This window comes from Cetorhinus maximus, chromosome 2 (assembly GCF_964194155.1).
Source record: "Cetorhinus maximus chromosome 2, sCetMax3.hap1.1, whole genome shotgun sequence".
Lineage (NCBI taxonomy): Eukaryota > Metazoa > Chordata > Chondrichthyes > Lamniformes > Cetorhinidae > Cetorhinus > Cetorhinus maximus.
The window spans coordinates 220,199,462-220,271,550 of record NC_135880.1 but is presented as its reverse complement, the minus strand read 5'-3'; the positions used below and the strand labels follow the sequence as shown (position 1 = coordinate 220,271,550).

The 72,089-nt window shown below is 41.5% G+C and overlaps 2 protein-coding genes across 2 annotated transcripts; both read right to left on the bottom strand.

Annotated features, from left to right (window-relative positions):
• Positions 1 to 16,928: 16,928 nt before the first annotated feature.
• On the bottom strand, positions 16,929 to 48,725 carry zw10 (zw10 kinetochore protein). Its single transcript, XM_078532974.1, has 16 exons — positions 48,595 to 48,725; positions 44,911 to 45,045; positions 43,424 to 43,525; positions 42,475 to 42,552; positions 41,411 to 41,582; positions 40,014 to 40,163; positions 38,302 to 38,493; positions 37,933 to 38,096; positions 36,563 to 36,745; positions 34,246 to 34,484; positions 30,420 to 30,491; positions 24,367 to 24,536; positions 22,542 to 22,672; positions 20,443 to 20,574; positions 18,604 to 18,806; positions 16,929 to 17,240 (listed from the first exon to the last, which is right to left on the bottom strand). The coding sequence occupies exons 1-16, from the start codon at positions 48,697 to 48,699 to the stop codon at positions 17,120 to 17,122; spliced, it is 2,349 nt and encodes a 782-aa protein (XP_078389100.1). The 5' UTR covers positions 48,700 to 48,725; the 3' UTR covers positions 16,929 to 17,119.
• A 13,799-nt stretch (positions 48,726 to 62,524) lies between these two features.
• On the bottom strand, positions 62,525 to 70,858 carry LOC144690998 (G protein-activated inward rectifier potassium channel 4-like). The gene is made up of 4 exons (XM_078558964.1): positions 70,601 to 70,858; positions 66,630 to 66,893; positions 63,633 to 64,896; positions 62,525 to 63,074 (listed from the first exon to the last, which is right to left on the bottom strand). The coding sequence occupies exons 2-4, from the start codon at positions 66,843 to 66,845 to the stop codon at positions 62,755 to 62,757; spliced, it is 1,800 nt and encodes a 599-aa protein (XP_078415090.1). The 5' UTR covers positions 66,846 to 66,893; positions 70,601 to 70,858; the 3' UTR covers positions 62,525 to 62,754.
• Between the last annotated feature and the right edge of the window lie 1,231 nt (positions 70,859 to 72,089).

Genomic DNA, 72,089 nt, shown 5'->3' with positions numbered 1-72,089 from the left:
TTCACTTTGGCTTTGAATAGCTCCTTTCCCTCAGTATTGAAGGAGACCAATACTTTCTCAAACCTATTGCTATTTATATGTAAATTCGCAAAGGCCCTGTACCCACTCACAACAATTAAAAGTGTATATTTTTTAGTTCAATAACCTATCATTTGAACTCTTGAATTTCTCCTATTTTGAGCAGGGTGATCAACGCTGGGTGAAAAAATAAGGGACAGTTTGATAATTTACCATGGGGGGAGTTGTTGTTGACGAGACCATGGGAGCGGGTGGGGGTGGGGTCTGGAGGAAGAAGCTGTTGGGACTGTGGGGGCTCCTGGGCTCTGGGATGGGAGAGGGAGGACCCAAGGGAGTGGAGGCGGGGGTTGGGGGGGTGGTGGGGGACACCCAGTGGACAGCCCTACACACAAACCACCAACCTGCTGTAGCCAACACCTGCGCAGACGCAAGAACTGCAAGGACAGAAGAAACCCAGGACAAAATGCGTCCCGGGAAGGCCAGACCCAAAACATGGGATGAGAGGCCGAGTTACAGGACAGTCCCGAAAAACCCAGGATAGTTTGCGTGAGGGCAGTGACTTTTCATGTGATCGCTGGACACCAGTGGCTCTTCAATGCCTCAGTCAAGTGGCCATTCTTACCATGACCCTGGACACTGAGCATCAGTGAGGCATCCCATTGGATCCCAGCCCATAAAAGTACAAGTCAAAGATGAGCCGCTTTTGTCAATCTATTTAAATGTACACAAAATGGGCAATTGGGGATGAGAAGAGAATAGCCTTGTGCTTAATAGCAGTTTTTTTTTGTTCATTCACAGGGTGTGGGCCAGCATTTAGTGCCCATCCCTAGTTGCCCTTGAGAGGATGGTGGTGAGCTGCCTTCTTGAACTGCTGCAGTCCATGTGGTGTAGGTACACTCACAGTGCTGTTAGGGAGTTCCAGGATTTTGACCCAGCAAAAGTGAAGGAATAGTGATATATTTCCAAGTCAGGATGGTGATTTATTTGGAGGGGAGCTTCCAGGTCGTGGTGTTCCCATCTAGCTGCTGCCCTTGTCCCTCTAGAAGGTAGTGGTCATGGGTTTGGAAGATGCTGTCAAAGGAGCCTTAGTGAATTCCTGCAGTGCATCTTGTAGATGCTGCTACTGTGAGTCACAGAGTGACAGTGGTGGAAAAAGTGAATGTTTGTGGATGTGGTGCCAATCAGGTGGGCTGCTTTGTCCAGGACGGTGTCAGGCTTCTTGAGTGTTGTGGGAGCTACACTCATACAGGAAACTGGGGAGTATTCCATCACACTCCTGACCTGTGCTTTGTAGATGGTGGATAGGCTTTGGGGAGTCAGAAGGTGAGTTACTCATCACACAATTCCTAGCCTTTGACCTGCTTTTGTAGCCATAGTATTTATATGGCTAGTCCAGTTCAGTTTCTGGTCAATGGTAACCCCCAGGATGTTGATAGTGGGAGATTCAGTGATGGTAATGCCATTGAACATCAAGGGGCAATGGTTGCATTCTCTCTTGTTGGATGTGGTCATTGCCTGGCACTTGTGTGGCGCGAATGTTACTTGCCATTTGACAGCCCAAGCCTGGATATTGTCCAGGCCTTGTTGCATTGGACATGGACTGCTTCAGTACCTGAGGAGTCGCGAATGGTGCTGAACATTGTGCAAACATCAGTGAACATCCCCACTTCTGACCTTATGATGGAAGGAAGGTCATTGCTGAAGATGATTGGGCTGAGGACACTACCCTGAGGAACTCCTGCAGTGATGTCCTGGAGCTGAGATGGTTGACCTCCAACAACCACAACAATCTTCCTTTATGCTAAGTATGACTCCAACCAGTGGAGAGTTTTCCCCTAATTCCCGTTGACTCCAGTTTTGCTAGGGCTCCTCAATGCCACAGTCAAATGCAACCTTGATGTCAAGGGCAGTCACTCTCACCTCATCTCGGGAGTTCAGTTCTTCTGTCCATGTTTGAACCAAGGCTGTAATGAGGTCAGGAGCTGAGTGGCCCTGGCAGAACCCAAACTGGGCGTCAGTGAGCAGGTTATTGCCAAGCAAGTGCCGCTTGGTAGCACTGTTGATGACCCCTTCCACTGCTTTATTGATGATGGCGAGTAGACTGATGGGGCGGTAATTGGCCAGGTTGCATTTGTCCTGCTTTTTGTGTACAGGACATACGTAGGCAATTTTCCACATAGTCGGGTAGATGCCAGTGTTGGAGCTGGACTGAAACAGCTTGGCTAGGGGTGCGGCAAGTTCTGGAGTACAAGTCTTCAATACTTTTGCCGGAATATTGTCAGGCACCATAGCCTTTGCAGTATCCAGTGCCTTCAGTCATCACTTGATGTCAAGTGGAGTGAATTGAATTGGCTATAGACTGGCATCTGTGATGCTGGGGACCTCCGAGGAGGCCGAGATGGATCATCCACTCGGCACTTCAGGCTGAAGATTGTAGCAAATGCTTCAGCCTTATCTTTTGCACTGATGTGCTGGGCTCCCCCATCATCGAGGATGGGGATATTTGTGGAGCCTCCTCCTCCAGTGAGTTGTTTGATTGTCCACCACCATTCACGACTGGATGCAGCAGGACTGCAGAGCTTAGACATGATCCTTTGGTTGTGGGATCGCTTAGCTCTGTCTATCACTTGCTGTTTATGCTGTTTAGCACACAAGTAGTCCTGTGTAATAGCTTCACCAGTCTGACACCTCATTTTTAGGTATGCCTGGTGCTGCTCCTGGCATGCCCTCCTGCACTCTTCATTGAACCAGGGTTGATCCCCTGGCTTGATGGTAATGGTAGAGTGGGGGATATGCCGGGCCATGAGGTTACAGATTGTGTTCGAGTACAATTCTACTGCTGCTGATGGCCCACAGCGCCTCATGGGTGCCCAGTCTTGAGTTGCTAGATCTGTTCGAAATCTACCCCATTTAGCATGGTGGTAGTGCCACACAACACGATGGAGGGTATCCTCAATGTGAAGGTGGGACTTCATCTCCACAATGACAGTGTGGCGGCGCATTAGGGCGACAGATTTCCCTCCCTAAAGTGCATTTGTGAACCAGATGGGTTTTTACAACAATCGACAATGGTTTCATGGTCATCATTGGACTTTTAATTCCAGATTTTTGAAAAATTGAATTCAAATTACCCCATCTGCCAAAGATTTGAACCTGGGTTCCCAGAGCATTACCCTGGGTCTCTGGATTACTAGTCCACTGAAAATACCACTAAGCCATCGCTTCCCCCCAAATGGGAGTGAAAGGAAGTGTCCATCACTTCCTCTTATTCTAGACCAAACATGAGTCAGAAGATTGTGGTTTCAAATTGCATTACAGAGACTTGAGCCTATAATCTAGGCTGACACTCCAGTGCAGTGCTGCGTGAGTGCTGCACTGTCACAGGTGCTGTCGAACCGAGGCCCTCTCTGCCCTCTCAGGCGGATATGAAAGATCCCAGGACACTATTTCAAAGCTGAGACTGATCAATATTTACCCCTCAAGCACCATCACTAAAACATCATCTCAAATCTTGTTTCTGGGAGCTTAAATTGACTTCCATGTTTCTTACACTTGCCTGTAAAACACTTTGTGATGTCCTGAAGATGTGAAAGACACTATATAAATGCAAGTTCTGCCTTTCTAAGTGGCACATTCAAATTCTGGCACCTTTGATCATGCTGCAGTGTTTAATAGGATATTAGTTCAGTCATCCATTTTAGTATGAGTAAATAGCAGTTTCTAAAAGCACTAAAAATGGTCTTAGAAAGCCTCTTTCACAGTTTCTTTTGGAATCTAACAGCAATCCTTATCATTAAGCTTTTGATAACAGAGTTGGATCAGACTGTCGAACCATTGCACCATTAATATTTAATTATAGAGTATCATCCATCACACCTAAACAGTATTCATTATCCACCATGACCTGTTTCCCCCCTCTATCACTATTGAAAAGTTTGCTGCAACAAATCCTGTAATGCACTCCATTAATCATTTGTGGCAGTGTAAATTCCTGGCAAGTTTAAAGATCGAACTGAACCAGTATGTGAAGAACCTAGAAGTACCTCAATAAAACTGAGTTAAGTTCTGCTCCCACAATCATGCACAAGGTCACACCTGCACCAAACAGTCTCTTAAAGCTCTTTAAATTTTGCTGATAACTTAAAAGACTGGCTGAGTAGAAGTTTAGTACTCGTTCCAACTTTTTCCAAATTGATAGGAGTGATTTCAACCATGTAATCATGAGAATAAAGAAATATTCATGTTAGCATACTGCTTTAATATAGTATGCAAAGCTTGTCTCTTTCCATTTGTTCGCTGCTTAGAGCAACAGGTATGGCTCAGGACACTGACCTTTGCCCTCTGGCACCTGAGTTCAAATCAAATCCTGTAGAACAAACCTGTCACTAATTTAACATTAACATTTTCAATATCACTACAAAGTAACAGCTCTTTTGCTATTGGCACATGGTTGGGGCAGAATAATCAGGTCCACAATTGGCAATCACCTGGTTCCATTGTAATCTATTCAGCTGTAGCCAAAGAATCACCTGCAATGGCTTTTCTTCTTGCTCCCACACTGTTACCTTTGGTGTCCCCCAAGGATCTACCCTTGGCCCCCTCCTACGTCTCATCAACATGCTGCCTTCATCCAATGTCTAGCTTCACATGTACACCAATGACATCCAGCTCTAACTCACCATTACCTCTCCCGATTCCTCCAGAGTCTCGAAATTATCAGTCTGCTTGTCTGACATCTAGCACTAGGTGAGCAGAAAGCTCCTCCAATTAAATATTGGGAATACCAAAACCATTATCTTGGGGCCCCACCACAAAAGTCATTCCCTAATAGCCACCAACACCTTCCTTAATGTCCCTTTATGTGGCTTGAGGTCAAATTGTGTTTGCTAGCATTCCTGTGAAGTTCCTTGGGATGTTTTTCTATATTAAAGCCACTAATATAAGTGCAAGTTGTTGTTATTGTTCAAATTCTTAAATTGTCACAGGTGGGGTTTGAGTTCACAATCTCTGGATTAACTAGTCCAGGAATTCTAACTGCTACCTTATCATATCTGCATGCCACTTTACCTGGGAGAGTGCAAGACTGACACAGGATACCTGAAATGGAAATGGAAATTCCCCAACAGCATTATCCCTTCACACAAGGAAATTATCCACAAAGGGTACAAGTTCCATACAAAGAGTAATGAATAGTTGAGAAATGGTTTGTCTTCTATTTTACATGCAGTCTTTTAAACACTCCCAAACATGAAGATGATTTTCTCTTGTCTGAACACATGCATCAAAAGGTCCCTTAAAGCTTTATAAGCAGAAAACCTAATGAATTAATTCTGCCCACAGGCATCTCCTTAGATGCTTGAAACTCTAATTAGTACAAGAGCTTAAAATTCACCCACAACACAACCACAGAAACCAGACCGGAATAGTTGACCTCCCAATAGTCTAGCTGGACTGTGCTCTATATATAAAATGTAATAATTCAAAACAATGACACAGGGGGCTGAGAAGCAATACTGAATGTCAATCCAGGCGTTACGACTTCTATTTATACAGCAACTTTAATGCAGTAAAATGGCTCAAGGTATTTTACAAAATTGTGATCAAAATTTGACACCAAGCCACATCAAGATACGAAGTGGCCAAAAAAATTTCTCAAAAAGGTAGATTTTAAGGAGCATGTTAAAGAAGGAGAGGTAGAGAGGAAGAAAGGTTTAGGGAGAGACATCCAAAGCTTAGCGCCTCAGCAGCTGAAGGCATGGCCACCAATAGCGGAGCAATAAAGAGTGGGATGTTCAAGAGGACACCTTTGACTTACACTCAGGCTTGCATATTGCACCTTCTGGAGTTATATGGCTGCTTTCCTGTTAAAAAAAAAGTGATCCAAGGTGTGTATATTGGGAATATCAGACATTGCATAGGAAGTAGAAGAAAATTTATGGGAGGGAGTTGAAAGCAAGAGATGCAAGTCTTAAGCTTTTTGAAAGAGGGCAGAGAAGTAACAAGGCAGAAGAATTCCAGACAGCAGGGATTTGGCAGCTTAGAGCGGAGTTAAGGAGGTGGAGGTTTGGGAATGCAGTACATGCAATAGACTGGAGTTGGAAAAGGATTGCTTCCATGCTGATACAAAAGGCCTAGTGATAAGATCATAAGAAATAGGAGTAGGCCATTCAGCCCCTCGAGCCTGCTCCACCGTTCATGACTGATGATTGTGGCCTCAACTCCACTTTCCAATAACCCTTGTCAATCAAAAATCTGTCTAACTCAGCCTGAATATATGACCCAGCTTCTACTGCTCTCTAGAGAATTCCAAAGTCTAGCAACCCTCTGAAAGAAAATGTTCCTCTTCATCTCAGTCGTATATGGGAGATCCCTTATTTCTAAAACTGTGCCCCTGCCCCATAAGGAGAAACATCCTCCCAGCATCCATCTTGTCAAGCCCCCGCAGGATCTTATATATTTCAATAAGATCACCTCTCGTTCTTTTAAACTCTAAGGCCTAACCTGCTCAACCTTTCCTCATAAGATAACCCCTTCATCTCAGGAATCAGCCGAGTGGGTGACAGAAGTAGGATGGGCAGGACCATGGAGGGATTGACAAGAACTTGAAAGTCAATGGGCCAGAGAGAGGGTGTTGAGTTGGACAAGGACAGAAGTGATGGATAGGTGAAGCTCTGTGCAAGGTAGGTTATAGGTGCACAGGGTACAAGATGAATTTGAGTTTGTTGTGGAGAAACTGAACCATGAGGTGATGAAGCTGTAGCTAACCATTTCTGTAATGGAAAGGAGAATGGGGGCATAGCCAGATGATTCTCCAGAGCTCTGAGAATGGATGATGGACCAGATCTGAGGTATGAAATTCAGCTCAGGACTGAACGGCCATGAGGTTTAATTGTCTTAATACTTGCTTAAAAGCTTCTACATCTCTAACATGGCCCAGTTCTGATGATGGTCTCTCCACAGACCTGCTGAGTATTTATTTCGGATTTCAGGTAGCCGGAGTGTTTTGCTGATCTAGTGTTGTGTTTTGTTTCATAAGTTTTATTAGATGACTATTCCTCTCAAATGAATTAAATGGCACCAAATGCTCTTCTGCTGACTATTTACCACCCTGCTCATTTGTTTTATTTATTTTGCTGAATAGCACTACTATTTGATCATTACTTGTTGCCCATTTATCAGCAGAATTCATTCAATTTACTGAACTATGCTGATCTACAAACTGCAAATCAAATCACAATAAATTGTAAAATGCTTTCAATGACTTCAGCAAACCAGTTCAGTGTTTTGGAGAGGTCCTAAACAATCCTAACTATGGTACCACACTGCGTGAAATCCTGTGCGATCATAACCAGCACATGCGCTGGGACCCACTGATCACAGGCACATGATCTGCCCTGCCGAAGGAGCGACAGAATAGTCCAACTGGCCCAGGCAGTGCACAAACAGGAAAGATCTCGTTGACATAATATAGAGAGAGTTGCATCTTCAGGTTGTAACCCATGCTACAGCCTGAAATTTCGCCGAACAGAATCCATTATTTTAATTTTCCAGATATGTGGACGAGGGAACGGGAGTGCTGTGATGTACGTGGCCTTCAGAGCATCCTACACAAGGTGCCACACAGGAGATTAATGGAGGTAAGAGGTATAAAGGAGGCATAGATTTAAAATAATTTGTGGAAGGAGTAATCCTTTCACCCAGGGGGTGATTAGGGGTCCAGAAGTCACTGCCTGAAAGAGTGGCAGAGGCAGAAGCCCTCATCGTATTTAAGAAATTTTTGGTTTGTGCCTTGAGGTGTCATAACCTACAGGACTAAGAGCTGGAAGGTGGTATTAGACGGGATAGCTCTTTCGCAGCCGGCAAGGACATGATGGATCGAATAGCCTCCTTCTGTCTGTATATCTTTCTGTTTCTAAAATTATGGGAAAGGTATTAAACTGGATTAAAAATTGGTTAGAAGGAAGGAAACTGTCAGTGGGAGTTAAGGGCAATATCTTAGAGTGCCTGGTGCTGGTGGTTCTTTGGAGGGTTATATTTTAGGGCCACTTCTGTCCTCCTCCTTCTTCAGGTACCATGCCCTAAGAGGGTATTGACAACCACAGACTTCCAACAGATTGGTCCATGATTATGCTTGGCAAGGTACTGCAGCATGGCTGACCAGGAAACTCTCCAACTTTTACCACATACCTATCAGGGTTAGTGGAAGGATTTAGAAGCTGATAACAAACCTGCTTGGATGCTCTATGGACGTACCTTCCTCAGGTCCTGAAGTGGGACATGAAGCCGGAGCTTTTGGTCCAGAGGTAGGGGCACTACCCACTGTGACACAAGACTTCCCATCTTTCACTATGTAGCTCAAATAATTTGGATATTGGGACAGAGGAAGTGGCATACACACAAGAATTAGGAGTAGGCCATTCGGCATTTTGATAAGATAATGGCTGATCTGATCATGGCCTCAACTCCACTTTCCTGTCTGCCTCAACCCCTCATAACCCTTGTTGATCAAAAACTATCTAACTCCACCTTGGTTATAGACAATGACCCAGCCTCCACTGAGGGCAAGAATTCCAGAGACTTATGGCCCGCAGAGAAAAAATTTGAAGATACTAAAAAAGAATTACAGACTTTACAACACATAAAGAGACCATTCAGCCCAGATGCTCTGTCCCAGTGTTTATGCTGGTGGTTAAAATGACCCTCCATTTTCTTAAAGTTAAGAGATTTCAGAAGGAAGCAGCATTTTTTTTTAAAAAACTGCTCTCACTCCCTACCTTCACTAAGGATGTTAAGGCAAGGCTGTAGTCCTGCACTTGGTACCCATGCAGAAGCAAATTCAGAAAGATATCTTGATTAATGACTGGACAAGGAACAAAGCCAGGTGTCATAGAATGTCTGTCATTACCCTAGTGTCTCTATGCTGGAAAGTCAATAACAGATGATAGGACAGAGGGAGAAGAATGTAATAAGTATAACAGGGCCTTTAGTGTGAAAGATGATGGATCAAAGAGAGAATCAGTCAGTGTAACCTTGTATCTCATTACAAAGATGCCAGATATTGGCCTCTGCATCTTTTGCTGGTACTGCATATACAACACTTAATTAATTTATTGATTTGATTGTATTAGGTAATTCAAACATTTTTCCCCAAATGTCCCTTCATCTGAATATGATTTGTTTGTTTTCTTCTACTGCTGTTTATCAAATATTGAGGGAAGCTTAATAATGATGAGCTTCTACATTTCATTCTGGCCACCCACACACAAAGGATAATCGCTCAAAGAACTGGCAGGACTATCACTTGCCTGAGAGTGCAAACCAGTAACACCATGTACAAATACAAGCAATAATTTTCAGATTGGGGAGAACATTTGTTCATTCAGATAACCTGAAACTCAGCATGACTTAGAGAGGAAGGCAAAACAGCCCAGGGACAAACACAGGCTATTAAATCTTATAAAGGAAGCCATGTGTCCAGCTGAGATCACCAATATAATGCGCATGCATCCCCAGACTCAAGTTTCAAGATGAACAGGAACTAAGACTGTGCAATTTATATCTTTAAGTGGCTCTGGATCAACTTTAGATATTGCAGTGGAAACTAAACATTTTGCATTACAGAAAAGAACAGCCTTTCATCCCTCTGTAGATAGGGAGCAGGAGTAACTGGACACTGACACAATGAGCACATCAATTGTCCTCTGAAGATTGAGGTCATCCATCAAAGACTTGCTCAGCTTAGACAGCATTCACAATCTCAAGCATCATCATAGTGGCAGAAAACAGCAGTTACAGCAGAGTCTCCAAACTCCCAACCAAAACCACAGCAAAGTCACCTAAGTAAAGCAGGATTATTTCACCAGCAAAATGCAGTGAGTGGAGGATAGTTGCACGATATAAATTGTGCATAAAAACAATTCCAGTCACTTTCAGCAGTGCAATTTCCAGGGAAATTCCCAATCATCTCTTGACTTGTGGTCTCACTAGATTATATATTATTATTATATACAAAATGACTATTTAGGAGCAAAGTAAGCGTTTTATAGAAAACCTCTTAAAAGTGATGCCTGTAAACTATGTAAATGATTGTGTGTTGCCATTTCATTTGATTGTTCTCTTATAAGTTCCTTGCTTGTTTCCTTGAATTTTAGTGATGTTTGGAGTCTTTGAAGCAAATTTTCTCAAAAACTTACCGAGGTCTTATGATCCAATTTTTTTTACCTAAAAATCAAAACTGATTTTACAAGTTTTTAGCTACTTAGGAGCGTCTGGCATGAGAAGTGGTGCCTGAAACGAATGGAAAAAATTCAATCTTGTAACAATAAGACTGCTCACCTTCCTATGCCATTTAGAGGACAAATTTTATGAGTATTTTATTAAAAGTGTGTGGTTCACAATTTTAATGACTGATTACAAATGTTCAATGGAATTTCAACCTTTGTGCTTTTCTCCTGCGATAATTTGAACTCCTACTTAGGACTCGGTTCCAGTCATCAAATGCATGGTGACAAGACAAGATTAGATGGGGCCTTTAGTGGACATTTAATAATTTATTCATTGGGTGCTGAGATAAGAGCACTTTGCCAATTGACCCTTAATGGAATCTCTTCAAAGTTCAATTTTCTGAAGCCCTATTTTCCCTCCAAAAGATATCTTAAAACTACTCTGATTTACATCAAAAACTGCAGCAGAAAAACTTTCACTTTACTTCAGAAACTTAAGTTGCGGTTGTTAACTTACAGACTTTAGTCATGATTCACACTATAATTGTTCCACATTAAAAGCACCTAGTTGATCATTCAATTGTATGTCATTTTACTCTTGGTTCAAATACCTCAACATACTTTTATTTCCTGGGGAAAGACGTGAAAAGAAATTCTCTAGGTGGGAAGCGATTGCCCTTGTAACTTTTCTCATCTCCAGAAAGGAAAGTTCATAGGATCGTTATAGAAAGCTCCTGGGGGAAAGTAGATTCAATCATTTAATTTATTTTCTGCATCTGTGTCTTGGCAGGGAGAAGAAAGGAAGATACCGCAAGAGTACATTAAAGAAATTCAATAGAAAACTATGTATTGTTTTCATTATAACTACTAGAATGTTAGAAATTGTCTCTCTTTGGAGTTAGTTTGAAAAATGCCAAAGTGATGACCAAGGAAACATGTGGCCTTGGGAACTTTAAGGATTCAGTCTATGTCAGTTAAGAAATCTTCCGCGTGGCTTTATTTTGGATTGTTAACCATAAATCAATAAATTGTGTTGATATAAAAACCTGCCCAAAATAATTAGTTATTCATTAAAAATACAATCATCTATTTTTAATGTAATTCAAATGATCTGATAATTCTCTTAATGCAAAAAATTAATCAAACCATCAGTCACGAATGGTTCTTTGACTTTTATGAAGACTTATCAAGTTGTCAGAAAGTCTTGGAACATTCCATAGTGAATTAATTTGAGTGCTGCATGGTCGCAGGTTAACACAGGAGACATTCTGAAACTGCAGCATTCTACAAATGGAAATTAGATGAAGGAGCAGTTCATTTTTCCTTTAGGTTGTACATATGTTCTTTTAAGAAATAGGAGAACGATTAGGCCATTTGGCCCTTTGGGCCTGCTCTGGCATGCAATATCATCAGGTTGAGGAAGGGAAGTTGGTCAGGCCACCAAGAGTATTCGTCTACTGTGATTCAAGGAATGTCTGGGATCTTGTTCCTCCACCAGAACAGTTAGGCAGGATCTTGACATAAACCCTCAACTAATCAAACCACTATAGCTCTATTGTACTGAGTCTGAAGACCATCGATACAACATCAAAAGAATCAAAATTATGCCTGTAACCTTAAAAATTGAACTGTGCTTAATGAATCATTTGATCACACAAGCTCCTAAACACATTTTTGCCCCGTTAAATCTCTCATCTTGCTGAAATCCCCAGTTAGGAGAGTGGATAGGCAACTCTCTAGCCATCGCAAATATCACCTTGAAAACAGCCTGTGAAACTGGTAGAGTGCAAAGTGACTTTCACAATTTGTGCTTTTGAGTAAAGAAATGCCAACTCTCCAGCCAGGAATTACCAGCTGGCAAGGCCAACATGGACAGCACGGCTGGAAAATGTATATGTTTGTGTGGCTAAGCAGCAAGTTGCTTTTTAAGTGCAGCATCAGTTTGATGTCACATAAATAAGTTAGTCCCATTCTTTGATAGAAGACTTCACCCCCTTCATCACAGCTGAGTCTTGATAGACCTCCCAGAATTTTTCTGCTACCACTGCCAAAACTGAAAAACTATTCCAAACATATATCAACTTATTGTTATGCATGTGTTCTTTGCCTTGCAGCTGAGTTAGCTTGAACTAAAGTTCTACAATCACATTTTCCATTTCATTGGGCACCTTATGTACCTAAATAAAGGCCCTGACTCATGCACTTCCTTTCTAGGCTGGAGAGTTCAACCTGTACCATTTCCTCATCATTTAGTGCTCCAACACTAGGGATCAGCCTCACACTCTTCCCAGTATTACCTCCAGGCTACAAAGCAGTGTTGACCCTGGCTCAGTGGTAGTACTCTTGTCTTTGAGTCATAAGGTTGAGGGTTCAATTTCCACTCCAGACACTTAAACAGAAAAATTAAGGTTGACACTCCGATGCAGAACTGAAGGAATGCTGCACTGTCAAAGGTTCCCTCTTTCCAATGAGACATTAAACTAAATCCTGTCTTCCTTCTCAGTTGGACATAAAAGCATCTATCACTACCTCAAAGAGGAGCAGGGAGTTGTCCTGGTCAATATTTATTCCTTCAATCAATAGCCCAAAAACAGATTGTCTGGTCATAATCACATTGCTGTTTGAGGGCTTGCTGTGCACAAACTGATTGCCGCGTTTCCTACCTTAGAATAGTAACTATACTTCAACGGTTGTTGTGTTTTGGGATGTCCTGAGGTCATGAAAGGTACTGTAATTTTGGAAGGTGATATTCTCTTAAAAAGAACTGTGCCAGTTATATTTTAGGGTAGCTGTATATTAGCTAAAGCAAGCTTGCAATTTGCAGGCTGAACTACATGCTTGCAATCTATATGTAAACCCTACATTAGCGCTGAAGAAATCTGAGACAAGCAAAAGCAATAATTAAAACAAAAATTCCTACCTTTAACCAGTTCATAGGGCCCAGGAGATTTTTTCATTCAAGGTAGATACTCACTGTTGAACATCTTCCAACTGTAATGTCAGAGTATTCTCCAGTCACTGACTGCCAAAAACTGGGTTTGATGTAGTCACGTCTCATTAAATGCTTGCCTCTACTGATTGAGAGGCATCCCTCAAGGAAGGACTATTCCCCACACAGATAAAAATTGGGAGATCAGATACAAAGATTACTTAATTCCTCATCCCTATTCCTCTCTCTAAAGTCATTCCCACACAATCTTGCTCCACCTTTATTTCTACATTGACCTCCAGATTCTTGATAACAAAATACTTCAGAGTCAACAATTTAATCTGAGAGGCTGGACTGTGTCTCCTGCATCTTTGCACAAACGTAGCCCACAGTCCCTGCATTTCTACTGCCACGTTGGAACCTCTCACAGTTTGTGTCAACTCTAAAGCCAGGTGCACAACATACACCTCCACATCCTCCTCTTTGGCCTTCACTTGACAAATAGCAGCATGAGATTCCTACTGCTGGGTCAATGCTGGTCCTTGATCAGTTCATTCATCTACTTGTCCAAATCAGCCATAGGTAATCCCAATTGCTGATTTAGTTGTGTATAACCCAACAGCACTTGCTTTCCCGTATTGAGCTCCAGCTGAACGTCTACTTCAAAGCTGAATTGAACTTTGTCCTAAGGCAGGTTTTGATGCATAAAGTTCAGCATGTGGACACTGGGATTGGGACAACCCACTTGCCAGTGATAAGGCGGTAGAGTTTTCAGTCTTACTCCCTCCCACCTTCCTCCACTCGTGGGTCAATAGATTAAACTAGACCAAGATATCTTATTAAGAGGAATCCTTTGTTCTTAGATTATTGCCACTTCTTCACAAGCTTCAGGTCACAACTGGCATTAAAACCTCAGTCTGGGTTGATGAAACTCAAATATCCTTATTACATTTTTTCATTAGGGTTTCAACAGCTTCCATGCTCATTAACTGTGTTCTTGTCAAACACATGTCTGATTAAAACATTACTGCTATTTGAATAGTGTCTTTTGGTATTTACATTCTGCTATGCCACCTAAGGCAACAAAGAAGGACGGTGCTGGCATTTACCATGTTAACTCCTGGGAGAGAAAATTCCAAACCTAATGATTATCTAATGCAGAGATTCGCCACAGCTTAAGTGATGAAATTCAATTTAGCATTTGATCGACAGTATACAAAAAAGGTAATATGATAAAAGATAAGGTATATAATAATAAAGATAAAAAAGTGTGTGTCCCTCAGGAGCAAAATGAAACTAAGGGAACTGTGAGCTGACCATTGGTATTCCAGTAGTTTCTCACAACTTTCTGGTCTGAAGATTGAATTTAGTAACTTTAGACCTTAAGCCACCTTGCCCACATTTTTCAGCCAATTTATCCCATTCTATGCACTTTGCTTCCTTCTATCGTAATTCTGTTTTCACTCCACTCGACTGACAGCTTTCCACTCCCTGGCCTATTCTCTATTGGCCTATTCCGCAACACTTTACAACTTGATACTAGTTTTTTTTTAAAAATCAATGCTGGATCCAATGGCAGATGTGCCGTTCACAGTTGAGGCTCGAGCCTGGATAGGACAGCAGAAAGAATCTGATCTCAATTTGTGGAGTCAATCTGTATTTGTCAACGAAGAGGGAGAAGTTCTGTATATGGGATTGAACTTTTGCTACCTTGCACAATAGTTTAAAGAGTTCAATGATGGAAGAATGTGGTGTCACAAATCTACTTAAAAGGTTTGGCTCATTTTATAACATCTCTACCTCATTTGCAGAGATCCTAGAATTCACTCCTGTGTCAACTGAGTGACACGCTCAATTAGAACACTAACTCAGGGTTCAGTCCCAATCAGATGGAACAAAAGCCATCCTCTCTGGTGCATGTAACGAGTCGCTAGTTTTAAAGCTGTTGCTAGTGAGCACTAACTAATACAAAACACTCCAAATCTTGGCTGCATCCTAGACAACTAACGTAGAAATGAAAATGTCACACTTTACCAGGTTTTGTCAGAGCAATGCAAGAGAAGTTGAGTAACAGTCATGAACCAAGATCCACCAAAGTCCAAGTTTTGAATGCTGGTCATTCTAAAACAGTAATTTTAGCCAAGCAAAAAAGTCAAGCTCAGTTGTCTTTTTGATGGACATCGTCCAGCAATGCAATTCACAAGTCTTAAAAATAGAAACTAGTAGCCATGGTTCAGGGCTGTAAGCAGCAGCTATTATTGCCATAAATGTTGGCCAAAAATGCAACAGGATCAGCGATAAAAACAGAAAATGTTGGAAATGCTAAGTAGGTCAAGCAGCGGGGTTACTGGTCTGTGACTTTTTGTCTCAGTACATTGACCCGAAACATTAACTCGGTTTCTCTCTCCGAGTATTTCCAACACTGTTTTTATTGCAGGTTTCCAGCCTCTGAATATGTTGCCTTTGTAACAGGAATGTGACCTACTTCAGTAGAATGATTTTACCTTCTCTCTAACACAATATTTTCTCCAGAGGTCGCAGGTGCAGTTTCCAGGAAAGGCTTGATTTTTTAGTGATTTTAATCACAATTAAATCCCTTAAAACAAATTTGAGGTTAGTTCTAATCAAATGAATAGATGAAAGGCATTTCTTAATAAGCAAAATGATTCAATCTTCAGAGACCATTATTGTTCAATATCCCATCATTCACTGTTTAGCCACATTTTTCTGACAAGTCACTGTATTTTCACAGCAAACATTAGGTTTGCAGAGAGAAAAAGACACAAGTAAAACCAATTACATGGTTTTTACTTCAATAATCTATAGTCAAGGACATTGTCCATTTTGGTTCTAGATGATTGCCACAAGTTGTCCAACCTTCACAGTCACGTAGTGCATTGTTGTAGTACTTTTTCAAGCATGACTGATTCTGAACAGTTATAAAAGACAGCAAAAGAAATATGTAAATCAACATTTCATTAATGGTGACTCAGCTCACTGTACTATACAAGCCTTGTGCGTGAATCTTCATGTTTAGAGGCGAGAGATGGTGGTGTTGAGGAACGGAACATTTTCCATTTTGGACAAATCGGTGACAACAGCAAGTACTCTAGCCAGAAATACTCTACTCGAACAACACCCCTCAGCCCCCAACTTGCCTAAAGCAAACCCTACCCTAATGTTACCCACACCAGCTATCCCATGGTATCACCAAGTAAATGCCATTTTAGGTGCAGTGTTGTGCTGTTATGAGAATTAGACCAATACTGCCAAACTCATTCTACATATGACCTCAGCAACCAGCAAATAGAAAAGGTATTCAGTCTGGACTAGAATCAAACATGTGAAAAGCCAGTATCTAATGCATAGTGATATCAGTGATATGCCAGGAAACTTTTGTAAATCCTTTGAACAAGTGATGTCTATAATCACACCTGTGAAACTTACACCGCATTTTATTGAATTACAACATCTATAAAAAGAGTCAGAAGGGATTAGAAAGTGGGCAAAGAAATAGCTTCAGAAAGGTCAAGGCCCCAACCAAGGTGAGGGTTCCAGGTGGACGGTGTTTTTTTTTTGGCATATACCATAAGCTCCCACAATTACCTCAATTTTCTTAAGGTGTCCCAGCGGCAGTCAAAATGCTAAGCTTAGAGTAGAATGATACAGTACCAGATCCCTTACTGTAATAAAACTACTTGCCCCAATATCTATCACATCCACATGGGGTAGAATTTGAAAAGCAACTAAACAGATAGTATATACATTTTTTTTATTCCAGGCGACAACTGATAGAACAAGCTGGTTTCTTGAACATATTGCTACAATATTCTACAGATGTATGGCTTTCAAGAAACATTAAAAACAAAATAAAAAGATAGTGTTTACAAGGTAAATATACATTTATTAACATCTAATTCATTGAATACATAGAAAACCATAACTATTTTTATTTAATTTTAGCCAGTGCTGCTGCTCTTCGTTCTGTGTTCTGAAACAAAGCTCGGATTAGGCTCTTTGCCTCAACTGGGGAAAATTCTGCTGCGAGGGGGCCCTTCCCATCAGTCCATCTAAACACATTTAAAAAGAAAGCGAAGTCAAAAATAGGTCCCAAGTTCTAAACATTCTATTAATTTAATATTAAGAATGAGGAAATTAAAGATACTCTGATCAATTTGCTTTTTGGCAAAGATTCCAATTGATATTTTATACATTTGGCAGTGGAGGTCAGAACACCAGATTTTCAGTGGGGTGCAGTGAGTAGGGTGCAGGAATGGCTGGCTTGCAACACAGTTGTCTGCAAAAACAAGAACCCAGTATTTAAATCTTGAATGTATGTTAAACCAAGATCCCATCTAAATTTTCAGGTGTGGATGCAAGAGTCCAGTGACAATTCCTCTGGATTCAAGGGAACCATTCTGCATGCCCAAAGATTGACCAGTCGTTTATCTCATTGCTGCTGGTGGGACAGTGTTGGTTCAGAATGGGTGCTGCGTTTTGCACAACAATCATCTCAATTCCAACTGTTAGGGGATGCTTTGAGAAGTTTTGATGACTCCATAAAGACAGTAAATAAATGCTTCTTTACCCATTATTCTCTTATTCAGCGTGTATCAATATACTTTTGGGGTTGCAACAACTTTGGTTAGCATGGAACACAATAATTACCCCGTTTATCTACTGATCCTTGACACATGAGGCAACATTGGCATCCAAGACATAGTCGATCCAAAGACATGCTTGCCTATGATACCTCAGCGGCAGATGGTGAGATCAAATATTCAAAGTTGAGATTTCTGTAGGGAATAAAGACTTTCCCAACAGGTTTCTAATGAATGTTCAATTCATAGCCTTTCCTCAGCCTACAACTTCTTTTTTCTCCACAAAAACTCCTAAACAGAAAATGACAGTTGTTTCCATAAATAAGTTCCAGGCTTTTATGCTTGCCCAAGTGGACTGAATAATTAAATTTGTGCACCATGGCATGGCAGTGCACAAAGGAAGCATCAACACCCACTCAATGTCAGAGCAAGGGAAGGCCAGTGCCATTTCCATTTAACTCAGTTTATATTAGAGCTTCACCAAGCAGACAAGATGATGTGCAGAGGCCGCCATATTCGAGGAAAAGGAGAGCATGAAAGGTGGGTGGGGAAGGTGGGGTGTCAGATAGCCAGACAAAGGGCACACTGGTATAGGTCTGCAAGTTGGCTGGCCCAATCTCCACGCCAGAAAAGTGAAGCAAGTTCACTTTAAAAACTTAGCAAAACCAACAAATAAATGCTTATGCATGGCCTGCTGCTATAGTGAACAATTCAGCAGGCCATTAGTTTAAAGAAAGCCCTGGCCCAGCCTTCTAAGTACTGTATTACTCATTATTGTAGAAGACAGAAGTCATCTATTTGTTTATGAGCCATTTATAATCCAGGGACATACCTGTCCACCAGTTCCTGCAGACTAGCTTGAAGCACTGTCATTAGCTCCTTGAATTTCAACCACTTTGGCACATATACTGGAATTTCTTCTTGATACTTTTTGTTTCTGCTTTCTTCAGGTAGTGGTTGGAAGATCTGCGGCCCTTCCTCGAGTATAGTTTTACATAATGAATAGAGGCAGTCTGCACTTTCCGAGGAGATATCCTGCGACATGCAAAGAGTTGAACTATTCTTAAAACTAATACAGTTCCACACAAAACTAATAAAATTAGTACGGAATCTACAATCAAAGCCTACAATATGGCATAATCCACTCTACTGGTTGGTTAATAGTCTCACTAGTATAGTAGGAGGGGATCACTGCGCTCCTGAGTACGCAGTGAATAAAACTTTAACAAGTCACAATTATTTCTCCAACTTTCCCCTTTTCTCACTTCCTAGCCCCTGTTGAATATATTTTTTAACATATATAAAGATCGAAGAAGTTTATATCAAAGGTAGTCACCACGCATCATTAAAGCTTAAGTTTTCCTATTTTCGTATTTAAAGGAGTAATTTGGTTGGAGGTTTGTGGATTTTGGTTCCACTCTAGCACTTGAGTACATAAGGTGACATTTCAGTATAAGAGTTTATCAGGCTAAAGCCGCATCTTCTTGCTCTGGTTATGTTGAAGATTCCATTGTACTAATTAAAATCAACTAGGGAGATGCCCTGGTGTCTTGGCCAACTTTCAATCAGTGCCATCAAGAATATTTAAAATCTACATAGAATTTAAAGCACAGAAACAGGCCATTTAACCCAACTGGTCTATGCCAACGTTTATGCTCCACATGAGCCTTCTCCCGCACTTCATCTTACCCAATCAGCATATTCCTTTCTCCCTAATGTGACTATCCAGCTTTTCCTTCAATGCAGCTATATTATTTTTCTTAACTATTCCACATAGTAGCAAATTCCATATTCTAACCACTTTCTGGGTAAAGACGTTTCTCCTGAATTCTCTCTTAGATTTATTAATGACTATTTAAATTAACTGCACTCGATTTTGGAACCCACAAGCAGAATTTTTTTCTACCTCTCTATTCCGTCAAACCATATTGTAATTTTAAATATCTCTATTTAGTTACCCCCTCAGCTTTTTAAAGTAGAGAGCTCCAGCCTGTTCAGTCTTTCCCAACAGTTTGAACCTCTCAGTTCTGGTATCATTCTTGTAAATCTTTTTTTTAAACAACTCTCTAGTGCTTCTGTATTTGGAGACCAGAACAGTGCCTAATACTCCTAGTCTCATGTTGCACACGCAACTTAAAAATGTCAGGAGGGACAGGATCTTAATTTCAATACAGGAAGAAATAAGAAAGGAATACAGGATATCAGTTAATGAAAAAATCGACAAATGCAAGTGTTAGTTTTAAATAACAGCAAGATCTTGTATACAAGTCTCATTTAAAATTATTTTTGTAAATCCACAAAATACTGAACAGGTAAAAGAAAATCAAACACCTTTTTTGATCCCCCATTCATAAGCCCAGAAGGCCACACTACTTGTCAATGAATGGACATTTGACTTACTCAATTGGCACCCTTTGTATAAAACATACTTGGTCTCTTATACAAAACTTCAGTAAAGACAAACATAATGAAAATAACCCGGTGAACTATCCGGGTTCACCATCCATCCCCACTTCCAGCATATCTATGTCTAGTACGGGACTTCAAATACAACTGATCTGTGTGAATGAACAAAAAAACATTCATCACCGTATTATGAAAAAACTGAATTTCACTCCTGAGACTGCTATAGCCCTTGCTCAAAATCTTATTCCATTTTGTTCCAAATTACCTCTAGCACTGTGACTCTGTTCACAATTTCTGTAATTGCTGTGTTAAGCAAAGTACCCATAGCTTTGCAATATATATGAACTGGAAGCACATCTTGCCAAACTTTGCCCAACCTCTTTAACTGATGAATCACCTGCAAAAAGAGATAACAGAAAAAGCAACCTTTTAGATAAACCCTGTTGCTGATGGCTAGAATAGGACAATCTTAATACATCACTTAGTTAGATTGATACAACAATCTGCACAATGCTGTGATAGGGTCTCCCATCAAGTTTGCATAATGGATTAAAGAACTGAGCATAGAAAATCAGCCAACTGAGCACTTGAAATCCGCAACTTGTTACCTCAAATGTTGGATAATATCATGGCGGAGTTATAAATGGGATCCACTTTTCAATTAGATTTGTAAATACTGGAATGGGAGTGAGTGAGGCTACAACAGCAAAGGGTTTGTATGAAATTAAAATGAAGATAAAGTCACGATTAAGTTGTGATCTTGTTACTAATAAACTACTAAGTTGCCCAATATTAGAATACAAGTATACCACAGCTTAGGCATAGGATCCTGGTCTTGAAGTTTTGTTTGCTAATGGCTCTTATTAAATTAAAGACACAATTACCTCACTTGCACAGCAACAGATTAAAACAATCTCAATATTAAAACATTTGAACGATCATGCAGGCAAAGCTGTAATTATGCACAATAATTGCAACTTCAGGCCCACAATTAAAAATAGGACTCAGTCTCACTAACTTCTGTTCATGTCACAGGTACTGATGGCGATGATCAGGTTCTGGCTGCCTTATTTTGTGATAAATGAGGTGCTTAAAATAAACTTAAAATGTTACGCAATATTTCAAGTGACATCTGCTGGTGAAAACAAGTTAATTATATAAATTTTGTGGTAGGACAAGGACTGTGCATAAAACCAGCAAAATCTTCTTCCAAAGACAGAAGAAACATCAGTTGATAATTTAAGCTGCTTTAAACAAGATACTGAAATACTTGAAATCACTGAGTGAATGCTTGTTCAAGGGATAAATATGAATATCCAAATAAATCCCTGCCCAACACCATACAAAGTACTGAGGTGCGATCTGAATCTCTTGTATGGAAACACAGTTAAGATAGCAACAATACAAACAGGAAAAGCTGAAACCACACAGGTCAGTATGAAAAGGCAGGTCACATTTCAAGTTCCAGTTTCATTTTTTTTTTTAAAAGATCCTGATGAATCTGCTGTGTATTCTAGCATTTCAGTATTCATTTTTCTTTTTTTAAAATTACTTGAGAATGGCTGCAAGACTGTCAGGCGGCATAGACCATTAGTGCACTTCAGTCAAATCCTCAACATAATGCGATGCAACCGGTGTAAAATCTTCTATTATACAAGCACAACACAAATTACAGGAAAGAAAATTAACTTGGGGGAAAAAAAGCTAGCCTGTCTCTTCTTTCAGACATTGGCAGATCTCCAGAATTTACAGCATATAAACAGGCTATCCAGCCCAACTGGCCTATGCTGTTATTTATGTTTCATTCAAGCCACAAGCCCATCTTCATCTAAGCTAATTAGTACATCCTCCTATTCCTTTCTTCCTCACATTAATTCTCTTTAAATGCATTCACATCAACTACTCCTTGTAGCAGTAGGTTCCATATTAACTACTCTTTGGGTAAAGAATTTACTCCTGAATTCCTTATTGGATTTATTGGTGACTATCATATTTATGATCCCTAGTTTTGGTCAAGTGAAAACATCTCAAGCCCAGTCTACCAAAGCCCCTCACAATTTTGATCATCTCTATTAAGTCACCCCACAACACCCTCTCTTCTAGAAAAAAAACGTCCATCCTATTCAGTCTTTCCTGATAGTTATTAACCTCTCAAATCTTTTTCTGTTTCTTGTGAATCTTTATTTGTACTTTCTCCAGCACATCGATATCCTTATTGTGTTCTGGAAATCAGAACTGTGCATGATACTGTGCAAAATATTTCACTTTTATTTCAGATTTTATGCATTCACCATTATAATTTTTTTACCTTAGTAAATTCTCCAACGCCTGTGCAAATTTGAAAGAACAAGCAACTGCACCAACCTGCCGGACAGCTTTGTTTGCGGCCGAGTAATTATCCGCATCATCCAGGCTTGAAAGATTTCTTGCATTCGACAACCTTTCCAGCAACTCATCTCTTTGGGCACGCAATTGCGCTAAGAAACATTCCGTCCCTGGCAATGAGAAATAGCAATGAGAAATGTAATGTCATTTTAAAAAAGGGCTTTTAAAAAAATGCAACTTTTTTTTTTAAAAAGGCACTTTGTTGCAATGATCAATTTCAAACTCCTAAGACACCCAATCCATCAACACCCCCCAACAAAACATTGATTTTCATTTCAGCCACAAAATTTACTATTTAAGGTAACATTTACTTTTGAAGAACGAGTAAATTAAAATCTATTCATCCAGCACCCAATTTGCTTTGCAATTTTTAAAAGCAAGGTTCACTTTGGATCTTTAGACAAGAATAATGAAAGCACAATTACACGCCAAAAGTGATGGAATACAGTGACCTACACGGAACAGTATTTAAAGTACAATATTCTCTCTCTATTGATTCCTCTCCTCTTTCCCCAGTCATATACCTCCCATCCTACACAGAGTGGCTAATTTGATCAAGGCCTTAAAAGAAAAATAAAACTCATCCAGATTTCTGGGCTCAACGTTTCTGCTAGCTGATGTTCCAAATTCCCAAATGCAACACAGACCAAGATAAGGACACTTTCCAGAGACAGAACCAAAATGTTCAAAAGACAGGGTTGCTTTTATCCACCGGTTAGTAATCGGCATGGAGAGTGATGGCTTTAAAGAATGAACTTGCATTTTTATAACACTTTTGACACTCTCAGTTATGGGTTACACAAACAAACCCAACAGCTAACTTCTGCACACATAGGTCCCACAAACTAGAACGATCAGTTAATTTGATTTGGTGGTTTTCAAGGTAGAAATGTTGGCCAGAACTCAAAAGGTAAGAATACTGCTACTACTTTTAACACTACTACTAGGTAAAGCCGACTCTCAAATGCAAATGTAAAATTCTGCAGTTTCAGGTGGCGGGTAAGAGGGAAGGGGTGAATGAAGGAATAAGAACAGAGCATCCACAAGTTAAATCAGCAATGTCTGAGCTTCAGCGCCATATGATGTTGACGATCCAAGTCAGATTTAACCTTGTACAACAAGCAAAATTAATGTTTTCACAAGTTCTAAAAGTTAGAAAAGACACATAACTGGGAAACTGTCAAAATATTACTGGAAATGCCTTCACCTCATGTTTATAGACATATTTACAGAGCCACTAGCAATTTTCCATTCAGTTTAATGGATTTAGTGACACCCTGTGATCACATTAATTAAGCAGGTTAAAAAGGTTAGATTGGTGCCACACCTATTGTCAAGGTGCAGTCAGTTCTCAGGCTTCTTCAGTTTGAAATTCTTAACAATCTTTCAGGCAGCTTAGGGCCCCAAAAACACTGCTGCAGAGTGCTGGAATGCATGCTCGCAGCCTCAAAGGAACTCTCTCAGAATTAGTGTCAATTTTCACTTTAGAATATCCCCAGAAGCAAAACAAGAGAATTCACTCAACAATGTCACAAAAACAATCCACATTATTAAAGCTCAGTGAAGTTCTTATTCTTTAGAGGAGCAAGGCAGATCTGTTTTAATTTCATCTAAACATATCACAGCAACAAATTTGATTCACCAGTGTTGCAATTGAAGGCTAGATATCTGTAATCACCTCCAACTCCACTTTTGACATATGAATAACGGATCGTAACTGCTGCTGTGCTGCTAGAAAATGCTTTGGAAATCCCAGACCATTACAGGGGCTCAATGATTAGCGAAACAAGATTCAGTTACACACCTAAACGTCTAAAACTTGGCACAAAGTCTACAAAGGTGGCAGCTCCATTACACAAAGGACTTGGGAGACTGCACTGGAACTGGTGGCCCAGGGTGATCAGATGGTGGGCAATATACATGCAATTGTTGTGGTGAATGGCAGCCAGCTGGGGCAACTTCTGCAGGGTATCCCTGAATGAGAAAAAGAGAACAGACTTAGAATTACCTTAAGACTGCATCTTCCAAAAGTAACTAAATGGCAACTGGAACAGTCTTGACATTCAACAACCAAAGTGACTATAAAGCTAGGCCAAATGCAACTCAAGTTTTGTTAGTGTTTTCACCAACACTTCCAACAGCAGCTATAAGCAAGATCCAATTCACGATATAGCAATCTTTCCATAATAACATTAAGAAATGCTGTATTTAAACAGAATTTCTGGGGGCAATAACTTAGAAAATGGCTAATTCATTGTCCTGAGAAAGGATTGTCACTGCTACAGTAGTTAAATCAGATAGGATTCTTTAATGGCACATGGGCATTTATATTGCCCATCCCTAATTGCCCTTGAGAAAGTGAGCGCCTTTAATGTAATGAACAGTCTCAAGGTGCTTCACAGATGCATTATAAACAAAGTACGACACTGAGCCACATAAGGAGATGAGGCCAGATGGCCAAAAGCTTGGTCAAAGAAACAGGTAGGTTTTAAGAAGTGTCCTAAAGGAGGAAGGTGAGGCAGAGAGGTGTAGGGAGGGAATTCCAAATCTTGGGGCAAAGGCAACTGAAGGCATGGCCACCAACGTGGAGCAATTATAATTGGGAATGCACAAGAGGCCAGAATTAGAGGAGTGCAGATATCTGAGAGGGCTATGGTGTTGGAGGAGATCACAGAGATAGGGAGAGGCAACTGCATGGAGAGTTTTAAAAACAAGGATGAAAATTTTAAAATCAAGACATTGCTTTACTGGGGGCCAATGTAGCTCATGTAATTTACTTCCATCCCTGCAATATGGGCCTCTCATCCTTCTAGCTACAGGTTTGGGTCTGGAGTGCACTGCCTGGAAGTGTGATGGAGGCAGGATCAATCGAGACATTCTATTTGAATAGAAACAAAGATGAATAGAAACAATGTGCAGGGGAATGGGGAAAAGGCAGGGCAATGGCACTAGGTCATAATGCTCATTTGGAGAGCCAGTGCAGACACAATGGGCCAAATGGCCTCCTTCTGTGCTGTTAAAATTCTGTGAAACTGTTTAAAAGATCACAAGATGATCTCAGCTAATCCTTAAGCCCAAAGGCTAACACATAGCCACAAATTTCTAATGTGTTTTGGTCTGAATCCTACATTTGAAAATCTAACTCACAAAAGTTGAATTATAAACTTTTATTTATGTAGTGTATGTGAAGGAATCTAAAACCAATCTGCACTGAGAACTGTAAGGAAAAATAATTAGTCCTATACAGCCAAGTCAGATAGTTGGCTCACTTGGGAAGAGACACTTGGGAAAATCTCTAGCAAATCTTTCAATTCAGGAAGTACATTGTCTGATATAACAACACGAACATTTAAGTTTGTATGAAATTATTGTGCAATTTAAACAAAGGCAATAGGCCATTTAAAATAAAATTTAAAAAATTAAGACTACAGCATGTGGGAGCTCCTGGATAACATTGTGATCCAGGGCAAACACGTCTGCAGTAAGTGCAGCTTGAGGAACCTCGGCTGAGAAGCATTGAGCTGGAGGCTGAGCTGCAGACTCTGCCACATATCAGGGAGGGGGAAAAGTTATCTAGATGCTTTATACCAGGAGGTAGTCACACCACTTAGTATAGGGTCTTCTGATTTGGTCAGTGGCCAGGGACAGGAGGGTGACTGCGAGCAAGGCAACAAGAGGACACAGAGGGCAGGAGTGTGAGCCTCTGCAATTGTCCAATAGGTTTGAGGTTAGTTCAGCTTGTTTAGATGAGAGCAGAGGCTGCAGAATGGATGCGCAAATTGACCATGGCACCATGGTACAGAAAGCCATTGAAGTAGGGGGAGCAAAAAGGAACATAGTGGTAGTAGGGGATAGTACAGTGAGAGGGATTGACACTATTCTCACAAAGAACGAGATTCCAGACGGCTTTGTTGCCTGCCTGGTGTTTTGGGACATCTGCCCAGGCCTAGAGAGGAACCTGCAGTGGGAGGGCGTGGATCCATTGGTTGTGGTCCAAGTAGGTACCAACAACACAGGCAGAATGAGGAAGGAAGCTCTTCATTGTCACTGAGGCGCAGGACCTCAAAGGTAACAATTTCTGGATTATTACCTGAGCCACGTGCAAATTGGCATAGGACAAATAAGATTAGAAAAATAAATGCGTGGATCAAAGACTGGTGTGGACAAAGTGGGGCACTGGCACCAATATTGGGGAAAGTGAGATCCGTACTGTTGGGTGGGTCTACATGTTGGGACGGGTGTTCTCGCGAGCCTTTAACTAAGGAAGTAGAGAGGGTTTTTAAACTGAATAGTGGGAGCAAGGAATCAAATTTGGGAAGATGTGATAAAACAAAGAGTAAGAGATAAGGCAAGAGAGAAAAGTATTAATATGGGAAATGATAAACAGACTGTGACAGGAAGGGACAGAGAGTAAAATTCTAAGAATAAATCAGCAGACAAGGCTAGATGCTACAAAAATAATAAAAGGACAAAACTAAAGGCTCTGTATTTAAATGCACATAGCATTCGAATCAAAACAGCTGAATTGATAACATAAATAGAAATAAATAAGTATGATCTGATAGCCATTACAGAGACATGGCTACAGGATGACATAGATTGGGACCTGAATATTGAAGGGTACGTAACATTTAGGAAGGGCAGGAAGCTAGGAAAAGATAAACGGGTGGCTCTGTTAACTAATGATGGTATTAGCACACGAGAGGGATGACCCAAGTTCAGGAAATGAGAATGTAGAAACAGTTTGGGTTGAGATGAGAAATGATAAAAGGCAAGAATTCACTTGTGGGAGTAGTGTACAGACCCCCTAATTGTAACCACCTGGGAGGACAGAGTATAAAAGAAGAGATAATGAGAGCTTGCCAGAAAAGTACATCAATAATCAAGGGGGATTTTAATCTACATATAGACTGGAAAAATCAGATGGGCAAAGTTAGCATAGATGGATGTCATAGAATGTTTTCAGGATAGTTTCTTAGAACAGCACGTTTTGAAGCCAACCAGACAGCAGGCTATACTAGACCTGGTATTGAGCAACAAGATAGGATTAATTGATAACCTCATAGTGAAGGCACCCCTAGGTAGCAGTGATCACAATACGATTGAATTTCACATTCATTTTGAAGGACAAATGAGTGCATCCAAAATTAGTATTTTAAACTTAAATAAGGGCAATTATGAGGACACGAAAGCAGAGATAGCTAAAGTGAACTGGCAAATGAGGTTAAGGGATAGGTCAATAGAGTTTCAGTAGCAGACATTTAAAGGGATATTGCAGAATACACAGAATAGATACATTCCAATGAGAAAGAAAAATTCCAATGGGAGGGCCCACCATCCGTGATTAACTAAAGAAGTTAAAAAGTGTCAAACTTAAAAGAAAAATCATATAATTATGCAAAGGCAGATGGCAGGTCAGAAGATTGGAACGAACAGAAAGAACAGCAAGGAATGACAAAAAGGTTAATAAGGAGGGAAAAATTAGAGTATGAGAGAAAGCTAGCTAGTAATATAAAGACAGATAGTAAGAGTTTCTATAAATATTTAAATAAGAAAAGTTAACAAAGTGAGCATTGATCCTACAGAAAATGGGTCGGGGGAGTTAATAATGTAAAGTAGGGAGATGGTGGATGAATTAAACAGGTATTTTGCTTCGGCCTTTACTATACAGGACACAAATAACAGCCCAGAAATAGCTGTAAATCAGGAAATGGAAGGGAGGGAGGAAGCCAGGAAAATTACAATCACCAGGGATGTGGCATTAAGCAAATTGTTGGGGCTGCAGGCTGACAAATCCCCGGGTCCAGATGGACTTCACCCTAAGGTCTTGAAAGAAGTGGCTAGTGAGATAGATGATGCATTGGTTTTAATTTTCCAAAATTCCCTAGATTCAGGGAAGGTTCCATTAGATTGGTAAATGGCAAATATAACTCCTTTATTCAAAAAGGGAGGGAGACAGAAAGCAGGAAACTACAGGCCAATTAACCTAAAATCTGTCATAGGGAAAATGTCAGAAGCTATTATTAAAGATGTGAAAGCAGGGCACTTAGAAAATTTCAAGGCAATCAGGCAGAGTCAACATGGTTTTGTAAAAGGGAAATCATGTCTAACCAATTTATTGGAGCTTTTTGAAGGAGTCACATGTGCTGTGGATAAAGGGCAAACGGTGAATGTACTGTACTTAGATTTCCAGAAGGGATTTGATAAAGTACCACATCAAAGGTTATTGTGGAAAATAAAAGCTCATAGTGTAGGGGATAACATATTGGAAAGAAGGTTGGCTAGCTGACAGGAAACAGTTGGCATAAATGGGTCTTTTTCTGGTTGGCAGGATGTGATGAGTGGTGTGCCACAGGGGTCAGTGCTGGGGCCTCAACTTTTACAATTTATATCAATGACTTGGATGAAGGGACAGAAGAAATGGTTGCTAAATTTGCTGACGACACAAAGGTAGGTAGGAAAGTAAGTTGTGAAGAGGACGTAAGGAGGCTACAAAGTGACATAGATGGGTTAAGTGAGTGGGCAAAGATCTGGCAGATGGAGTAAAATGTGGGCAAATGTGAAATCATTCATTTTGGCAGGAAGAATAAAAAAGAAGTTTATTATCTAAATGGTGAGCGATTGCAGAGCTCCAAGATTCAGGGGGATCTGGGTGTCCTAGAGCATGAACCACAAAAGGTTAATATGCAGGTACAGCAGGTAATTAGGAAAGCTAATAGAATGTTATCATTTATTGTGAGGGGAATTGATTACAGAAGTAGGGAGGTTATGCTTCAGTTGTACAGGGCATTGGTGAGACCACAACTGGAGTATTGTGTACAGTACTGGTCTTCTTAATTAAAGAAAGATGTAAATATGTTAGCAGTTCAGTGAAGGTTTACTAGACTAATACCAGGGATGGGCGGGTTATCATATGAGGAAAGATTGGACAGGTTAGGCTTGTATCCACTGGAATTTAGAAAAGAGGCAACTTAATTGAAACCTTTAAGATCCTTTGGGGTCTTGGCAAAGTGGATGTGGAGAGGATGCTTCCTCTTGGGGGAGAATCTAGAACTTGAAGTCACTGTTTAAACGTAAGGGGCTGCTCCTTTAAGACTGATAAGGCGAATTTTTTTCTCTCAGTGGGTTGAGTGTCTTTGGAACTCTCTTCCTCAAAAGGCAGTGGAAGCAATCTTTGAATGTTTGTAATGCAGAGCTAAATAGATTCTTGATTAACAAGGGGGTGAAAGGTTATCGGGGGTAGGCAGGAATATGGGGTTGAGGTTACATTCAGATCAGCCATGGTCTTATTGAATGGCGGAGCAGGCTCGAGGGGCCGAGTGGCCTACTCCTGCTCCTAATTCCTATGTAAAATTGTTCAAAGCCTCTTCTACAAAAACTGGCAAATTGATTCATATAAAATACAGTAAGCTTTCATACTGCAATATCAGACATAGAGTTGGACATTCTATCTCTGTGCCACCAGACTTTTATTCCCTCCCAGGTTAGGGTAAATCAATGTCCCTTCAAGTCATATTTTTCTGTAAACTTAACACATTTCTTCACAAAGTTTCCCTATTAACTTATAATTATATACACCTCAAGTATAATGGTGTGCATGGGGATGAAGGAAAATGCAAACACATATTTTGGGCTGTTAAAACGTAATAAGGTGGATCAGAGGATTCTCATTTAAGCGCATGTAAATTTATGCCTGCATTAGGGACTGTGCAGTTGACTTCCCTAAATAGGCTGAATACACCATTAATCAGCAATAAGGTCATGGTATTGTAGCAGCAAATATAGTAACTTGGCTATAAACTCAATGTTGCAAAGGAATTTAAAATCAGGTTTTTTAAAACATTATAAAATACATACCGATGATAGGTAGGCACCACATCGTAGAACAAATGGAACATGTTTCTAACTGTGTAGAAAAGCTGAACGGCACTGAAAAACAAAACACACACCATAAGGACAAACCAGGGATTGTGGAGCGAGAAACTGCGTTAACCTTTGGATCAATGTCCTTTTATTAGAACTGGGAAAAGTTAGAGCTTAAGTGAGGGGGTGGTGGGGGAGGGGGAAGATGGGGAAGAGGGTGAATAAACAAGAAGACAAGGGAAGGGGAGACTAAATGACAAAAAGGTCCATGGTACAAGCAGAGTGAGAGCGAGAGAAGCAAGAAAGAAAAACCTAAGTCAGGAAAGAAAAAGGAAATAAAATGGTGGCAGAGGTTACGATCTAAAATTGTTGAACTGTGTCCAGTCAAAAGATGAGATGCTGTTCCTCAAGCTTCCGTGAGCTTCACTGGAGTGTTGTATGAGACCAAGGACAGAAAGTCAGAATGAGGGAAAGATGAAGAATCAAAATGACATGAGACTGGAAGCTTGGGGTCACACTTGCAGATTGAATAGAGGTTGCTCAAAGTGGTCACCTAATCTGTTTTCAGTCAATCCAGTGTAGAGGAGACCACATCGTGAACAGCAAACACAGTATACTAAATCGAAAAACACACGATTTCTATTTCACCTGAAAGGAGTGTTTGGGGCTTTGGATGGTGAGAAAGGAAGAGGTAAAAAGGACAGGTGTTGCATCTCCAGTACTTGCATGGGAAGGTGCCATGGGTGTTGGTGGGTGGCTGAGGAGTGAACCAGGTGTTGCAGAGGGAACAGTCTGTTTGGAATGCTGAGAGGGGGAGATGTGTTTGGTGGTGGCATAACACTGGAGGTGGTGGAATTGGTGGAGGATTACTCAATGAACGGGCCAGCTTTAGTAGCAACTGCTGAATGTAGATCCAAATGAGACAGTTACCTTTTGGAGAACTCTACAACTTCATGCAAGAAGTGATCTTTCACTGTAAATCGTTGTCCTGAAAGAACTGAAACTTAGCACCACCCCATGGCCAAAAAATGCAGTACCGAGGACACCAGTTCTCAAACACTATTAAAAACATCTCATTAGGTCTTTCTGAATCTGCGATTCAACATTCTGACAACACTTTCCCTCTTTGAAAAAAAAAGGATACCAAAGTCACTTGATGTATTCCATACAACAGCTTCTGTCTGTGATTTGAAGCAGGCATTAAACTTAATTGCATTAATGTCACCACTAAACTAGCAGGAAACAAGGATTGAATATTCAAGCACATGAGCACACTATTATCCACAGGAATCTTGAGACTAACGGGGAAAACCCCATAACATACAAGTCTGGATTCACTTACAGTGCATAAATAGTTACTGGCTTCTTCTGCACATTTTTATGAAGTGTCATTCTTATTTTAAAGTCTGACAATCATTCTAGAATATAAAGCTCACTTCACTCACTTGCAACCCAAGCATACAAATCCTTGTTATATACAAGTTTACCATGGAGTTACATGATTTCTTTTAACAGTTGCCTCTTATGAACTATTGCTCAGAAGAGGGCTCCACTGGAAGGAGGGTGCTATGTCAGTGCAAAGAAACTAACATGCTGCAGACCCTGAAATTTTTTTTTTAAATTGCCCTCAAAAGTTTTTTTTTTAAAATTTTGCACATTGAGCTGAAGGACGTTTGTATGGGGAAATGAAGTAGAGTTGTTACAGCGCAGGAGGAGGCCACTTGGACCATCATGTCTGCATTGGCTTTCCGAATGAACAATTCACCTAATGCCATTCCCCACCTTCTCCCCACAACCCTGCACATTCTTCCTTTTCACATAACAATCTAATTCTCTTTTGAATGTCAATTGAACTTCCCTCCACCACACTCTCAAGCAGTGCATTCCAGACCGTAGCCACTTGCTTAGTGAAAAATCTTTTTCTCACGTCACCTTTGCCTCTTTTGCTCATTACTTTAAATGTGTGCCCTCTCGTTCTTGATCCTTTCACGAGTGGAAAGTTTCTCCCTATCAGCTCTGTCCAGACTCCTCACGATGTTGAATACCTACATCAAATCTCCTCTCAGCCTTCTCTTCTCCAAGAAATACAAGTCCTAAGTTCTCCAATCCATCCAAGTAACTAAAGCTCCCTAAACCCTGGAACAATTCTCGTGAATCCTTTCTGCATTCTTGCCAATGCCTTCACATCCTTCCTAAAGTGCAGTGCCCAGAACTGGACGCAATGCTCCAGCTGAGGCCCAAACTCATGTCTTATACAAGTTCAACATAGCCTCCTTGCTCTTGTACTCTATGTTCCTATTAATAAAGCCTAAGATACTGTACATTTTATTAACTCCCTCAACTTGTCCTGCCTCCTTCAACGACTCATGCACATATACATCCACATCCCTCTACTCCTGCACCCCATTTAGAGTTGTACACTTTATTTTATATTGTCTCCCCATATTCTTCCTACAAACACTTATGTCATTTGAGGCATCCAGTATTACCAAGTTAAATATAGTACAGTTAGATGCACAGTAAATCTCCTTCGACTCTGACCACCAACGCACCATACTAAGACCATGTAAAGCCATGTAAAGATTCTTCTATATGCCACCAGCCATCCTATGGTCTCAGACTATGGTGCTAACTTGCAAAATTAGCAGTGCCGGCTTGCCACGTTTCCAACCTCACAACAGTGACTACACTTCTTGGGGCATCTGGAGCTTATAAAAGGTTTTATAAATGCAAGTTCCTTCTTTCTATTAACCCACATGAGCACTAGGTAGGACCTGTTTTTCACCTCAAGTCTCTCTGAAGAAAACACTGCCACCTCCGATGCACTGAACATGGGTACAGCCAAAATAATGTCACATGCACCGATTGTGTTTCTTATGCCATGAACTCACTGTCAAAGAGATGAATGGTTTGTAGTGTTTCTGGGCATGGGAACCCATGTTTGTGCAGTTGCGGCTGCCTCCCTGGCCCTGAAGACAATAGTCAAGCAGGCAGCTGTTCTTGAAGGTAACAGGATTTGAAACAATTAAAAAAAGGTGTACCCCATTCCAAATGTTTATCTATCTATAAGTAACAAGAGACACAGATTTTTATTATAAATTTAACCCTCGGAGAACAAAATAGTTGTATGCATGGAAGGAAGCAGACGCCCAGCTTAAAAGCACTTCTAGTCATCATTCTCAGACACACATCAGCCATTCAGCTGATTCACAACAGGGCAGTATATAACAGGTGAGATAGAAGCATGCCATCCTACAGACAGGATGGAGCAAAGAATAGGGAAGGAGGGCCAATTGGACAGTTCTTTCAAAGGGCAGGCACAGGTACGATGGACCAAATGGCATCCTTCTATTTGTATGAGCCCTTGAATTAATTAATGATTTCTATATTTGAGATGCAGAGAGAGTTACTCTGCAATTTTATTTCCCGCAGTTAATATCCACTAAAATATAATGGCATCTTTTTACACTGCCCCACCTAGAATGTTGGACACGAACTGCCAAATGTAAAACAGCTTTCAGGTTAAGGTTTAAGCTCAATGCTTAGGTACAGAAAAACAATTCCACTCCACAGCCAACACTGCCCAAGATAAAGATCCAAGGCTGTGTGAACAAAATGTTAGTCTAATTTTCTGGAAGCTGATGAGCCAGTTGTGCAGTTCCAGCATTTTCTGCTTTATTTTGGATGTACAGAACTTACGTTTTTATCCACACTGACCCGGGGGGGGGCGCTATACAACCTCAGGGTTGCAGAGAACTCTTTTCATCCCAAAGAACTAACATCTCTAAACGTTGGTGACCGAATGCACAAAATTACTTGCCATTCAGGCGTGGCGTTTGTGGCCTCAGAGAGAGTCTGGTAGGCCAGTTCCACCAGTTTCTGGACGGATTCGCTGATACGGCAGGTGGGAACACAGAGAGTCCGATGGCTGAGCTGCTTTCCGTTCCCCAGGTTCACCATGTCGCTCGGGGCAATGTTGGGCGTCTTTGCCGTTTTTGCTCTGCTGACCAACCCCAGGCCGGGTAGCTTTGGTATGGGGACCTTAGAATCAGGTGTAATCTTAAAAACAGTAAGTAGATTTTTGAACTAGCGCAAACAACTCATGCTCAAGGTTTTGCACCAAATTTAAACCTAGGCTTACAACTAAAATTAAAATACTGCCAATCAGAAAAATTGAGATTTTTAAGCAGTGTTTTCAAAACCCGACATTCTACTTAATTGACAAATTGTCATGTTAGGGGTTCTAGATTCTAGTGGGATCCACAAACTGATCCTAAAGGTTCCCCAACATCAGATTTCTGAACTTTTCTGTACTCACTGACTTACCTGCAGAATATCTATATTGTATATTAATAAAATATATCTGATCTGAAGTTAGTTTACATAGAATGTATAGCAGAAGCAAGCTTTTCTGCCTAACTGGTCCATGATGGTGTTTAGCCTCCACATGAGCCTCCTCTCTCTCACCCTACTTCAACTAACCCCATCAACATATTCCTCTATTCTTTGCTCCAGCCTTCCCTTGAATGCATCTATGACAGTCTTTCAAACGTTAGGTTAGAGCACCCCCTGGTGTATCGGGGTGCTCTGCACAAATGAAAATCCAAAAACCACTGATTAAGACCCCGTTCCAGATTCAATAATACTGCCAAGTTTGGCATTTTAAATTTGGCACCGATATTTAACATTGGCCATTTAAAACACAACTTCAACAGATATTTCAGTAAAGCGTTACAGGTGGAGAGGCCGGTGAAATGTTACATAACGCCAACATTAATTATGAAAAAAAAGTCAAACTGTGCAAACATAAGGTTGGTCCTTCAAACTTAGGTTGTGGAGAAAAGTACTTTAAATTATGAGACATTAGGCGAAGTACTGTTGTGGGAAGAATGAAATGACGTGAGAGTATTGCCCAGGTTTGAAATGTAGTGGTGTTTTTTCCCCAATAGCACATTGTTATCAATACTAAATAAGTTTAATGACCATATGGAAGTGTAGTGTCACAAAACTATCATATTTCTCATAATATTATTGTGGGATATTATAAAGAAGGCTTATATGTGTGTGGTTGTGTGTGGCTGGTTTAATTGAATTAGAGATGGTTTAAATTATCAAGAGAGTTAGGTGTAAAAAGGCATTTGATTTGCTAAAGGATGAGCTAAGGTAAAGGGAATTTGCATTTTTGGATAAGGGGGAAAAGTTGTTGGATTTTCAAAGAGATATGGTAGGATATTTACAACTAACAAGGTAAATAGAGCAAGGTTATCACGTTGATTTTTCCCCAAAAGTACTGACCACAACAACAGCAAAAAAGATTTTTATATTATGGGAAAAGTAACTTCCAAAGACATGGGGAACAATGGAATTTACAAATCAAAGAAGGAGAAGTATATTTAAAGAAGGATGGAAGACTGTATGGTGTGTGGCCGTGTGAGATCTGAAAGGTACACCATGTGAAGCAGGCTTGGGTGCGGGGGGAGAGCCTCTAGCCACTTTGCAGAAGTCTGCTGTTCCAGTAACTAAAGTTGTGTTAAAAGCCTTTGGAATTCCGTTGTTGAGTGGTTGTTTGTGGTAACCTTGCTGGACTGTCTCTATAAATTTAAAGTTTGTTTTGGACTGTTGCCTTAAAGGGGGTGTGTAGTTGGGAATCTGGTTAATTACGAATTTTGAGAATTGTGATAATATTAAGTCACTGTAATCTTGTCTTATTCTTTTCTTTTGTTAATAAACATTGTAATTTAATTTGTACAATCTCCAAAGGAGTTAGTGGGCTCATTACTTCTGAATTCAGCGCACAGACCTTCGCACATTAAATACAGGTTGCAAAACTGTTGTGATAGTGTGGCCAAGTTTCCCTTGTGGATTTGGTCAGCCTGGAAAATACCACCTGCCATATCATAACATGTAGTGCTTGCTGAAGAAATTCAAACAATGTTATAAGTCACAGTTGGGCATTTCTTGCAGATTGGGAAATTAGCTGCATTCTATTGCTAATGTTCGAACACTACTATTATTTATAGTTATGTTAAAAACAAAACTGCAGAGGACCCAGGGTATGGCCAGCCCTACCCCAATCCATCTCCACACAGAGTCAGTATAATATGGCTGCTTAGGGCTATACACACTAACTAATTCACCTTCACAGTGTTGTGGATCTCAGATGTCATCAGGTTTCTGGCAGTCACTATCACATCTCGACACTTCTTACTGGCAAAGTGAACATTTACATTCCTTGCATATTTTAACAAGTCTGTAGAATGGTCCCGCAAAAATTTCATCTCTTTAAGCTTCTTCTCAAATTTATCTGTTTCTTTTATCACCTGGAGGAGAAGGGGCCAGAAAAACACACACATACAAATCAATGCCAGAAAAAGCAATAAACCATGATGTCTGAACTCAACAACAGTACTCTGTTCTCATTTATATCCCTCAAAATTCAATTACAATGCCCACTCGGGTGTCTATAACCACTGAAGCTGCAACATGTTTATATAAACACAATGACAAGGATGTACAGCAAAGCCCATAGGGTCAGATGTTTGTCTAAACTCATCCTCCATGCATCAGCCTGGCTGGTTCCACAGTAAGTTTGTCTGGAACTGAAAGCATTAGATTTTGCTTCTTCCCAAAGCCTGTCTTAGCTTACTTTAGTAGCATTATACAGTCACAGAAACAGGGACTCCTGCTCATTGGAAAATTAAGTCAATTAATTTGAGAAAGGATCAGCAAGTACTTAACAACACAGGGCAGAGATGGAAGTCCTCTCCTCCACAGAGAGAGGGAATATAAAACAGATAACCAACCCCTATCCTCCCCCCCAAAACTTTCATCTGCAACGCTGGGAAAGGGGTGCTGATTCCATCCAGAGACAAGGGAGCACTTTTATCAATAATTTGCTTTGGTGGGAGAACAGAGATGCAGGGTACGCCGTGAATTATAATGAGTATTTGCATGTTTGGTATTGGCTCGTAGCGTTGGTATTTACATGTTGGGCAGATTATTTCCACTGTTAATGATTTTTATAGTTAACAATCCAATTTCAATGAGCAAATATGTTATTATAAATTTTAGTAAATTGCCCGTGGTCAGTTCGTAAGTAAACGTTATTTCAAATATACAAGATGGTGGCAAAGCGGACATAGGGACCTGCTCTGGTAATCCACTTACAGACCAGAGTTTGTAACTACGGTGCGAGGTTGACAAAGCAAAATTGATTGGAAATTCTTGTGTCAACATTTTTCAATAATAGCTGAAAAGTGTGGCCCAACCTTGAAACAACCGGAAGCAAGGCTTGCGGATAGGAAGTGAGCATCCTATGAAACACTTTTGGATATATACACACAAAAATAATTTCACAAAGAACACATTAACTATCCCAAAATCCAGCAACTTATTATAAACAAGCAATCCAATTACAGGGTTTTCAAAACTGTTATGCAACAGGTTTCACAAAGCAGTTCTAACTTTTCCCCAGTCATTGGTGAAGTTAGCTTTGTGTTCTTCTTACCTCTTCGTACTGATCCAACTGGCTGCTGTTTGCTGGTATAGAATATACTAAACAATTCTTGATGATGATTTCGGATAAATCCTCCCAGATCATATCTCCCAGCATCTCTGCTAAGATTACATCCTGCTTCACGTTACAAACCACAGAATCCCACTGAGACACGTCTAATACAAATATTAAAGGAAAGACATAGTCAATATTCTACACATCCAATTGTAAGTGTTTTATCTGAATTATGCTACTGGACTAATTTCAAAGGCATCTTCTTAATGAGGCAACAAACAAAATTCCTTCTTATGTTCGAACGTAAACAAAATTCCTAATGCATATTCAGAAAACAGAGGGGCAAAGTAAAGAAAATGTACGTACAAAGAAGATGTTGGTGTAGGAACTCCAACACAGTGATCACCTTCTGGTAAACCGCTGTTGGCGAGGCATGACCAGATTGCCTTTCAATTGCACTGAGCCGTAATATCGCATCTTGTGTCTGAAGTTCAATCTCAACATCAATGGAAGGATCAAGAACCAGTGGTTTCAAAATGTATTTCATCAGAATCTGACCTGCGCAATTCAGAGACATGAATTCACATTAAGTCATGAAAGGCATCCAGAGCAAAAACATCAATGACATTCTACAACAATGCAACTGTAAAGGGCATGATTTTTCCCAAACTTGCACTCAAAAGTAGACACATATACATGACAATTACAATGTGAACGCAACCATTGCTCACAGGGGGACAATTCTCTTCCTTCACCCACCACAGGAAATGAAATTTGCCAGTTAATTGATCTTTTTAATAAATAATAACAATAAAAATCTTTTTATAGGCATTTTAAAACTGCATGAACTTCTCCACTTTAGAAACCATGGCCAGAGTGAAACTTTGAAAGTAAAAAAAACTCAATCTAAAGTCATCTAGCATCACTGTCTGCTAACATGCTTTAAGGGAGCAAGATTAGTGGGAATTTTTTGCTCAGGTTTATTGGACTGTGGAATCTCTGTTGAAATGATTTTCTTACATGGGAGCCACACTGTTATCACAAGAGGACAATGAGGAGTTATTTTAAAAAAGGCTAAAAAAGACCTTGAAGGTCCAGAAAACCAGATCTGTGTCAACCAGTACCCTGAGAAACTGATAAACGCAACTAATTACCTGCCTCCAAACAAAGTACTTAGGCTTCATATCTGGAAAATTGCCAACTTAGTCAACCCAAACTGAGTTCAGCCAAAGTACATCAGAAGGTAAGGATCTGCCCCCAACAGAGCACCTGCTGATGGAAGCTCAATTGTATTAAAGACAGCAACTTTTGAATTTCCGTACTACAGTCAATGGAGGGGGAGAGGGAGACAATCTAATCAATCGCTGAAAACTACAATCATTGTGGAACTGACCATTCGTGGATTTTTTTTGTAGATATAAGCTCCTTGTAGCTCCACGTTTCTTTGTGTTCCATTATCTGACTAACAGTGCATTGAAAAACAGTAAAGATTTTTAATGGTTAACTGAAGCTCGAGTGTTCATTATTTTTGCAATCCTGCAGTCAGACCTCTAAAACCTGTTAGCACTATGAAAAGTCTTACAGTTTTTATTCAGAAACTATGGATATAAAAGCTTCGATCTGCACACAGAAATTATTTTATTATTGGACAAGCTAATTTCTGAGGCACATTTCATTGCTCTTGTGGACCTACTGTTGGAAGGTAGGCTTACTGTTGGAAGTCTGGTTCTCAGACTTTCATTCAACGCAGGTGGAAATACAATGGAGGAAGAGTGGTATAGGGTTGTCATATACAATGTGAATAGATGAGTTTTACTTTTAGGGTTATAAAAATTAATTTAACTGATAACATTCCTTTCTTCCCAATACTCAAAGGGCAAGCATCAACGCCTGTTTCCTACCAAACTATGCCACAGTTCATCAGTTATGTTTTCTGTCTGCAAGGACGTTATTCAACTCAGAAAGTAATGATCGTACAACTACATTTGTGATCTATTGTGCCCATGCTTCACAACGTTCAATATATCCTGGCAACAAAAAAAAAAATCTGAAATATTTTACTAATAAAAACTGCTTACTGAAGAATTTCAGCTTCCTGCTCAGTTCACCAAGGATAGCAAAGCCTTGAAGTATCGACACAAGTAGAGGCTCAAGATCACTCTTCTTCTTTGATGTCATGTTGCACAAGCGCAGCTCAGTCTTCAAAGTCCACCCAAATAAATCCTCAGCTGGAGGAAAACAGCAACAAGTGATCAGCTCCTCCCATACATCAACAGTTTCATTATCACTTCACCTCAAAAACGTATCTCTTCTGTGCAGAGGAGTAGAAAAATACTAGGCAATGGTGCACAAGTTTCCTTTGTACTGGAATGCTCGAGAAAAATTAGTTGAGAACTAGAAGCAAGTCATTATGATGCAAGAGCTGCCAATGCACAGGAAGGAAATAAAGGACAAAGTTAAAAACAAAGCTATTCAAATCCTGAAAAATCGCAGCAGAAAAGTCAGGATTAAGTTGGAAAAAAGATAAAAATAATATATCCTATATACTATTCTAATTATAAGCATTTGCATTCATATTACATATCTCAAGGTGTTGCTCATCAAAGAATTATGCTCTTTACAATAGGCTTCTCAATAAAGTGAGAGAGAGAATGTATTACTAGAAGTTATGTTATTAACATGGCTTATAATCCTCACTGGTCAATCTCCCATGACCATGCACACAGAGAGTTAAGGCCAATTTATCATTCTGGTGAAGCATGGTTAGAGGGTTGCAGCTTTCTGGACCAAGGTGCATAGGTATAATTCAGTCCCTATTTTCAAGTCACATTCTGTCCTTATTTTAACAGTTCTATCATAAATTCTTATTTTATTATGTAGTCTATGTAAACTGTCACACTAATTACACCCAATCATGAGTGGTGGTGCTGCAGCAATTCCACTGGTGAGTGATTGTAATTCCATAGGCAGTTTTCATTGTAAATAAGGACACAGGAATTGTCAATGGAAAACACCAACAGGAAATGTCTATACGTCTTACATAAGAATTTTTTTTAAGAATGATGTATACAGATTTCTCCAAACATATCTAGGTATTCACAGCTCATACCTTAGTCCCTCCTCCTCCTTCAAGTGCTATTCACTAAGAGGGCACTGGCAATGATGGGTTTCCATTGGACTGGTCCATGACTACGCTTGGCAAAGTGGTTGTCCATTACCTTCTGCAGTATGACTGACCAGGAAACACTCCCACTCTTACTGTCTACCTTCAGGCATATTGGAAGGATTTACAGGCTGATAATCTAGCTTTTTGACCACGTCATGAATGCATCTTCCGTGGCCATCCGCCCTGGAGTGGGACGTGAACCCAGAGCTTCTGACCCAGAGGAAGGGACACTACAACTGTGCCACAAGACCTCCTTCATACTTTAGTTCTATTATTTAATCCCTCAAAAAAAAAAATCAGTCGATTCACCTTTTGTAGGAGCTGGTGAAGGAGGCAAGTTCCAAACTGCCAGCTGCTTCCACTCCTCACCCAGATGGTACAGCAATTTCTCCTTCTGTACAATCAGCTCTGTGTGAAGCACTTGCAACATCTTCAGCTCAACTCCCTTCCTTGATTTTAGTAGGGTCAGGTTGGACTGTGCCTGATAAACATAAGCAGAAACAAGGGAACGTTGGACTTGTCAGCAGCCTTAACTGAACTCAGACACTTGGAAGTAAAAATTAAACTGTGCATGTTTTATTTTGGCCACAAATAATTGCACTTCAGGCATATAAGCCAAACCAACTGCTCTTTGGGTGAACAAAAATGTGTAACTGAAGCCTGTCTGTCTGTTTGATAGATCAGATAGATGTTAAAATTCACATGCCTATATTGGAAGAGCAGAAAATTTTTCCTGGTGCCCTGATCAACACTGACCCTAAACCAACACCACCCGCCCCCCCCGCTCCCTTCCAAAAAATTAATAGTTTAATCTGATTGCCATTTGTGAGATCTTGCTATGCACAATCGTTCCCATATTTGCCTATGTAACACTCACTGCACAAATTAATTCACTGTATGGAATACGTCTTGATATGTTTGAGAAATGTGATACGGGTTTTTTATAAATACAAGTTGCCTTTTGATTGCAGTAGGCAAAACAGAATCTCCGGATTCCGTTATGGAGTTTAAAACCAAACGAAGATAATGACAGCAACATGCCTGGAACACCAGAGCTTGCATATTAAACTTCAAAAAGAGACAGAGTGGGGAATAATTAAAAATCGACTTGCGTGGACCAGTTATGGTAAATTTCAGACTTGGTCCAGATAGCAAGACCCAAAGAATCTAAATTATAATCAGCTACACCAGACTTTGGCAGTAACACTGCAGTGGCAGCAATTTATTTTTATATTCCGTTTCAATGAGCCTTCAACTCAGCAGCATAAGAACCAACTTTAAGTCTCATTTACAATCTGTATAATCCTGTTAAATCCCAAACAGTTAACAGCATTATGGTTCCAAAAACAGTTGTGTGGGATGGATGTACTTACCTTAGTGAGATGAGTAGCAGATTTGATGTAGTTTTTCTCTAACAAGGCTTGGTGATGCGTTTCAAGGGCAGTGTCAAACTGGAAACGGTAACAAGCAAAAATAAAATTAGCTCCACTAACTTCCCCTGTTTCTTGACTTTTCACATACAAACCAGTTTATGTTTTGATTTATTTCAGTTATTTTCATCCTCACTAAGATACACTGCAATTATTCTCCAATTTCAACTTCCCTCCAGCCTTTCAAAAGAAAGCCTATTTGTGAATTTGGCTCTCCTTTTTTTTATTTCATTCAATTCTATTAAAAGTACACTCATTTTCCACTTCTGATAAGATTCACACCCTCAACATTGACTAATTTTTTTATTTTCTGAAATATTGCCTGATCTGCTTTATGTCTACAGCATTTCCTGCTCTAGTGCAGGAAAAGCATGCCTTTTACAACAGACAAGTAATTAATGGAGAAAAATATTTGCATAAAGCTTCAACACTGAATATTGCCAACACTGCTTAAAATACAAACATAGCATTCAGAACACAATACAGAAAAAACTGCAAAGTTGCTAATTGCGTGGGAAAGAATGTAAGTCTGACCATATAATAAAAATGATTCAAGAAAATCCTTTTGTTATTTCAATTGTTTTTAATTTGATCAGTAATGCTACACTACACCATGTGTGATTCATCCACAATGTTCCTGTCTCCCTCCTCATTTAGAGCAAATGCCAATGATACTGAATCCCCTCCCTCCACCAATCATTACTTTCTCCTCTTTGCAGCAAACAAAAACAATGGCTGTAAGTATTTTTTAGGCAAAAGTATTAAGAATTACATTGAGGTAACTGGACAGCTCTCACCCCCACCACTCAGAAATCTGCCAAAACCATTTACAAGAAAACTAATAGAAGGGAACTAAATCCATTCTAGAACAGAACGCAAAGTGGCTACTCACCTCATGTAATTGCGTCAACACACCCAGTAAAACCGTACTTTTCTCCAGTTGTTGTTTCAGCTCACTGAACTCAGTCACAGCAACATGGAGATCTCTCTGCACCTGTTAAAACATACAAGATACCATCATATTAGTTCCATGGGTTATTATTATTAAATTCAGTGCAAGTTACAACCTTAATATTATGCAACATTACATCTATTTGAAAAAGTCCAGACATTTCATCCCTCTAGATCCACAGGTAAAAAAAAATTAATTCATGTATGACACTTTGAGTCTAAAGATAAAATTTGAGGCAAGCAGTTAGCGAGCTTTCTGCAAAAGAGACGTAAAAGATTAAACTTTTGTGCGTTGATTATACGGAGCACATTTGTGCAGCAAATCTGAAGTATCCTGAGAAATTTATACTCTTTAAACTCATCTGTTTTCTTCTCTATAGAATGGGTTGTCTGCATCTGTATGATGAAAGTTCAATTTAAAAAAGAACTTGAAAAAAAGTGCCACTGAAATTTTGGTAGCCAAACCTACTGCAGGCTTACGCTGCTGCTGTACAACCGATGTAAAGCAGTCTCCACTACACAGTAAACACTAAAGCAGCAGCAATACTCAGGATTCAAGACTTTCTTCAGGTTGATCCACACCAGCAGCAGCAACATTAATTTTATAAGGTACTGAGTAGTTCATTGGGCGTTGTGGATATTTAAAAATTGTGTTTGCACAGTAATGATTGTTGTAGCCATTTACAGCTCCTCTAATCCCATCTTTTGTTTCTTTAGTTGCCCCTTTACTACTCCCGTTTGGCTTTCACCATCAACCCTTTTGCCATTTAAAGTTACCCCTGCCTTTCACACTATCACAGACTATCCCTTTTGTTCTTTCTTCCACTCCCTTTTCTTGTCTCTGTACTTTCCAATTCTGCCTGAAGGTCACAGAGCTGGAATGTTAACTCCGTTTCTCTTTCCAACAGATGTTGCCTGGCCTGGTGAGCATTACCAATATTTTCTGATTATATTTCCAGCATCCAAAGTATTTTGCCTTTTATATTTACAAAATGTTGTCATTCATTTGTGCCAGGGGACTATTAATGCTGGCATGGACTTGTTGGGCCAAATGGCCTGTTTCTGTGCTGTATATCCTATGGAATTTTACAAACACTCCTGCTTGTATCCCAACACTGAAAGTTAGCAATTGGGAGCAGAGCTCGATGCATGCATCCAAGCTCGACTCTGTTGACCTCTGTTGTGGCTGAACTCTGTGTAACCAGCAGCAGGGCACAGCTGGCAGTATAACTCTGCTAAGTGTTCACTGTATCCTGAGCACCAGTCCGAGGCCTAAATACAGCTCGTGCAACGCTTTAGCTTAGGCAATAAGGCCTTGCTATGCTCTGTCATTTACTCCTTTTCAAAGGCAATTAGGAATAGGCAATAAATGCTGGCCTACATCCCATGAATGAATGAATGAAAAAAATTCTTGTTTGCTTCTGTTACCTCATTTTCAATCTGCGATTTAAGGACGTCTATCTCCATCGATATCCCATCCACTTGATTTACCAAATCCTCTCCATTTTTTAAACTTGGGATGAACTCCTCATACTTCTTATTGATCATGTCACATACTTCACCCTGTAAGAAAATAACTTTAAGCCACAAGTTTCACAAAATTCTTATTCCCCTTAGCTGTGCTATAATATTACCATAACCCTCAAGCAAAAAAGGCTGTAATCATGCTGGAAAAAAACGAACTTATCATCTCTGAATAAAACAAACTGGTAATTTCATGCAAAAGTTGTTTCCATATTTTAAACTGTCAGCTATAAGAAAGCTAGTGTTGGTGTGTAATGTAGATACATATTCATTCGCTCATTGACAAATGCTCTGCTTGAAGCTGGCCCTTGGCTCATTGTCTGATATTGCTTCACCCTGAGCTGCTTCCTTGGGAGTTTTTGTTAGTGGTGGTTTGCCATTGCCAGGTTGCAGTTGTTACAACCTGTCCCCAGGTGAGGTTCCCCAATTTGTCGTGCTCTGTAGCGAGGAGGAATGAACTGGCCTCCTTTCTTTATTCAATCCCCTCGGTTGGTCAGAAGGTTAATTTAAAAAGGATCCGTTCCCTCGCAGATACCTCTTCCCAGTCCAAATGTATTGATGTTTTAAAAGGAGCCAAATGAACCAGGCTTTCTTGAGTTAAAGACTGAGCTTATTAGTTACTAAAACGCAAGAAAAAAAAAGTAACGCATATACACACAGATTAGAATTGAGAAGCGAGTCCAGAAATGAAAGATATACAAATCAATCTTCGGCTGATCCATGAGGAGTACATGATGAAACGCTGTGGGTATTAAGTTCGATGATTCTGGCAAAGCTGACTTTGGGCAGTTGGTTTGGAGATTCTTGGTTCTGCAGGTTAGCTGAAAGGAGTTGTCCCGTTTCCTTTTTGACTGTGGCTTTGCTGACTTGTGACTTGCTTCCAGCAATCAGAGAGAGAGGACTTTTTTACCTGCAAGCACAGGGCTGCCTAGTTGATGTTCTTCAGCTATGGCCTTCACAGCCCACCCTGATACACCAGGCCTGGAACACCAAAACTAACACACACAGATGATTGTTGCAGTTGGCTTTTAACCCCTTTTCTTGTGTATTCCTGGAGGGGAAAAAACAAACCCGTCTTTCACCCAGATCTGCTTTCTTTTCAACTCGCATCATATCCACAGTCTGGGATATAACTCTCAGGAGATGGTTTTTGCTGAGATGGTAATCGGCCTTCATTATCCCTGCAACCACAGGAGATTACAGTTCAATTTTTGCATTTCGTCTTTTCCTTTGAAGTGTCTCTGTCTGAAGTAGGCCTTGACACCTTTTTAGGTATGACATTCTGTTCTCTGGAATAGCTGGTCAAGTGTAATCCACATAGGAATTTTTCGGCAAGTGGGTACTTTACAGTCTCAGCCAGCCTTTGCTTGTATGCCCTTCATTTAAAAACATATGTCTTACTTAAAAGTTCAATATGTCCTTGAGTAATTTGGGCTATGGTCCACTGCAATGGCAGCTGTATTAAATATTTATGTAGCTCTGCATTTGTGGCTGTTTTCCCCTCCACCCAAAAGGATTTCAGCACATATAATCATGGATATGAGAAAAGTTTAGTACTTTATCCACTTAAACCCTGAAAAAAACTGGCGGCACAATTAAAGATTTTGGCTTTCTGAACTCAGGCTGTTTAGGGAAAAAGCATTTTTAGCTGCATGACATCAATGTTAGGTTTAGATCCATCATTGCTGGCAAAGTAATGGGAGCAATTTAACCTAATGGATTAAGGGTATCTCAAGTATATTGGTTTAAGTTCACTTTTTAGCTCATCAGTATCAATCTGCTAAACATGACAGCACTACGAAAATAAGCGCAAACTATACTTCCACTACCACATAAATTTTGAAGATTTACAATGAAGCTATAACACAGTTTTATTTTGCTTTGAGATTTGTCCATCATTCCACTTTCAGCATACATCAACTGTAACTGGAAAGACCAAACACTTGGGATTCTTCTTGCCTGTAAAACAACTGTGTAATTTCCATATCTTTACTTCCAGGCTGTATTTCATCTATCCTGACAGTGCTTTGTTGGGAGCAACGCAACAACAATTTCCATTCAGTTAAGCACCTGATGTAGGAACACATCCCAAAGCCCTTCACAAGAAATGTGATCAGATGAATATTGACAAAGAGCAGAAAGACATATTGGCACGGCTGACTAACTGCTTGGTTAAAGGGGTAAGTTTTTAGGATGGTCCTAAAGAAGAGGGATGAAGCAGAGAGCTTTAGGTAGGTAACTGCAGAGCTCACAGGGCAGGCAGTTGAAAGTAAAACCACCAGTGGTGGGGCAGAAAGAGTGAGGGTTGCAGAGGACAGAATTGGAAGGACACAGAGTGCTTGGAGGATTGTAGGGCTGGAAGAAGTCACAAAGATTGTGATAGAGAACTTGAGTGGCTGGGAGATAGGATGCTATTGTATACTTGGGTCGTTGCCACTAGTCCGATTTTCGATATGATGGTCCAGATTTTCTGTAGCTGAAATCAGGCATTAAATATCCAAATTATCACAAACACAGCCTACTTGATTGAGCTAGCTAACTGAAATGATCTGATAGTTCAAGTTTAACTTTTTGAGCCAGTTATCCACGTTGCTTACCTTAATTATTGGATAATTCAAATGTTTTTCAAGAATACAGCTTTGAATTATCAGTAGACTATACATCCATTTCCTCTGTATCTCAATTTAAAAGCACTAGTTAATATATTAATACATTTTCACCAATTAATTTCAAGTAGTAGAACTTAAGCCCCTATCTCAGCCCCTATCCGGGGTAAAGACTAGTAAAAGACAGAATGTTGTCAACATTGCCGGAGACAGTCACATGGACAGAAAGTATCATGTAAGATTTATGAATACAATTAAGGTTAGTGATTAAAGCGACACCCTGCGACCAACTTTATGCCTTTTCTCCCAACTGGCTCATTTTTTAAAATTTTACCTTTTTTCTTCAAACCGACTTGTTAACCTGTCAGGAAACATGATTGTTAGGTGCACCACCCAAGATGGTAAAAACAAACAACCCCCCCCCCAGCTTCAGCTGTAAGTAATGTTCTGCATCAATGCACCCAGCCAAATGAGAGCTCCAGTTTCACGGAGTGGGTTCCTTCCAACTGATCCCAGCGCTAAACCTTTTTCTACTTTGTCAACAAAAAAAATAAAACACACACCTTAGTTTGAAAAACGAGGCGGCCAGACAAAGCATGTTCCAACAGCAATGAGCTGCTTCTTAAAACACACAAAAAAAAAAGTTGAACGTTTTAGGGACATAAAAGCGCCAGCCTAAAATATCGAGGGGGGAAGCGGGGTGGGGGGGTAAGTGCAGAGCTCACAGGGCAGACAGTTGGTGGTGGGGCGACAAGCCCCATCTGAATGGACTGAAGCAGACAGATATCAAATCTGACAACCAAAGTAAACATCAATAAGGCAGAGATAAAAACAATAAGGCAGGGCTGTCACTGGGAGGGTGTCTGGGCGGGTGGACAGGGCAGACTCCCTCCCGTCACTCGGCTCCCTCCAGGCCCGAACCAAACATTCTTCCCCCCCTGTCCCCCGCCCCATCCTCCTCCTCCTCCTCCTCCTTCTTTACCTTCACCTCCTCCACCCGGCGGGCCAGCTTGCTGATCTTGGTGCTGATGTCCTCCTTCTCCAGCTTCCCGGACGACGCCAACACCTCAGCCACGAAAGACGCCATTTTTTTTCTCTCTCCTCCCTCTTCCCGCCCCCGGGTGCCAAATCTCGCCTTTCCCGCGCATGCGCGGCCACCCCCGCCGCAAGGCAGGGCGGGAGTTGTAGACCCTCCCGTCAGCCCCCGCGCGCTCCCCATTCAAACTCAAGGCGCGGGAAGCCAGAGCATTCCGCAGTGAGGTGGGGGGGGCATAGTCACTGCTTCCAAAACAGGGAATGCTGGAAAAGCTTCAGCGGGTCTGGCAGCATCTGTGGAGAGAGAGAGAGAGAGAAACAGAGTTAACGTTTCGAGTCCGTGTGACCCTTCTTCAGAGCTGAAGAGAAGTGGAAATGTGATGAAATTGATACTGTTAAAGGAGGGGGTGTGTGGAGCAGGTGGAGCAAAGGTGTCATGAACTAAAGGACAAAGGGGGTGTTAATGTTTGTCCTTTAGTTCATGACATCTTTGTCAATCTCTCAAAAAATAAAAATACCTGGAAAAACTCAGCAGGTCTGTCAGCATCTGCGGAGAGGAACACAGTTAACGTTTCGAGTCCGTATGACTCTTCAACAGAACTAAGGAAAAATAGAAGAGAGGTGAAATATAAGCTGGTTTAAGGGGGGGGGGGTGGTTGGGACAGGTAGAGCTGGATAGAGGGCCAGTGATGGGTGGAGATTGCCAAAAGATGTCATAGACAATAGGACAAAGAGGTGTTGACGGTGGTGATATTATCTAAGAAATGTGCTAATAGGTGACATTAAGGGTAGAAAGCAGGACGAGCAAAGTACATATAGCCCTAGTGGGGGTGGGGTGGGAGGAAGGGATCGAAATAGGCTAAAAAGTAGAGCTAAAACAATGCATGGAAATACATTTAAAAATAATGGAAATAGGTGGGAAAAAAGGGGGATCGGAAAGGGGGTGGGGATGGAGGAAAGAGTTCATGATCTAAAGTTGTTGAACTCAATATTCAGTCCGGAAGGCTGTAAAGTGCCTAGTCGGAAAATGAGGTGCTGTTCCTCCAGTTTGCTTTGAGCTCCACTGGAACATTGCAGCAGGCCAAGGATGGACATGTGGGCATGAGAGCAGGGTGGAGTGTTGAAATGGCAAGCGACAGGGAAGTCTGGGTCATGCTTGCGGACAGACCGAAGGTGTTCTGCAAAGCGGTCACCCAGTCTGCGTTTGGTCTCGCCAATGTAGAGGAAACCACATTGGGAGCAACGAATGCAATAGACTAAATTGAGGGAAGTGCAAGTGAAATGCTGCTTCACTTGAAAGGAGTGTTTGGGCCTTTGGATGGTGAGGAGGGGGGAAATAAAAGGGCAGGTGTTGCATCTTCTGCGGTTGCATGGGAAGGTGCCGTGGGAGGGTTGAGGTGTAGGGGGTGATGGAGGAGTGGACCAGAGTGTCCCAGAGGGAACGATCCCTGCGGAATGCCGCCGGGGGGGTGAAGGGAAGATGTGTTTGGTTGTGGCATCATGCTGGAGTTGGCGGAAATGGTGGAGGATGATCCTTTGAATGCGGAGGCTGGTGGGGTGATAAGTGAGGACAAGAGGGACCCTATCATGGTTCTGGGAGGGAGAGGAAGTTGTGAGGGCGGATGCGCGGGAGATGGGGGTCGGTCACGGTTGAGGGCCCTGTCAACCACCCTGGGTGGAAAACCTCGGTTAAGGAAGAAGGAAGACATGTCAGAGGAACTGTGTTTGAAAGTGGCATCATCAGAACAGATGCGACGGAGGCTAGGGAACTGAGAGAATGGGATGGAGTCTTTACAGGAAGCGGGGCGAGAGGAGCTGTAGCTAAGGTAGCTGTGGGAGTCAGTAGGCTTGTAATGAATATTGGTGGACAGTCTATCACCAGAAATTGAGACAGAGAGGTCAAGGAAGGGAAGGGAAGTGTCAGAGATGAACCATGTGAAAATGATGGAGGAGTGGAAATTCTCTCTCCTCTCCTCTCCTTTGCCCCACGTATCACTGGCCTTCTATCCAGCTTCATCTACCCCATCCCCCTGAAACAGTATAAATTTCACCACATTTTCACTTCTCTTTAGCTCTGAAGAAGGGTCATACGGACTCAAAATGTTAACCCCGTTTCTCTCTCCGCAGAGGCTGCTAGACCTGCTGAGCTTTTCCAGCATTTTCTGTTTTTGTTTCAGATTACCAGCATCCGCAGCATTTTGCTTTTATCATCACTGTTTCATTTGATGAGTTTTTCCTTGGTCTCCAGTCCCAGCCACACATCAGTTGTTAGCACTAAGATGAAAGCAAAACACTGCGGATGCTGGAAATCTGAAATAAGAACAAAAAATGCTGGAAAACTCAGAAGGTCTGGCAACATATGGAGAGAGAAACAGAGTTAATGTTTCGAGTCAGTATGACTCTTCTGCAGAGATGGTCATTGCCCGAAACCTGTGTGGCGCGAATGTTATTTGCCATTTATCAGCCTAAGCCTGAATGTTGTCCAGTTTTTTTGCATTTGGACATGGACTGCCTCAGCATCTGAGAAGCCGTGAATGGTGCTGAACATTGTACAATCATCAGTGAACATCCCCACTTCTGACGTTATGATGGAGGGAAGGTCATTGAAGAAGCAACTGAAGATGGTTGGGCTGAGGACACTACCCTGAGGAACAGCTGCAGTGATGTCCTGGAACTGAGATGGCTGACCTCCAACAACCACAACTAGCTTCCATGGTACTATGTATGATTCCAACTAGTGGCGAGTTTTCCCCCAATTCCCATTGGCTCCTGTTTTGTTCAGGTTCCTTGATGTCACACTCAGTCAAATGCTGCCATGATGTCAGGGGTAGTCACCCTCACCTCACCTCTTGAGTTCAGCTCTTTTGTCCATGTTTGGATCAAGACTGTGATGAAATCAGGAGCTGAGTGGCCCTGGCAGAACCGAAACTGAGCATCAGTGAGCAGGGTTATTGTTGAGTAAGTGCCACTTGATACCACCATCGATGACACCTTCTATTGCTTTGCTGATGATGGAGAGTAGACTAATAGGGTGGTAATTGGCAGGGTTGGATTTGCCCTGTTTTTATGGGCAGGGCATATCTGGGCAACTTTCCACATTGTTGGGTGTGGCTGTACTGGAACAGCTTGGCTAGGGCATGGCTATTTCTGGAGCAGAAGTCCTTAGTACTATTGCTGGAATGTGTTCACAGCCCATAGCCTTTGCAGTATCCAGCGCCTTCATCTGTTTCTTGATATCACATGGAGTGAATCAAATTGGCTGAAGACTGGCATCTGTGATGCTGGGGACCTCAGAAGGAGGTCAAGATGGATCATCCACTCAGCACTTCCGGCTGAAGATAATTGCAAATACTTCAGCCTTGTTTTTTGCACTGATGTGCTAGGCTCCCCCATCATTGAGGATGGGAACCTCTTCCTCCCTGTCCGCAGACCCAGCCTAGCAGCTGTGTCCTTTAGGGCTCGGCCAGCTCAGTCAGTAGTGGTGCTACTGAGCCACTCTTGGTGATGGACATTGAAGTCCCCTACCCAGGGTATATTCTCTGCTCTTGCCACCCTCAGTGCTTCTTCCAATTGGCATTCAACATGGAGCATTCAACTGATTCATCAGCTGAGGGGGGCTGGTAAGTGGTAATCAGCAGGAGCTTTCCTTGCCCATTTTTGACCTGATGCCATGATACTTCATGGGGTCCAGAGTCAATGCTGAGGACTCCCAGGGCAACTCCTGTGATTGTACATCACTATGCCCCATCTTCACGGGGCTGCAATTGTCATTGTCGTTTCCGGTGCCTATGACAATGTCGGATAGCCTGTCCACTTTCATTCCTTTTTTAAGACTTCGTAGCAGTTTGCTACAACTGAGTGGCTTGCTAGGCCATTTCAGAGGGCAGTTAAGAGTCAACCACATTGCTGTGGGTCTGGAGTCACATCTAGGCCAGACCAGACAAGGACAGCAGATTTTGTCCCTAAAAGGGAACTAGATGGCATTTTATGACAATCGACAATTATTTCATGGTCTCCATCGCTGAGACTAGCTTTTAATTCCAGAATTATTAATTGAATGTAAATTCCACCAGCTGCCTTTGTGGGAATTTGAACACATATCCCCAGAGCATTAGCTTGGGCCTCTGGGTTACTATTCCAGTGACATTATCACTAGACCACTACCTCCCTGTTGAGCATGACAGGTCTGCCTTTGACTGATGTTACCAGCTAAGGTCTGACCCTGAGTCTTATTCACAGTGTCTGCTGAAAAGTTACACCTCAAACTCACTCGGATAAATGCAGTGTTTTCCTAAATGGTAGTTATATTCTATTAGTTTCCTAGTCAGTATTTATCCCTGAAAACAACAGCACTAAAACAAATTATCTGGTAATTATCACACTGTCGTTTGTGGGACCTTGTTGGGCACAAATTGGCTGCTGTGTTTCTTATGTTACAACATTTCAGAAGTACTCGTTCACCTGTAAAGCACTTTGGGACATCCTGAGGTCATGAAGTTTATCAAATAAACTCAAGTGTCTTTCTTTCTAAAGTTTCAGTAGCATTTTTAATTCCACAAGTAAGTCAATGACTTGTCATTAAATATTTTGTTTTTATAGTTCAGGTACAGCACAAAATATATCAGAAACATTTTGTAATCATTGTGATCGGGTGAGCTGAGCTACTGTAAATAAAGAAGCCTATTAGCATCTTACATGTCTTCACCGTTGACCATCCTTCAGGCTATTCCTTCCACCATTTTGCAGGGATTAAAGCTACAGATTCAAACTGTATATTACGAACTCTCAGTCAATACTTTTAATGAGCAGACTGTTAAAATGGCTGCGGCAAACCATGTTACTTTTGGCAGTATCAGCTCCAGACAGCACTGAGACTCAAGCAAATACCTAATTATATAAGGACATTCACAGTCATCCAGGAAATTCACACATCCCTTTGTTTAATGGTGGACTTCAACAAAACATCTATAGCATTCCAACCTAGTCGCCCCTTTCTGTTCACCATGGACAAAAGACGCATCAAAACTCAATGTGTGTTTGACAATGTGAAGGGGCCCCCAATAACTTTGCATTGTTTTAAGATGGTCCTTCATCTGAACCCAGGCTAGCTATTTTTCAAAGTGGCAAATGGCAGCACAGGATATTTACCAGCCTGACCACCCCTCTTATTTGGAAAAGGGCTTTGAACTTGTAACGGGTGAGACAGCCATGTTTGTGGCCTGCTTTTAAAACAGCAAGAAGCTGTTCTGGACAGCAATCCATTAGAAAGCCATCAAACTTGCTGTAGCCAACTCAGCAGCCAAGATAACAAACAGCAATACCTTGAAACTGGAAGAAGGACTCTCTCCCACCTGTTGTGACTTCAAGTTCACCTGAGAACCAACCTCCTGGAAATTCAACTACAAGAAGCCCCACAGCTTAGTGAGAAAACTCTGTTTACATGACTACTTCAACTAAAAGCATCAAATCACTTAAGAAACCACAGGCTTGACACAAAAGAAAGATGTGAGACATTATATCATGTAATCATATTTTTTTTTCTTCATCTGTAGCTAACGTTTGTATGAGTGGTAGCATCTGAAAGGGAAGTGAGTGAAATGCCATGTTTTTAAACCTCCGGGGCAAGTATGGGATAATAAATAACTTTATTTTAAAACTCACAAGGAAGCTTTCTGCTGGAATTATTTAACAACGGAATTATTTAAATTCAGACAACGACTCTGAGGGTAAGAAAATGCACACGCCTCACATACAAAACACATAAAATTCTGCCCATGACAATACCTTTGATCCCTTCCATCTTTTTAAAAACTCTTCATAATTCTATGATCGTGGTTCTGGTGGCAGTGCTGACCCAGAAAAATCTCTTGCTTAATTTTTTTAATGGCTGCAGTGGATTAATGAAGAGCACATTTACTCAATGGGGACTTATAAAAGCTCCAACTGTAGCTATTTGCTCTCGATCTGTATGATTTGGTTTCAGGATTATAGTTTCTGTGCTTTAGTTAAATCAAGAATGAATATGGCCTGTTTTGGTCACATTTTTCAGATTAGTGTGATAATGCTACCATCTACTTTAAATTGCAGTTTACATTTTAATTTATATTTTAATACTTTTCTTTACATTTCTGCACGTATTTCAAGAGACGCGCTGGAGTTTAACTGCTCTTTGACAGCTTTGAGAATCAAGTCACCTGCATGTGCGCTACCCAACAATGTGACCTCACTCTCTTCTGCCAACATGACGATAGCCACCACATTTTAAATTAACTAATTGTATCTCACAATTTGGGACATTTTTCAGAGCGGTCATAAGCTGCTATGTAAGTGTTTGCCTTCCTTTTAAACTCAGAACAATTCTGCAATTGACATAAAAAAGGCATAAATAGATAAAATTTTCCCCAAATCTCCCTTTGTGGGATAGTATGCTGAAGATGCATAGTTAGCTTCCTAAAAGGACACCATGGGAGTAAATTTGACTTTGTGCACTAACATTTTGTTTTTAATTCTTCTTTCATGGGATGTGGGCATCACTGGCAAGTCCAACATTTGTTGCCCATCCCTAATTACCCTCCAACTCAGTGAGTTGCTCAGTCAGCCAACCACATTGCTGTGCACATGTAGGCCAAACTGTGTAAGGGTAGGAGGGCATTGGTAAACCAGATGGTTCTTTTTTTTACAACTGACATTGGCTTCATAGTCACTGTTACTAACTTGTTTTTAATTGCAGATTTATTGATTGAGTTCATCCATGCTGGGATTTGAACCTATGTCCCAGAACATTTGCCTGAGCTCTAGCTCAGTGGCATTACCACTACACCGCCATCTCCCCCTGTGAAAATGGTGATAATAGTTTGGCAGCCCACTGTCACATCTCTCCTCATAATTATTCCCAGAAAAGGAAGGTACAAAAAAGATTTACAAGGACGCTACCAGGTCGGAGAGGCTATAGATATAAGGAAAGGGTGAACCAGCTGGAGGTATTTTCTCTAGGAAAGGGAAGGCTGAGTGGTGACCCCTCGTAGAGGGCTTTTAAGATCATTGAAGGGTTTGCTAAAGTAAACAGAAAGAATGCATAACAAAAACAGAATTACCTGGAAAAACTCAGCAAGTCTGGCAGCATCGGCGGAGAAGAAATCAGTTAACGTTTCGAGCCTTCATGGCCCTTCGGCAGAACTGGAGCATAGTTAGAAGAAAGGAGAAATATAAATTGGTTTAAGGTGGGTGGGGGGGGGGGGGGAAGAGACACATTGAGGGTGTGGTGTGATGATTGTGGAGATGAGCAGATAATCAAAAGATGTCACAGACAAAAGGGTCAAAGAGGTGTTGAAGGTGGTGGTCTTTGTCTGAGAAAAGTGCTAATTAAGAATGGAAGACAGGATATTCAAAATACAGCTCTAGTGGGGGTGGGGTGGAAAGACTAGAGGTTTTAGTTTTAGATTTAAAAATAATGGAAATAGGTGGGGAAAGAAGACTCTATATAAATTATTGAAAAAAAAGCGGGGGGGGGCGCGGAAAAGAAACGGGGTGGGGATGGGGGGAGGAGGAGTTTAAGATCTAAAGTTGTTGAATTCAATATTCAGCCCGGAGAGCTGTAAAGTGCCTAGTCGGAAGATGAGGTGCTGTTCCTCCAGTTTGCGTTGGGCTTCACTGGAACAATGCAGCAAGCCAAGGACAGACATGTTGGCAAGAGAACAGGGTGGAGTGTTAAAATGGCAAGCGACAGGGAGGTTTGGGTCTTTCTTGCGGACAGACCGCAGGTGTTCCGCAAAACGGTCGCCCAGTTTACATTTGGTCTCTCCAATGTAGAGGAGACCGCATTGGGAGCAACGAATGCAGTAGACTAAGTTAGGGGAAATGCAAGTGAAATGCTGCTTCACTTGAAAGGAGTGTTTGGGCCCTTGGACGGTGAGGAGAGAGGAAGTGAAGGGGCAGGTGTTGCATCTTCTGCGTGGGCATGGGGAGGTGCCATAGGTGGGGGTTGAGGAGTAGGGGTTGATGGAGGAGTGGACCAGGGTGTCCCGGAGGGAACGATCCCTACGGAATGCCGTCAAGGGGGGTGAAGGGAAGATGTGTTTGGTGGTGGCATCATGCTGGAGTTGGCGGAAATGGCGGAGGATGATCCTTTGAATGCGGAGGCTGGTGGGGTGATAAGTGAGGACAAGGGGGACCCTATCATGTTTCTGGGAAGGAGGAGAAGGCGTGAGGGAGGATGCACGGGATATGGGCCGGACACGGTTGAGGGCCCTGTCAACGACCGTGGATGGAAAACCTCGGTTAAGGAAGAAGGAGGACATGTCAGAGGAGCTGTTTTTGAAGGAACAGATGCGACGGAGGCGAAGGAACTGAGAGAATGGGATGGAGTCTTTACAGGAAGCGGGGTGTGAGGAGCTGTAGTCGAGGTAGCTGTGGGAGTCGGTAGGCTTGTAATGGATATTGGTGGACAGTCTATCATGAGAAATTGAGACAGAGAGGTCAAGGAAGGGAAGAGAAGTGTCAGAGATGGACCATGTGAAAATGATGGAGGGGTGGAGATTGGAAGCAAAATTAATAAATTTTTCCAGGTCCTGACGAGAGCATGAAGCAGCACCGAAGTAATCATCGATGTACCGGAGAAAGAGTTGTGGAAGGGGGCCGGAGTAGGACTGGAACAAGGAATGTTCCACATACCCCATAAAGAGACAGGCATAGCTGGGGCCCATGCGGGTACCCATAGCCACACCTTTTATTTGGAGGAAGTGAGAGGAGTTAAAGGAGAAATTGTTCAGTGTGAGAACAAGTTCAGCCAGACGGAGGAGAGTAGTGGTGGATGGGGATTGTTGGGGCCTCTGTTCAAGGAAGAAGCTAAGGGCCCTCAGACCATCCTGGTGGGGGATGGAGGTGTAGAGGGATTGGACATCCATGGTGAAGAGGAAGCGGTTGGGGCCAGGGAACTGGAAATTGTTGATGTGACGTAAGGTGTCAGAGGAATCACGGATGTAGGTGGGAAGGGACTGGACAAGGGGAGAGAGAAGGGAGTCAAGATAACGAGAAATGAGTTCCGTGGGGCAGGAACAGGCTGACACGATCGGTCTGCCAGGACAGTTCTGTTTGTGGATTTTGGGTAGGAGGTAGAAGCGGGCCGTCCGAGGTTGGGCGACTATCAAGTTGGACCCTGTTCTCTTGCCAACATGTCTGTCCTTGGCTTGCTGCATTGTTCCAGTGAAGCCCAACGCAAACTGGAGGAACAGCACCTCATCTTCCGACTAGGCACTTTACAGCTCTCCGGGCTGAATATTGAATTCAACAACTTTAGATCTTAAACTCCCCCTCCCCCCATCCCCACCCCGTTTCTTTTCCCCCCCACCCCCCGCTTTTTTTTCAATAATTTATATAGATTCTTCTTTCCCCACCTATTTCCATTATTTTTAAATCTAAAACTAAAACCTCTAGTCTTTCCACCCCACCCCCACTAGAGCTGTATTTTGAATATCCTGTCTTCCATTCTTAATTAGCACTTTTCTCAGACAAAGACCACCACCTTCAACACCTCTTTGACCCTTTTGTCTGTGACATCTTTTGATTATCTGCTCATCTCCACAATCACCACACCACACCCTCAATGTGTCTCTTCCCCCCCCCCCACCCACCTTAAACCAATTTATATTTCTCCCTTCTTCTAACTATGCTCCAGTTCTGCCGAAGGGCCATGAAGGCTCGAAACATTAACTGATTTCTTCTCCGCCGATGCTGCCAGACTTGCTGAGTTTTTCCAGGTAATTCTGTTTTTGTTTTGGATTTCCAGCATCCGCAGTAGCTTTTAGCTTTTTGTTTTTATCTTTGTGAAAGAATGCATTTCCATTTATGGTGGAGACCAAAACTAGGGCCAGAATTTTCCCGTCAGCGATTTGGGGGTGGGGCCCGCTCGCCGACGGGAAAATGGCACGGGATAACGTTGGGAGGAACCCCCGACGTCATCCCGGTCCCTTTAAATTTTTAGGAAGGCGGGTGGACAGCGAAATCAGCTGTCCGTCCGCCGACCTGTTATTGGCCAATTGAGGCCATTGACAGGATAATTAAGATCAAGGCCAGGAGCCCCAGCGGTCTCCTGATAATACATGAAACCCCATCCACCGGCGGGATGAGGTTTCATGTCCGTTTTTAAAAAGTGTAATAAAGTTGATGTCGTTTTTATTAACATATCCCATCTCGTGTGACATTGCCACATGAGGGGGACATGTTAATAATGTTTTTATTTTTCTATTTTTAGAGTTTTTTTAACCTGTCACTAATCTCCCTGAGACAGCACTTAGTCTCAGGGAGCAGTGCGCTCTTTCACGTGCATGCGTGAAAGAGCACACTTTGTCAGCTGGGATTTCCCTCTCCCCCCCGCCACACAGGAAGCGCTTCCTGTCGAGCAGGCAGCTGGGCGGGTCATAAGGCCCGTCCACTCAAAATGGCGGCGGGCCCCATTTCAGCGGCAGGGGTTCGGCTGTCTGCCCGCCACCGAGCCGGTGGAGCCCCCACGCCCACCAAGGGCAAAATTCTGCCCTAGATGTTCATAAATATAAGATAGTCACTAATAAATCCAATAGGAAATTCCGGAGAAACTTCCTTACCTAGGGAGTTGTTAAAACATGAAACGCTTGTGTGGACTAGTTGGACTGAATGGCCTATTTCAGTGCTGTAAATTCTTTCTAAGGGAAAACAGGAATGATGACGAAATGGCTCCATAGCTGAGTGTAAAAACTTAAACACCGTCCTTGTGTAAGAACCACCAGATGGCACCATTCACTCTCACAGCCGCAGAGATGAGTTTGGAAAAGGTAATAACAGGATGGTTTGCAAAAAACAATTCAACACTGTGCCTCCAGTATAGCAGCAACTTGTGAGACCAAAACCCTGATACCCTCATCAAGAATTGCCTAGAAGCATCATGCATCCAAGAATTAAAAAAAGTGCTCAATTAAGATTGATCCATCCAACTCATAATACATGTAAAAAAAATCAAACTTAATTTCTGATTTACAAGCTTTTGTTGTTTTTAAAATTGAATAAGTTTGTAATTTACTTTTGCCTAATGTAAGTGATTTTACTGCCTGTATTTCAGAAACTGCTGTAAATTATTGGAATTGAAATCTAAGAATTCAAGTTCAAAACCGAAATTAAAATATATGGATATGTGCTTGTCACCACTAACTGAACATAAACCAGGGAGTTCAGGTAACTCAGTGCCTGTTTATGTTTTGTGTTGGTTTTCTCAATAACATTCCTGTCCTTTAGTGCAACTAATGAATCCAGGTACATTTCATAGAAGTTCAGGAGGGTCACCTGCAAGGGCTTTGATTGTGGATGTCACTTCTTGTATTTAAATCTCCGCTAAATTCTAGTTGTGTGCTATCACTTTTAGCAGTGCTTCAGCGAGGAAAGCTTAATCTGATTTTAATTGTCCTTTGCACTGACAGACCGGGGAGTGCTCAATGCTAATCCTGATTAACAGACTGCTGAAAATAGCTGAGCTCTCTAATGTTTCCTTGCATGGTTTGCTGCCTCATGTTGTCCAGTACAATGCAGTCAGTTGAAAGGATTTGAAAATTACCTTTTACTGATATAGTCCCCGCTATTTAGATCATGTGCTCTTATTACGGGCCAGCCACCCATGTTGGGCAAGTTGCGCTAATCATTTTTCCTCACATAGGTACCGAACACCCAACATCAATTTCCTGGCATTGGCCAAAAACTTAACCAGACCAGCCACATTCACTGATGATTGGAGACTGTTCAGTATCAATCGCAGCTCTTCAGATACTGAAGCAGTCTGTGCCTGCCTGCAGCAAGGCCTGGGTGACATTCAGGCTTAGGCTGATAAGTGACAAATAACACTCATGCCAGGCAATGACCATCTGCAATAAGAAAGAATCTAACCATCTCCGTTTACATGCAGCAACATTACCATCGCTAAATTCCCCCAATATCAACATCCTGGGGGGTTATCATTGACCGGAAATTGAACTGGACCAGCCATATAACTACCGTGGCAACGAAAGCAGGTCAGAGGCTGAGAATTCTGTGTCAAGCAATTCACCTCCTGACTTCCAAAGCCTGTCCGCCATCGAGAAGGCGCAAGTCAGGAGTGTGATGGTCAAAAAATAAAAATAAGTTTCTTATTTGTCAAGGCACAAGAAAATACATTTTCTCATGAAAAATATTTGAAGGTAACATGAGAGAATGAAAGAAAAAGATCATTCTGGAGGCTGTGGTGATGTAGCAGGCCAGAAAAGGGCCTTTTTAAAAGTTAAGTTTAAATCTAAGTGAACTTCATTATCAGAGAGTGAAGGTCCCAATGTTCAAGCAGAATGAGTCTGTCAGCATGTTAGCTGTGAACATATTGTCCAAGTTTGGAAATTTGTAGAGGGGTGAGGAGTGTGGCTAATTGTGTCCATCCACTGAGTGAAAGCAGTCCTGGACAACAGGAAAGGAATGTTGAGGAAAACAACGTTTAGACATCGAGATCTTTCATTGCGAAAAGGGTAGAAATGGTCCCGTGACTGAGGGAGAGGCGTATTTCTCACCTTATGCAACCAATCTTTCCAATGCTCCATCATAATTTCAGTGACGCCGAGTATTTCAGAAGAAATTTTAAATAGAGAGATTTATATTAATTCATTGATGTCTACTTCCTACATCATTGAATAAAATGGATATTTTTCACCAATGCATATTTAATACTGATGCAATCCTAGAATACAGTTAATGACGCTTCATAATCCGATTCTGAATAAATAATATACAAGCACACCAAATATTCAACAAAAGAGAATTTTCAGGCAAATATGTAGACATTGTTACAGCCATAGCGGGGGGTACAGTTGTCTTGTAATAAAGAAGCAACAATATTGTAAAGTGAGCACAATGGCGCAGAAATTCCCGGGAGCTTCTTCTGCCGGTGTTCGTGCAAGAGAGTGGAACGCCCCATTTACTCACGTCGCATTAACCTCAAACCCCATCCCAAAATTGCACAAACAGGATTATTCACTTCATCAAGGTGGTAGAACAGTAAGAGTGGTTCATCAGAACCCACCCTGAACCACCAGTCAAAAGGTAGGAATGGGGCTGTACCCCATTAATGACAAAAAGAGGGGGCCCACCAGGGATCTTCTTAACCCAACGCAGTAAATTAACGTCTCAGAGTAGGCAACTCCTGGATCAATCGCCTTTCCCTACTAAAGGTTTGGGGTCTCTTAGAGGGGCTCATGTCACCTCTCAACTGACAAAGGTACTGCTGAGATCTTTTAAGGTTATAAAGGGTAGAATCTGTGAAGTAACTAGTAAGACAACCCTTAAAATGGCGTGGGTAGGAGCACATCCACACCCCCTCCCAACCTAATAGAAGATATAGAATTATTGCCAATGGGTGGAACCCTAGTTCTCAAATTCCTTTCCTCCCCACTCACATTGCCCTCATCCCTGCCCTCTGTCCAGGTGAATAACAACCATTCTGCCTTTTATGAGCCCAGGAATTTGAAAGCCAATGTAGGTTACGCATTATATTGCAACAACTTCAGTGTGTATTTAAACTGGGATAACTTTAAAATGAGCTAGGCTTTGCTACTTCAATCAAGTTAGTTCCTGTACAGCATAAAGAAACTATAATATCACACCCCAATATGGAGGAACAATAGAGAAGCTTCATTCAGGGAAGAGAGACTTAAATATTGGAAAGCACAGAATGAGAAAAGGCTATTCAACCCAAGTCATATGTCTGCACAAACCAGTTGCCATCCTATTATAGTCTCTACCACACCCCATGAATCCACCAAGTTCTTCAAAATGACTTCCAGTAATTATGAAGTGTAAACTTTGACTATCTACCCACCCAACCAACCCCAGTCCCCCAACCAATGCTTATCAACCTTTCAACCTTGAATCTTTGCGTCCCAATGATGCCAGTTTTTCAGTCTTTACAATGATCGTGTTCTCTTTTCCTATCTAGTTCTTGCTGAAGATCTTAGTCAAGGCCAGATTAACTATTTTTGTTCAGATCCTCAGTAGATTTTAAATGTTTTACTCTTTATTATCCCCCTGATTTCAGAATGGCATCTTCTTCATTGCAAGAAAATTACATCCTTCAGTCATTCTCTCCATCTTCCATATTACTCTCTTCCGTATTATTGCAATTCCCAGTCAAACTATGGCCCTGCTCTTTGGCACAGGAATGGTTCAGATTATCCCAGTACAAACTGAGTGAGGACAGATAATGTTTCTCTAGTTCCTTTGTCTCTCGCATGTCCTTTGCACTGCCCGGTGGCGTCTGCACCTCAAATGTCTTATCAAATTTGGTATAATCAACTCGGAATGCACCTTTCTCCAAGCTGATACAAGTCTCAAACCGGTGGCCCCAGAGGATCTCATCTTCTTTATAGGAAGTCCTAGCTTGGCAGGTCATCCCTGTAAAGGGACACAAAATAAAGAGCAACCCATCAATCATTGTCTTCATTCTTTTGTTTGTTCATTTTACAGAGCAGTGTAACATAATTAAATACATAGATAGAAGGTCATAAGAACATGAGAAATAGGAGCAGAAGAAGGCCATCCCACCCCTCAAACATGCTCTGTCATTCAATAGAATGATGGCTGCTTTTCTACATCAACTCTGCTTTCTCCCCCTATCCCCATATCCCTTAATCCCCAATAATCTGTCAATCTCAGTCTCAAATATATTCAACAACTGAACACCCATAGCTCTCTGGGGTAGAAAATTCCAAAGATCCACAACCACCTGAGTGAAGAAACTTCTCATCTCAAAATGGCTGATCTTTTATCCTGAGAATATGACCCCTAGTTCTAGACCCTCCAGCCAGAGAAAACAGCCTCTCAGTCCTCTAAGTATTTTATACATTCCAATGAGTTCACTTCTCATTCTTCTAAACTCCAGAGAATAAAGGCCCACCCATGCCGCACATTGTACTCCACAGTGAACATTTAAGTGGTTAGGATGCAACTAACCTGTAGATTCCACTATGCCTTCCAGGATCACGATAATTTCAAACTGTTCCTTCTTCATTGACTCAGCACACATTTCCCAGAAGGGACTTCTCTCATCAATGGTGTGGCTAATAGTCTGGGGTTCTACCAGGAAGAGACGGTCTCTCCCTGTGTCGTAGCCAAGGTTAACTTCTGTTTGATCTAGAGGTATGAATTCACCTTCTTTTGTCTGTCTAGATTTGATGAGTTTGGCTCTTAGTTTTGCATCAACCATGTGGCTTTGCCTCAGGTCACCAATCCTAAACATCAAGCAAAGTCTGTCATCCCTGTGCGATATCACTGCATTTTGACTAAACTTCAGAGTTTCGGCCCGCTTCTTGGGCCGTGAAATCTTCACAAACACACAGCCCACCATCATAGCATCAATCATCGAACCAATAATGCACTGAGCTATGAGTAAAATGACACCTTCTGCACAATTAGAAGTTACCATGCGAGACCCATAACCGATTGTCCTTTGACTTTCAATAGACAACAGTAAGGCAGAAATGAAGCCATCCACATTATCTAAGCAAGGTTTCCAGTCAGTTTCACCTACATGGTTAATGTCATCTCTAATGTATGCATCCAAGAAGTACAAAAATCCAAAAGCCATCCAAGTCATAATGTAGCACATCATGAAGACAAAGAGAAACCATCGGTACTTCAAATCCACGACTGTAGTAAAAATGTCAAACAGGAACTTGTGCTTCTCTGCAATGTTTCCCAGATTCACTTGGCATTTCCCATCTTTCGTTACATAACGCTGTCGCTTCTGCTGATATGCAATATTGAAGAGTTGCCGGTTGTTGTTCATCAGTTTGCACCGCTGCTTAGGGGATCCTGGGACAGATAAGACACTTCTTGCTGATGCTCGTATATTCCGAGAATGATTTGGAAGATTGGGTAAGCTACCAGCATGCCCCGGGTACGAACTTGTTTTAATGTCTTGGGGAGTTGTGAGACTAGTCAATAAGCGACGATGCCTGGGGTGCTCGTCCACATCGATGGATACACTTAACCTCTGCTTGGCGTTTGAGTTGGGTGCAAGTTGCGGACAATTTATGATTGGACTAGAAGCAAACTGCAGAGCTAAAGCATCATTGGATGTTTGCGTCTCACAATTCTTCCAGCCTCCCAATGGCTTTAAGTTTGAAATAATGCTAGTTCTTCCAGAAGACGAGAAATCTCTATGCTGTGGAGATTTTGGAATATCTTCTAATGTGGCTATCAATTTGGTTTCTGGCTGAAAGAGACAAGTTTTTGAAATATGTTACATTTTTCTCAACAATTATCCTTTGCCATCTATCCCCAACTCCATTTAAAAAAAACTGAAAGCAATTTTGACTTTGGGTGATAACCAGCCAGCTGTTGTAAATCCATCCTGTTATCTTCAGTAGAAATGTTGGGGGGGGGGGCGGGCGGCGGGAGAGATGGACAATGGACAGTTGATCCTATGTTGCCAGTTTGACATTATCACCCAAAGTCAAAATTAATTTCTCCAATACTAAAATACTAGGACCAATTGCAATTCCCCAAGTGACACCACTTATCTCAGCATGGTCAGATGCTTCAATCTGGGGCTTTGCTAGTTTCAGATATTGGCTAGATAAACTCATTCAGGCAAAAGGTGGAAGCAGATGTAACTTCAATAACACATTGGAGTCCATTAAATGAATTGTCTGTCATGGTTTAATGTCCACAAGGTAAATTCCCCCATCCTCACCATGTTAAAATCAAGGGTCATTGACCATCTACTACTCTAATTCTCCCTTTCACAGACACACAAAGCTGTAGGTCTCTGTTTTATCCTATAATCAGGAGTCTTTTAAAACCCAACCAAGGTATCACTTAATCATGATTTCGGTACTGATCTTCTCTTGTCTTTTGCACCTTATTTCCTTTCCCATTCCGCGCCTTCTCGCATCGGTAAAATGCCAGGAGAATTCAGACCAATTCCAGTTTTGTTTTCAGTTTCACAATCCAAATATTAAGAAAACATAAGATCAACTTGGAAGCAGTAATGGATATTTACACTCCTGAACAGTTTCAGCAAACCGTATATTGCTGCCTTGATTTAGCTGTGTAAGTGCAGTGTGTAATTCACAGTCTTCTGCACTGTGGGGTGTATTCTTGAATCTAAGGCTTATGATTTCCAGTTCTGTGCATTTATGTTAACCCATCAACGATAACAGGGCTGAAATTGATCTTGGTTGGTGGAGCAAAATGGATGATAGTGAATCAGCAGACTGCTTTACATCCTTTTGACATTCCTTTCAATGAGCTCTGATTGAAAGAGAATTGAGATGGGTGTAGAATAGTTTGCCAGTTCACAATCATCCATTTTGAAGCTAATACCAATCATCCCCACTGTGTGAAGAACAGAGATAGACCAGCAGAACCTTACACCCTAGCTTACAAAAAGGTTTCTTTTATCTTTTTGCTCAACCAATCTCCAGAAGATGCTGATTCTAATGAGCATGGTTCTATGAGTGCCCTCCAAAATTTTACCCAAAGTCATGTACCTAGACAGTGGGAATCAACCTTCTATTTGCTGCTGACTAGCATCACAAGCAAGCCTGATCCCCTCCTCACATGGCACTCACACATTTCTTCCATGCAATAGATGTTTGAAAGTGGTCGGGAGCTGCTGTTTGCCTTTAATCCAAGGGCACTGATCCCAGTTCTAAAATCTTAACTGTGGCTCAGCTCAGAGAAGCCAATTTGTGGACTGGAGGTTAAGCCTTGAATTTTCACATTGGCCTGTCCATACCACACTATCAGGACATCATGGGAAGGTTTTATTCAAAAGTGGCAAGCCTTTTTCCTTTGGACTGTTTGGTAAATATTCAGCAATTCATGCCAACATTCAGAATGGTTTTGCATTGAAAATGAAACACTACTGGTCCATTTATTTTTCTTCCCAACAACAAAGGCAGATATCCCTATAGCTCGAGCAATCTGAGAATATTTGCTCACCTTTACTGAAAATGTTCCATATTGGCCCTTGTCCACCGGAACCTTCGGAAGATATGCCAACATGTGCTTGCCTCTGGGTGTCTGGGCAGGAGGTATGGAGTTTCGATGCCTTTTGCGCTCCTTTTGGTTTGTTGGCAAAGGATTGATGCGATGATAAATATAGACTTCATTGCCCCTGTACAGGTCCATGTTGCAGCTCAAAGTGGTGGTTTTCATGATACTCCTTACTACAGTGCACAAAATGGAGTGATACTTTGCAAAGCTCTGTACAAAAGAAGAACCTTTCATTGTCATTTAAAAGTCAACCAGATAAAATGCTCTTTGATAATTTTCTTTTTCACTTAAGATCATTAGTTTTTTAACTTTTTATAATTTTTTTACATCTATAATAGTTTCAACACCACTGGAAAAGTTGGCTAGTGGTATTCCTAGTACTATTAAAGAATCACTTGAGGCCACCTCTTCTTTCATTATTGCCCTCTATATACACACTGATACTTTGTCTTTCCGGAACACGACACATGCCTTCCCTGAACGTGGATAATCTTGTCATTCATTGTTCCCTATTCTACACCAAATAAAAGGGAGTTCTACCAGGAGACTGGGTTATCCCAACATCCATTCAGCATGTGAGAGAGCCCTCTTGAGTTAGAGCCACTTAATAGAGCTGTGCATCCAACCGCATGTTTTTTGCTGTGGGTAGGTTCAGGTTTTTGCTTGGTGACAGTTCCCAGGTGTGTGATCGAGATATTGAGCTGTGTAATGAGTACCAGGCCTGGATCCATATGTTGCCGCATTCTTTAAGTACCACTTGAAAAAGGTATCTTTGAATTTATATCTTCCCACAAATCATTCGTGGACAACGCTGATCTAGACCACTACTAGGATCTTGGCAATTTATTCTGTCATTCTGCAGATTCCACAAAGGCCTAGTAGATTTAAAACTCACAAACAGATAAACAACAGTGGTAAATTGTGCATTATACGTAGCAATTAGTCTCAAAAGTTTACAATGTAAAGCAACACTTATATATCAACTCCTTAATGATGGTCCTTAGTAATTGCTAGCTAATTATTGATACTTGGCATGTGCTAGAATGTATTGTCCATGTTTATGCTGAAACCACAACCTAGAATTAGAACATAAATTGGCATTCCAACCTGTGTAGGTCACTTTATATTGGTTGCTATTGGTATGCAGCTGCACTATGTACTTGTATTATCTTTGATATATCGTGCAGAGTTAATGTGTGGTTTTGTGTCCAATTAAAAGGGAAAGATGTCCTCTAAGCTGCCATGTTCCTGAAGTTAGTGAGCTAAGGAAAATATGAACCCAGTGTGTCAGCTGCTAATTGCTGTCTAATAGCTCGCAGTGGAAAATGTACGTGTGTGGTGAGGATTGGATGGGGCTTGCATGTGATGCCCCACGGTTAACCTGAAGACACATGCAGCTGACATGGGGTAGGTCCAGCAGTCATGAAATGTTGTCCCAGCAAGAGCAAGGACCGTCAGGGGAGAACAGAAGACATTTGGAGAGGAAATAAATCATTATTATTTTCCCTGCATGGCAGCTGCATGCATCCGTCTCTAAGCTAGGCATTACTTTTACCTCTGCTACCCTTGTCTTAGCTCATCCCAAAGCCTGGTCACCTATCAGCTCAGTGCTCGCTGACCCACATTGGCTCTCAGTCAAGCAGCATCTTGATTTTAACATGCTCATCCTTGTTTTCAGGTCCGTCCATTGGTCTTGACCCTCCCTCTCCCTATAATCTCCACCAACCCCACAACACTTTGCAGTATCTGCACCTTCCCTCATTTTGGCTGCATGAATATCCCCGATTTTAATCACTACACCATTGGTGGTCACGCCTTCAGTTGCATGGACCCTAAGCTCTGGAATTCCCTCTTTACACCCCTCTGCCTCTCTGGCCAGAAATTCCGCCCTGGAGAGGGATTTGTGCGGGGGATGGGTGGGGGCGGGGGCAGGCGCGAACCCGAATGGCGCTCCCGATCGGGGCCGCGCTGCCATTTTATGTGGGTGCACCAATTATGGCCCGCCCATTGTGATGCGCGCCCGGAAGCGCTGAGCGCTCCCTGTGCGGGCTGGGGGTGGGGGGGTGGGGGGGTTTCCCTGAGTGGTTCCCTGCGCTCTTTCGTGCATGCGCGCAAAAGAGAGCAGAGATCTCCCTGAGGCATGGAGGTGTCTCAGGGAGATTTGTTTCAGTCTTAACTTTTGAAATAAAGGATTAAACTTTTAAAACATGTCCCCCCACCCCCCCCCCCCACCCCAACCACCATGTAACACTGTCACATGAGCTGGGACATGTCAAAGGATAAATGTATAAATTTTAATTAGATTTTTAAAACAGTTCATGAGACCTCAAACAGCCCGTGGATGAGGTTTCATGAAAAATGCGAAGGCCACCTGGGCTCTTCGCCTGCCCGACAACCTTAAGGTTGGACGGGCAGCTCATTAAATTGAGGTAATTAGTTTTTAACAGGCCTTAATAGGCTTTTGGCAGTTTGGCGGGCACGCAGCCAAGTTGGCTGCGCACTTGCCGAACTGACAATCTAAATGACACGCCCGACGTCACCACGTGTCATTTTACGTGTCTGTGAGCGGGCCCCACCCTCCGCTCGCTGACGGGAAAATGCTGCCCTCTATCTCTCTCTCTCTCCTGCCTTTAGGCACCCAGCTATCAGCCGTCTGTCCTGATATCACCTTATGTGGCTCAGTGTCATGTTTAGGTTCATAATGCTCCTGTGAAGCGTCTTAACATGTTATTATGTTTAAGGCACTATATAAATATAAGTTGTTGTTATTAGCTGAGCAAACATTGAACACGTCTATATAAAATTCCTCCATGATTTAGTTTAACCCGGGGGCAAATCTATTTAAACTAAACAGGCTAATGCCACCAATAAAATTCCAGACATAGCAATGTTGTTTGAACATATCAAGTGCTTGTCCATTAAAGTGATTCTTAAATTGACATGCCCGTTTCTTGGCAGTCAGTATTTCTCATTCAATCTCAAATTACCTAAGCAACTTATTAATGTTCAGAATATGAAAAATTAAATGATCCAATCAGAAGACTTAACCTATGTATGCATGTTGAATTGTTGCCGGGTATGTTTAACTCTTGCATTAAAAAGGCTTACAGAGAGATCACGACTCTTTTTCGAATCTCACCTAGGAAGAGTGGCTTTTTTTTTACCTAATTGTTTCTCAAGGTGAGTAATTCCAGTGCCGATTAATGGAACACTTTGCATTTCAGACACCCAGTGGCAACACTAAGCATCCCAGGTTGGTTGGAGCAGAGCGACTACAGCTTCCTCTGCTCTGCCCCAACAATATTCCTCAGCACAAACCTCAGAATAACACCCCCTCTTGGAGCAGTGTGACTATTGTTTTCCATTCCAACACCTCATTGTCATGTACTCAAGGCAGGTAATTTACTCCAGTCTGATTGAAACCCGCTTATAAGGGAACCAGGTTTCTAAGCACCAGGCGAGAGATTTCACTCCAAACCATTATTATTATGAGCATAGACACACAAATGTTCTACATTATCATACTAATGTAACTTGCTTCTCATGGGATGGGTAACGATTGCTGGCCTCGCCAGTGACACCCACATCACCTGAAATAATACATTTTTAAAAATCAATCCCCATAAATACCTAAAACAAAAACAGAATTACCTGGAAAAACTCAGCAAGTCTGGCAGCATCGGCGGAGAAGAAAAGAGTTGACGTTTCGAGTCCTCATGACCCTTCAACAGAGTACCTGTCTGTCCCACATTCTGCTTTATCGAGAAGGTTCGGGAGGCTTGATTTGGTTTGATTAACAATCATGTTACAATATGCAAAAGCAAGAATATAGGATTATCTATACCTTTATTTATACTTTATACATTAGACATGTATTTTTACTCATCAAACTTACAAAGCGTGGTATAAAGTGTTACCTTTCACAAACGATACATACAAGGTAGGTCACGTTCTTTAGACAAAGTACCTGTTGCAATTCAGTTCAACTTAAAGTCCAGTCCGGTACTTAAACTGTTTTCGCTTCTTGAAGACAAATCTGAAGATACAAAGAAGATTCCTGCAGATTCCCTCCAGCTTCTCTTCAGAAAGAGCCAAGCTGATCTAAGACTAAAAAGAGATCTCAATCCCAGTGTTTAGCCTGATACACCATCCATTGTCCAATGACAAAATTTATTTATTTTCCCTATGTAGTGTGTTGTTTTTGCCAAATGGAAGTGTTGAGAGATGGAAGCGAGGCTAATTGCTTCCAATCCCTCAGTCAGAGGCTCCTGACTAATCTAACTCAGTGTCACACAGCATTACTTCAAAATGAGATAATCAGAAAGGTTGGGCCCAGGGAATTCGTTGCTGGTGATGGCCAGAGACTGACAAACCACTATAGTTTCCTCTCCAAGCCATCCCGACAATCACTCAAGCTGCAGCCTTTAATGAACAATGGTCAATGTTCACTTAAGTTGATCACAGCACTCGGCATGTTAGTTTTTGCAAATCAAATTATATACTAAACAATTACAGCACAGAAACAGGTCATTGTCCCAATGTCAGTGTTTATGCTCCATATAAGCCTCCTCCCACCCTTCTTCAACTAACCCCATCAACCCCAAGTTGTTGGGATCTGTTCCATTGCACATACTTCTACTTGAAAAGCCTTTCTGTCCTTGTTGGCGGATAGATATTATTTGAATAGGACGCAACAGAAGCAGGGTGATGCAGAGGGACTGGATGGCCCAATGGATAGCACATTGGTCATTCAATATTGGCACCTGGATTCAAATCCAGCTCCTGCTGATGGGATGAAAGCTTCCATCCAATCTCAAATCATATCTCAGTGGATGAATGTCCAGAACATCGCTGCGTTATTACTTGATCGTTCCACTCAGATTCTGTTAGTTGCATTCCAGAATAGTTAGTTGCATGTGAAAATTTTCTGAGCAATGATAAGGTGTTTCCTAAATGCAAATCTTTCGAAGCATTTATTAATTGTATTTTAATGAAATAATATACTTCACATGCGCTGCATGTGAGGGGTTATATGTTATTATCTCATTGATTTGATTTAATAGAATATTAAGCAATGTTTCTTACTCGTTGAATCTATGGGGAGAACTTTCAGCTCAGTGAGGTCCTGCTCGCCGAGGCATAAAATGACGCAGGGTGACGTCGGTTGTGTGTCCCAACGTCACCGCGCATCATTTAGATTTTCAGTTCGGCCAGCGCGCAGCCAAACTGTCAAAGGCCTGTTAAGGCCATTAATGAACTAATTAAAGCTATTGAGAAAGCTGCCCGTCCAACCTTAATGTTGACAGGGGTGGGGGGCAGGCGAAGAGCCCAGGCGGCCTTTGCACTTTTCATGGAGCCTCATCCACGGGCGGGGTGAGGTTTCATGAAGGGTTTCTAAATTAAATA

What these genes read in the sequence shown, in the direction of transcription:
- LOC144690998 (XM_078558964.1), bottom strand. Translation starts at nt 66,845, where the DNA reads ATGAAAACCACCACTTTGAGCTGCAACATGGACCTGTACAGGGGCAAT. An exon ending in ATGGAACATTTTCAGTAAAG is followed by an intron (nt 64,897 to 66,629) that starts GTGAGCAAATAT and finishes TGTCTCTTTCAG; the next exon opens with CCAGAAACCAAATTGATAGC. An exon ending in AGGCATAGTGGAATCTACAG is followed by an intron (nt 63,075 to 63,632) that starts GTTAGTTGCATC and finishes GTCCCTTTACAG; the next exon opens with GGATGACCTGCCAAGCTAGG.
- zw10 (XM_078532974.1), bottom strand. Translation starts at nt 48,699, where the DNA reads ATGGCGTCTTTCGTGGCTGAGGTGTTGGCGTCGTCCGGGAAGCTGGAG. An exon ending in GCCGGGTGGAGGAGGTGAAG is followed by an intron (nt 45,046 to 48,594) that starts GTAAAGAAGGAG and finishes ATTTTCTTACAG; the next exon opens with GGTGAAGTATGTGACATGAT. An exon ending in CAGGAAGCTGAAATTCTTCA is followed by an intron (nt 38,494 to 40,013) that starts GTAAGCAGTTTT and finishes TGAATTGCGCAG; the next exon opens with GTCAGATTCTGATGAAATAC.